General features: G+C 47.8%; 7 protein-coding genes across 8 annotated transcripts; 3 read left to right on the forward strand and 4 right to left on the reverse strand.

Moving 5' to 3' along the window:
* The first annotated feature begins 4,257 nt into the window (after positions 1-4,257).
* On the forward strand, positions 4,258-8,422 carry LOC120703737 (beta-galactosidase 9-like). The gene is made up of 9 exons (XM_039987897.1): positions 4,258-4,939; positions 5,042-5,345; positions 5,810-6,004; positions 6,193-6,280; positions 6,448-6,566; positions 6,648-6,985; positions 7,086-7,195; positions 7,306-7,415; positions 7,514-8,422. The coding sequence occupies exons 1-9, from the start codon at positions 4,554-4,556 to the stop codon at positions 8,042-8,044; spliced, it is 2,181 nt and encodes a 726-aa protein (XP_039843831.1). The 5' UTR covers positions 4,258-4,553; the 3' UTR covers positions 8,045-8,422.
* A 2,110-nt stretch (positions 8,423-10,532) lies between these two features.
* LOC120703738 lies at positions 10,533-15,042 on the forward strand. Of its 2 annotated transcripts, none has more exons than XM_039987898.1 (2): positions 10,533-12,065; positions 13,431-15,042. In XM_039987898.1, the coding sequence occupies exon 1, from the start codon at positions 10,571-10,573 to the stop codon at positions 12,044-12,046; it is 1,476 nt and encodes a 491-aa protein (XP_039843832.1). In that variant the 5' UTR covers positions 10,533-10,570; the 3' UTR covers positions 12,047-12,065; positions 13,431-15,042. The 2 variants fall into 2 exon arrangements, with proteins under 2 accessions (XP_039843832.1, XP_039843833.1); XM_039987899.1 differs by having other exon boundaries at positions 13,995-15,041.
* LOC120703739 (1-aminocyclopropane-1-carboxylate oxidase 1-like) lies at positions 12,526-13,605 on the reverse strand. The gene is made up of 3 exons (XM_039987900.1): positions 13,504-13,605; positions 13,205-13,419; positions 12,526-13,091 (listed from the first exon to the last, which is right to left on the reverse strand). The coding sequence occupies exons 1-3, from the start codon at positions 13,603-13,605 to the stop codon at positions 12,527-12,529; spliced, it is 882 nt and encodes a 293-aa protein (XP_039843834.1). The 3' UTR covers position 12,526.
* Positions 15,043-17,908: 2,866 nt separating the features above from the next.
* LOC120702175 (translation initiation factor IF-2-like) lies at positions 17,909-19,313 on the reverse strand. The gene has a single exon (XM_039985918.1). It carries the CDS (start codon positions 19,311-19,313, stop codon positions 18,147-18,149), a length of 1,167 nt encoding a protein of 388 aa, XP_039841852.1. The 3' UTR covers positions 17,909-18,146.
* Positions 19,314-21,826: 2,513 nt separating this feature from the next.
* Positions 21,827-23,531, reverse strand: LOC120702177 (xyloglucan galactosyltransferase KATAMARI1 homolog). The gene is made up of 2 exons (XM_039985919.1): positions 23,087-23,531; positions 21,827-22,985 (listed from the first exon to the last, which is right to left on the reverse strand). The coding sequence occupies exons 1-2, from the start codon at positions 23,497-23,499 to the stop codon at positions 21,827-21,829; spliced, it is 1,572 nt and encodes a 523-aa protein (XP_039841853.1). The 5' UTR covers positions 23,500-23,531.
* A 4,514-nt stretch (positions 23,532-28,045) lies between these two features.
* Positions 28,046-31,540, forward strand: LOC120703741 ((S)-coclaurine N-methyltransferase-like). Its single transcript, XM_039987902.1, has 8 exons — positions 28,046-28,414; positions 28,531-28,639; positions 28,785-29,009; positions 29,404-29,503; positions 29,593-29,703; positions 30,166-30,249; positions 30,416-30,474; positions 31,030-31,540. Exons 1-8 carry the CDS (start codon positions 28,222-28,224, stop codon positions 31,220-31,222), a joined length of 1,074 nt encoding a protein of 357 aa, XP_039843836.1. The 5' UTR covers positions 28,046-28,221; the 3' UTR covers positions 31,223-31,540.
* Positions 31,515-36,836, reverse strand: LOC120703740 (U-box domain-containing protein 34-like). Its single transcript, XM_039987901.1, has 9 exons — positions 36,515-36,836; positions 36,286-36,407; positions 36,004-36,119; positions 34,432-34,553; positions 34,013-34,338; positions 33,799-33,900; positions 33,138-33,566; positions 32,175-32,915; positions 31,515-32,092 (listed from the first exon to the last, which is right to left on the reverse strand). The coding sequence occupies exons 1-9, from the start codon at positions 36,711-36,713 to the stop codon at positions 31,907-31,909; spliced, it is 2,343 nt and encodes a 780-aa protein (XP_039843835.1). The 5' UTR covers positions 36,714-36,836; the 3' UTR covers positions 31,515-31,906.
* Between the last annotated feature and the right edge of the window lie 32,567 nt (positions 36,837-69,403).

A 69,403-nucleotide genomic window follows, 5' to 3' on the forward strand; every position in this document is an offset into this window, starting at 1 on the left:
GCCTCTAGTGAAGCTGCCCCAACAACTTCCTGAAATGTTTAGTTTTACTTATCTATGGCCTATCATTCCTTTGCTGTCACAACTGCATAATTTTTCTCATTATCTCTACTCCTGATATTAATTTTTCTCATTTCTGCCCAAAAAAAAGGTACGAAGACTCCCATTGTCACATGAGGACACTTTGGAAGCGATCATTGTTGCTTGCACGCAAACCTCTTGTTTTTTCCCCTTGAGACTACTCTACTGCAGAGTTTGCAACCAAGGATCTGACTATACCAGTGCCACTTTGTATTGTTGTAGATGCTGATACACTTTTTTATAAACTTAGTTAAAGTAAAAAAAAAAGAAATCTGGCTTATGGCAAAACTAAAACGACTTCCATGTTCCGAACGGATGAAGAAGTAGCTGCCCATAAAGCAAAACAATTACTTGATTCCGTTTTGTTAGATACCAGCCCAGTTTGTTGGAGTTGCACGCTGATGATGTTGCTAATGATGCAACCCTGGTGAGCAGGCCAGGTCCGTCGGTGTGTGTCGTCGATTGTACGGCACGTCCTGCGATGAGGGTTCATGGCGTCTACTAATTGCGCCTCCTCCTCGCCCTAACCGCCGCGTATAAGCATCGTCGATGTGGGTGCAGTGTTGCTAGCTGCTGGCAGTGATGATCTCTATCGAAAGCTTTTGGTTGGTGAGAGATCTCGTTCAGGCGGCGGGGATCATAGAATCTGAACTTTTTGTGTGCGTCGTCACCGATGGAAAAAGCGAGATGGGTTTCAGGACAACGGAAAAGGCAGAAAGAACGTAACAGCCTTAACGACTGATCGGGTGGTGCCGGTTAATGCAGTTTAGTCACCAGAAACTTACAACCTTGGAATTAGTTAATTAGCACATCCTTTCTGAATTCTGATGGCTAGTATTGTTGTCGTCGCCTGTGTGAGCACCACGCATGGCCTCAGTGTGTCTGTATGTGTGCAGAAAACAATACTAGGTCTTTTCTTTTAATGAAAAACGTGCTCAGACATGGTCGCGAAAAAAAACAATACTAGGTCAAAACTAAACAGAGAATTCTCGACAGTTGAATAGGTCATGATTATAGATACCTTGATCGGGATTATTTTGCAACGACAGTCGATGTGAAACAACATTAGTTTGGCACATGCGTTTGTGTGCTTTCAGCAATGTGCATTAAAAAATACAGCTTTTGTTAGTGTCATTTTATATTTTTGAAGAGGCCATTCGCCTAGTTGCTTAAGCTGTACAGAGGATAGAGATCCAGCTAGTACATGCAAAAGGTTAAAAAGAAAAGTTGCATTCACACGGAAGATCAATCAATATTACTATAGCACTTTTGTTGCCTTCAGCATCTCTGCAGATTACTCATATTTCAAACTAAAAAAATTTCTGTCTCCATAACCAATAATTATTTTTCTGGCTCCGTACTCAGATCACACGGAAGATCTATCATCTAGGTGATTAGGGAAATGTAGTGTGTCATCAAATGGTGTAGTGAACTAGTGATGCCATGATTGGCCGGCCCAGAGAGGAATCACGTTGCGTGCAGCAGAGAGCTGCAAAGCATCTTATCAGACTCGTACGGTTTTTTTTTCACGCCGTACACATGTAACTTGTTCTTGAATCCATGCCAGTTGCCAGCACATATTCTTTAAACACGTCTGCACACAATTGGCCAGACACATCATGTTGGGCACACACACCTGCAGTTTTCAGAGCCCCAGACATAGCAAGGGCCGGCCGGGCTGCTGTCAACACTGACGGAGACTCGTTCGCGTGACGACCCTGATCGTTCGACGCGTTTCCGTCCGGCCGGGGAAGCTGAATTGGCAACGATTTTGTTTTGAATTTGCCTGAAATTCGTTGGTCGCACGGCTCACCCTTTCCTTCTTCGTGGAACGAAAGCTCGGTGTCACCACCTCAGCTCGCATTTGCAGGAAAAGTTCCTGGCGGTAGCTAAAGAGGGTTAGTTGCTGAAGCTTTAAGAGGCGCAGCTTTTGTTGCTACCGATCAGTGTGGGCTGCTGGTGCTTCAGCTTCAGTGGTGAGCAGCAACTGCAGCCTCCAGAAACTAATTGCATCAGGACGCGGACAATGTTTCGAATTAGACGTCTCAGATTCAGCCAAATGGATGGCTGCGTGACCTATCCGTCCATATTTTTTAAAGATTTTTTCGTGCACTTTTAGAGATAAATTATTATGTGATCATTTAACTTTTGTAGCATTGTGATCTTTTTTTTATCGAATACATTTGTAGTATGTGATGACACCTCGTATTATAAATAAACGGTAATACACAGAGAATCTGGTTCTGGTCTGCAGGTGGGACATCGCGGCCAATCAAGAAGAGTATGGACGCCGGCCTATTCGATGGGAACCGACGCCAGGATGCGATCTTGCACAGCTGTAATAAACAACTAGATGTGTCATTAACAATAAGCACGCAGGTGTCGGCGTGTCGCTAATTATGTAGCCCTCCGGTCCCATGAAAAGTTCTTTTCTAGTGCAATTCTAATTTTTTCAGTCAGATTAATGGTGGCGTGAAAATACTCTCGTGCTCTCCTTCATTTGCTACATGTGGTTATTAGTCTTTGCATGAAAATTAAATTTGATTACTTAATTAGACAGGTAGTAAGACCCAACATCTAGAATTGCACATTTTGTGTTCAAACGCAGGATTGCAAAAAAAAAATTATAGGATGGAGGGAGTACTAGTATGTTCAAGAATTCTTGCTTATAGTAGAAGAAAACGAAGCTAATTACTGTGTGCATGCTTCTGTCAGTGTCAGATGATCTTCTGTCTTTCCGATCTGATTCCAGCGTGCCAGTTCGACGGCAGGAAACAGGGTAACGTGAAAAGACGCTGAGTTTTAGCAAACACTTACCTGAGCAGCACAATTTGTATATCCGATTAAGCTGGAGGTAGGCATGACAATTTAATTTCTTCAACAATCACAGGACTATACTGGGCATGCACCTTGCTAACATGCACACGCAAACCTGCATAAAGCATGATCAGTGATCACTGTGAAGAAAGGAAAGGACAGATTAATGTTGACACCATCCCCTTCTGCTTAAATTTTCTTCAAATCTTTGAAATCAATTTAAAAATTTTGAGCTGCAAAAAATGCACGCGGACCAAACTCCAACAGATACGCACTCCGGCAAAGCACAAACACCAACCCCGCTCGTGCATTTCGGGGTTAATTTGGTCGCCGATGCTGTGTTCGCGTGCCGGATTAATCTGGTCGCCGTTTCCAACGACTTGCCAGGACGAGTACCAACGGAGTCAGCGCAAGGACAGGGCTGTACACACGCCACCAATGCCAGGGCTGCCCTTGCCCTCCCTCAAACAAGCGCCCTACCTTATTTGGTTCCCGAGACTTTTGTATAAATTCCTAGGACTCGTGGGGTTAAAGAACCGATGAGGAGGTTTTTTTTTAGCTAAAAGTAGGTTAGAAACTAAAGAATAAGAAATCTCTTTTAAAGAGTTTTTTGGAACTTTTAGCATACAATTCCATCCTACCCCGTGGTCCCCCCTCCTCTATCTCCACCATGGCTAGCTGCATGCATGTAGAATAAAGGTAGTATAGTACTTTGTTCACTTTATTTAATGTCATTTAGTCCCTCTAGTTCATGAAACCAAACAGGCAAGGACTAAAAGTAGCTTCGAGATTTTTTTAACCAAACAGGACCTAAGTATAGCCTTAAGTGCAGGATTTGTCATCCCTAATAATCTTCCAATTGATGCCTTGCTTCCAAGCTCTCTTCACTCCCGTTTCAAAAAGAAAAAGAAAAAAAAAGCTCACTTCACTCCAGCTGGATGAAACTACTCACCAAACGCTCATGAAGTTGGAATGAACATCTCATGGCGGGGCAACCGAACTCTGGAAGCGCCAGAGTTTTCTAATTTTTTTCTATTAAAAAATAAGAAACTTGTAAAAAATAATTCTACCTCTACGAATTTTATTTTTACCAGACAAATCAGTGTGCTCATTCATATGTTCATATGTTTACAAAACCAAGCGCACAAATTTGTAGGAAATTCTGTGCAAAATACCTAAACCACACTAACGATCATCACCCCCGGAAAAGGGAAAAAGAGTCAATGGAAATGGGAGTGGGGCCCACCTCCCCCCTTCAGTTCGGCCCCACCGCCCGGGCCCACCAGCAGAGCCTCCTCCCCTGTTTCGGCGCCAACTAATTAGCCGCCGCCCCCTCCCCTGTTTCCTTCTTCTACCTGCTCTGCTTCGGCTTTCCGCTTGTGGCTTCACCTCCCCACCACTCCTCTCCTTCCTCCCTCTGGCTCTCGCCTGCAGGTGAAAGAATAATCGGAAACCCACGGACGCATTCCCACTCGTCGCCATCCACCACAGCTCGGATATAAGCTTAGCAGCTCACCAGCACCAGCACCCACCCCTTTTCGTCCTCCTCCCATCCACTGCCATTGCCCCTCCAAGAACCGAGACAACGGAGGAGACCGACCGACCCGGGCCGTCGTCCTAGGCCGGCCCGGCGCCCACCCCCACACCCCACCCCCGCCATGCCTGGCGGCGCCGCGCTCCTCCTCGCCCCGCTGCTGGCGGCGTTGGCGGCCGCCGCCGTCGGCCCGTCCCCGGCCAATGCCGCGGTGTCGTACGACCACCGTGCCGTGGTCATCAACGGCCAGCGCCGCGTCCTCATCTCGGGCTCCATCCACTACCCGCGCAGCGCGCCGGAGATGTGGCCGGACCTGCTGCAGAAGGCCAAGGACGGCGGCCTCGACGTGGTGCAGACGTACGTGTTCTGGAACGGGCACGAGCCCGTTCAGGGGCAGTTCTACTTCGGCGACCGCTACGACCTCGTCCGCTTCGTCAAGCTCGCCCACCAGGCCGGCCTCTACGTCCACCTCCGCATCGGCCCCTACGTCTGCGCGGAGTGGAACTTCGGGTAGGGCGCCGCCATGGATTCTTGCTTGCTAGCTCCTCGATCGATCGCACCTTGGTTGGTTGTCTGCTTCCGCCGCCATGGATGACATTGCTGCTGCTGCAGGGGGTTCCCGGTGTGGCTCAAGTACGTGCCGGGGATCAGCTTCCGGACGGACAACGGGCCGTTCAAGGCGGCGATGCAGGCGTTCGTGGAGAAGGTGGTGTCGATGATGAAGGCGGAGGGGCTGTTCGAGTGGCAGGGCGGGCCCGTCATCCTGGCGCAGGTGGAGAACGAGTACGGGCCCATGGAGCCCTCCATGGGCGCCGGCGCCAAGCCCTACGCCGCCTGGGCCGCCAGGATGGCCGTCGCCACCGGCGCCGGCGTGCCCTGGGTCATGTGCAAGCAGGACGACGCCCCCGACCCCGTCGTGAGTGCCAGCAACCACCATGCTTTCGCCTCTGCTTTGCTTGCTCCTTCCGGTTTAAGTTTAACCACTCCGCTTTACCCTCCTCCCTCGCCGTGGTTGGGTCGGCGACGGATTAATTATCGGCGGATTAACCCGTCGCCGTCGTGGTTATGGCGGCACACGCTAGCTAACGGCTAATCGGCGGCCATCAACCACCTCCATCGCTTTCTCGCGGCGTCCAATGCTGCGGCGCCGTTACCACATCGCTGCCGCGGCGGTCCCTCCTTTCCACCTCGCCCAGCTCCCAACTTTGCTTGCTGCCAAACAAAATCATGATACTTATTCAGATTATATATATATATTATATGTATATATATAATATATATATATCTTAAATTTTATCTGATACTAGTAGATTCTTTGATCTCGTTAATTGCGTTCCTGCATACGTTGATCCTTGTTTGTGAAATGGCGATGGAGACCAGATCAACACCTGCAACGGGTTCTACTGCGACTACTTCAGCCCCAACTCCAACAGCAAGCCCACCATGTGGACGGAGGCCTGGAGCGGCTGGTTCACGGCGTTCGGCAAGCCGGTGCCGCACCGCCCCGTGGAGGACCTCGCCTTCGCCGTCGCCAGGTTCATCCAGAAGGGCGGATCCTTCGTCAACTACTACATGGTGAGTTCAGTAGAGTCCGCTGCCTGCTTACCGCTGGCAGGCTGGCTCGATCCAGCTGAGATGCCACATGGGTCACTCATGTCATCACATGAGCTGCCGCGTAGGATCGTCTTCTTCTTCTATTTTTTTTTTGTCAATGGATTAATGATGCTTATTAGCATGTGCTTTGTTTGGTCGTTCTTCTTCAGTACCATGGCGGCACCAACTTCGACCGGACCTCTGGCGGGCCGTTCATCGCCACCAGCTACGACTACGATGCGCCCATCGATGAATACGGTATATTCAGTGCAGCCATGGAGATTTCAGTTTCAGAAGTGTAGCAATTAAATTAAAAGAGCGGGATGAAAGACTGTAGAAATGGTTGCAGTCGGATGTTCATGTTCTGAATGTGGTTCTCTGACTTTACTGAATAAACTGAAAGGTTGGCGAATGCCATTCTGCAGGTTTGCTGAGGCAGCCGAAATGGGGACACCTGAAGGACCTGCACGCGGCCATCAAGCAGGCCGAGCCGGCGCTCGTCGCCGGCGACCCGACGGTCCAGTCCCTCGGCAACTACGAGAAGGTCGATACCAACTAGTCTGTCAGCAGATTGTCACTGTGCAGACAGAGTTGCTCAACGAATTCTCTGTACTGTGTCCACCAGGCGTACGTGTTCAAGTCGAGCGGCGGCGCGTGCGCGGCGTTCCTGTCCAACTACAAGACCGACGCGGCGGCGACGGTGGCGTTCAACGGGCGGCGCTACGAGCTGCCGGCGTGGTCCATCAGCGTGCTGCCGGACTGCAAGACCGCCGTGTTCAACACCGCGACGGTGCGGGCGCCGTCGGCGCCGGCGCGGATGAGCCCCGCCGCCGCCGGCCTCGCGTGGCGGTCCTACGGCGAGGCCACCAACGCGCTGGACAGCCGCGCCTTCACCAAGGACGGCCTCGTCGAGCAGCTCGGCATGACGTGGGACAAGTCCGACTACCTGTGGTACACCACCTAGTGAGTCGCCGCTCCCGCCGCCGCCTGCTCATCTCTGAAACGAACATCAGCTTCGTCTCCTGATCTCTGAATGTTCTGAATGTCTGAATGTTTCCTGCAGCGTCAACATCGACTCGAACGAGCAGTTCTTGAAGTCGGGGAAGTGGCCGCAGCTGACCATCTACTCCGCTGGCCACGCTCTGCAGGTGTTCGTCAACGGGCAGTCATACGGTACAGAGTCTATCCGCACTCGTTGTACTCTATTTTCATTCTCTAAACTGTCGGAGCTAAAGGTTGCAGATTGAAGTGATCAATCTTTCCAAATATTTTTTCCATCGCAGGCGCAGCGTATGGCGGCTACGACAGCCCGAAGCTGACGTACAGCGGGTACGTGAAGATGTGGCAGGGCAGCAACAAGATCTCTATCCTCAGCGCCGCCGTCGGCCTCCCGGTGAGCTCAGCTCACCGCCACCATTGCCACTCGATCTCTTCTCCCAGTTCAGAGCTCAGACAACCGTGATCCTAATCTCTTCTTCCTCCTCCTTGCAGAACCAGGGCACCCACTACGAGACCTGGAACGTCGGCGTGCTCGGGCCGGTGACGCTCTCCGGCCTGAACGAGGGCAAGCGGGACCTCAGCGGCCAGAAATGGACGTACCAGATCGGCCTCCACGGCGAGTCGCTGGGCATCTACTCCGCGGCCGGGAGCTCCTCCGTCGCGTGGGGCGGCGCCGCCGGGAGCCAGCCCCTGACATGGCACAAGGCCTACTTCGACGCGCCGGCGGGCGGCGCGCCGGTGGCGCTGGACCTGGGCAGCATGGGCAAGGGCCAGGCGTGGGTGAACGGCCGGCACGTCGGCCGGTACTGGTCGTACAGGGCGACCGGCGGCGGGTGCGGCGGCTGCGGCTACGCCGGCACGTACAGCGAGACCAAGTGCCAGAGCGGCTGCGGCGAGGTCTCCCAGCGGTACTACCACGTCCCGCGGGCGTGGCTCAGCCCCGGCGGCGGCAACCTGCTCGTGCTGCTCGAGGAGTTCGGCGGCGACCTCGCCGGCGTCACGGTGGTGACGAGGACGACGTGAAGGTTGAAGAGGAGGAAGGTGAAGGTGGAGCTGTGAATAATCTGGTGGGAAGATGCAAACGGAGGAAGGGCGCAAATGAATACGTGATACGGATTAATTCTTTCTTGCTCATATCTATATTGATACGGCGTACATACGTACTGTACGTACACCAAAAAAAAAGTGGTAGTATTTATTGGATTGGAGTTGGCCGGCGGCACGGCTGGCCGGTATATATACATCCGCTGCTGAATACTAGTATTATTTTGCTCTGCAGTCTAGCACGAATCTCAAGGTTCACGCTGGCATTCATTCTTCTTTGACAAAAATTGCAGCATCAAGTTGTAAATGGGCTATTTATGAATTTATCCCTGCCGTTCTCTGTGATAAACTTTTTTCGCGACTGCGTCTGAGCACGTTTTTTTATTAAGTGAGAATTCTCTGTGATAAACTTATTGGGCGAATGGAACAAGAGGGGGAAATGATTATCCTTTTCGCACTTCTTTGCCAGTTTCTTTTTCTTTGTCCCCTTTTCCGCAAAGAGTTTGAATCTGCGAAAATGCAGATAGGGAGTAACTTGATCTGCGCAGCTGAGGAGAAGATGATAGCGCTAAAGACTCCGAAACATGCGTTACCAAACAAAAATTTTGCAGGTTTTGCAACCTCTATGTGCTAGTAGAATCCTGCGTGGTCCTCGCGGCGAAGGAGAACTCTGCAATTAGCACACGGACAAGCTGCTCATCTGGCTGCTGGCCACCAGTCAGGCCAGGTTGGGAGGTTGTGACTGGTTCCCAACCCCGCCCAACCACCGTGCACGTACGGCATGGATCACACACACATGTCGGCGCGCAGCTCGCATCCACGCCCTTGCATCTGCGCAACGGCGGCCGGCCGGCCTTGCGATTAGGAGGATCCATGGGCATCCGTGGTCGCCGGAGCATCCCATCACCGCGCGCCCCGGCCGGCCGCCGGCCGGTCTTGCACGCGGCGGCGCGTCCGCGTCAACGATTTTTTTTTTCCCGGCGGTCGGTGCAGCACGATTGGTGGGTGTAGATCCTGCTGTTTGCTATCCGTGCGCCTTTGCGTTGCTTTTTGGTCGAGTAACGGTGTGGTACCTAGCACGGCAGCCGATGGTGATGAATCAAATCAGGGCCGGACACGGGATTATTAATTTTCAAAGTGATGGAACTGATAAACCAGGGATAGTTAGATATACTGAGGTCCGCGAGTCATATGAAACCGAAGGACACCGGGAAAACAGTGGAAATGCCCATGTGTTTGGAGCATAGGAGGAAAAAAGTTTTACCGTAAGTGTCTGTTTTGAATAACATTTACTCTGCATGGGATGAACTTAGTTGACAAATCAAGACAGACATTACAAATGTTTTCAAAACAACATATATGTAGTGAGTTTGCCCATCACAAATGTTCTTGAGAATTATGTTTTATTTTTCTTTGTTTCTGGTATAAACCGAAAGACATTTCAAAGTTCTATCTGTGCACGCATGAATTGTTTCATACGGATTCTCCTGTCATTTTAGCCTCTTATAGAGGTGACCGTGGAGATAGAATTACATGTATTCATCAAGTATGAGTGTACGTGAGCGTCTTCGTAGAAAAAAATCTTCTTGAAGGAAAATAAAAACCGCATGAAGGACGACGGCATTGCAGCCCACATCATGACAAAACACATGTGATAGCCAGCCCACTCTACACGAGCATGGTGTATATACCCCAGATGTTCCGCTTGTAAAAAAGAAGGGAGAAGTCCACATTATACAATCCAACTATCGCAGAAATTCGATTTTCAATCTTTAACTACAAAATCGGATAACATAGACCATCAAACTGTCGAAATCGAGCAAATTTGTCCCTTAGGGTAGTTTCCAAGGTGGCTTTGTGTTTTTTTTTTAAAAAAATAAAAAATTCTAATTAAATCTAAAATTCAAAGACTAATTCATTTTAAATCAGAAAAATATGAAACTACTAACAAAATTTTTCTAAAACGTAACCTATCTATTATTGTTCTATTTTAATATTAATTATTCAAAAATAATAGATATAACTAAAAGCAATCAAATATTATGAAAATAATAAATATCTAAATAATTGAAAAGAATCGTGTCAATAGATTGGTTACATTTTTAGAAATCTTTTAATACCCATTTTGTATTTTTTAATTTAAAATGAATTACTTAGGATTTTTTATATAAATTTGAATATTTTAATTTCCACTAAATGGAAAACTACCTTTGAAACCATCAAATTTGTCTGATTTTATCTGTTGGATGATCTTTGTTATCTGGTTTTGTATTTAAAAATTAAATATCGAACCTTAGTAACTACCGGCCCACATAAACTTAGCGCCACAAGGAAATAAAAGCTAGCCCGTTATGAGAGCTAGTTTTAATGGGCTAGAGCCCAGAAATGGACGGAGCTCGAATTTACACTTGAGAGAAAAAAAAAACAATTTTCTTAGTCTCAAATAAAACGCGGGAACCGCCTCTTTCCCGCGCGGTTCCCCCGCCAGAAACCATCCCCACAACAATGGAGCAGTGGCTGCCGCTGTTCCGCCACCTCCTCTCCTGCCCCGTCGCCAACGCCGACGCCTTCTCCTCCCTCCCCGCCTCCGGCGACTGCCCCAGCTCGCCTCCCCCGGCGGCCGCGCTCCTCCGCCTCCTCCTCTCCCCGGCGCCCCCGCTCCCCGCTTCCCCCTCCGACCCCACGGCGTCCATCCTCTTCCAGACCCTCCCGCCCTTCCTCCAGTCCCAGGCGCTCTCCTTCCTCGCCTCCTCCTCCTCCTCCTCCTCCTCCGGCCTCCTCGACCCGCACCTCCTCCGCGCCCTCGCCGCCCGCGTCCTGTCCGCTCCGCCTGACCTGTACGGGTTCTGGGCCCGCCGCGGCGCCCGTCACCTGCTCGACGGATTGCCCGAGGGGGAAGGCGTCCCGGGTGTCGCCGCTGAGGAGTTCGTTGATGGGTTCCACGAGCTGCCTCCGTGGCTTAAAGAAGCAGCGACGCGGTCGCGTCCTGTCCTGCCGTGGCTCCCTTTTGAATGCCGGAGCGTGTTGGGGAGCGGGACCTGTGGTGGCGGCGGCGGCGGGGGTGGTCTGGACGGGATTGGGTTGGAGACGTTGGTGCTGGAGCAAGACGAGGATGTGGAGATGCAGGAGGCTGGGTGCGTCCTGCTGCCTCAGGCTCCTCCGCTCGCAGATTCGACTGTGCAGAGAGCCCTGGCTGTGCAGAAGGAGATAGTGACTCTGGAATCTGTCTTGGTGGCGCAGCGTGTGGTGAAGGATTTGCAGGAACTTTGTGTTGAGTCCAGGAATGCTGCAGCAGTGCTTAGCTTAGTACAGCCGTGGGAAGCTGATGATGACACTCTAAGGGTCCTCCTTACCAATTTAGTGCTTCCGGAGGATGGGGTGCAAGGAGGAGGGCCAGCACTTGTTCTGTGTTCTGTTTTCCTACCACAGTTACTCGAGCTTCAAAGACCACCTTCATCAGTCCTTTCCGCTGCGTTGGATCTCTGCAAGCGCCACCCAGCCGCAGCACTGGAAGCTGTACTCTTTCCACTGGTTCTTAGGAAGGGTGGGCTAAATGTTCCACAGTGTGATGTGCTAACACGTATTGTCAAGGAATGCATGCATCCACTGCATGTTGCTGCTTTCTGCCATAGGCTGCTTTCAGGGGAGGAGCAAGAGCGGAAGCCAGTCTGTATGTCTCAGCATTACGAGAATGTAGGTACTCATTTGGTCTGGACAGAATCTCTGTTCGCACTATTTTACAGCATCCTCAGTCAAGATATTTGCTTGACACCAAGCACCGTTGGCGAGCTAATTTCTGTCATTGATGAGCGGGCATCAGAGTTCTCAAGGTCATTGAAATTTGGCAACTTTATGCTGTGCTTAGTGTCGAAGTGTTGGCATCAATGTAAGAATCAGAGGGTTTTGCTCGAGAGAGCTGCTGAGAGAACTAATACTTTCCTGACCAAAGCTATATTGGCAAAACTGCGCCCTGCAAGCTGAAGTTAAATGTTAATAACTTGTGAGTCTACATTTCTTCTTCGATGAGCTGATGTTTTAATTCCCTTGAACGGTCTGTTTAATTTGATAGAATTATAGCTATGCATGCACAATGCTTTAACATCTACTACCAACTTTACCATGCAAACCTGAAGACTGGTTCATATACAGAGCGAGTAATTTATTATTTTCTATATGTTAAATCGTAGCATTTAAGATTCATAATTAAATAATAGCATTGGCATCTTCATAATGAACATGACATTTCAGTGTCTGAAGAAATTCACATGTAATAGTATATTACATTAATTACAGGACTACAGGTAGTGCAAGCTGTTTATTCTTCAAACAGATAAACACTGAAAGTAAAATGCATATCTCAGCACTTCACTGTTCCTTAGAAGCACTACATACAAACACATCTACACAGTGATGCTGTGTTGGTGAACAAGATACTTCTTTGATCTGGGTTTCTGAGATGACTCACTTCAGTATTTCCTTGGTTGTCTGGAACCTTGATACCTTATCACTGAATTTGGTAGTAGAATAGAAATTAAGATAGTCTTCGAAACGATATTGGCTAGGATATGTAAGCTTTGGAGCTGGACAGATAATGGCATCAGCACCAGGGTTATAGAATGTTGCAATAGATAGGCGGCTCCCATTCTTGTTGGGAAGAACCCGATGGCATATGCTCTTGTAGATTCCATTGGTTATCACTTCAATCTGATCCCCAAGGTTTACAAAAATTCTATTGCCTTCTGTTGGAGGTACTGGGATCCACTTACCATCTTTCAGAAACTCCAAACCTGGGACTAACTCATCTTGCAATAGAAGTATGATCCCTCCAGCGTCTGTGTGTTCCCTTAGGCCCATCACAAGCTCTGGATGACTGCACTTGGGATACTTTGCCACCTTGATGCCTACAGAAGGTTTTGAAAATGCCTTCTCGATGTAATCCTTGTCCAACCCAAGATTTTCGCTCATAGCTGCCGCGAGCTGTTCAGCCAATTTGATTACTTCAGCAGCATATTCAACTACTGTTGTTCTGCACATTTCATTGCATCATGTTAGTTTCCTTACAAATTTGTTATATAGTTTACAGCAGATGATTACCGGACTTGGTAAAATGTTTGACTTCTATTTAAATTTCAAACTTACCTAAGCAGCTTAGGAATATTATGACTGTTTGATTTTGGCTGATGGTGATACATGAAACTGCACTCCCAGTCAACATTTGATGAACCTTTCTCATAACCTCGGATTTTTGCCATCTCCGAACTGAAGAAGTTCTTCTCCATGTCTTGCTCATAGTGTTTGTTCACCAGTCCCTTCATTTTATTCATAAGGTCCTCATTGACCCCATAATTCTCAAGCTGCCATACAGTTTTTCATGCAGATGTTAGAAAAGAAACTGAAATTGTTCTCATCAAGACAATGATGCATATTTTGCCACTTACCCAAAAGAAACCCCATTGCGCACAGGCATTATGGAGGAGTGAAAGTGTCTCTGACCTCTTCTCACCGTACAGCTGATCCATCGTTATCACTGGAATCTCCATTTCCCAAGAAACTGGTGTGTAGCAGTGTAAACAGATGTGTTGTTTGCTCTTCTAGAGTTGGCACGCTACATCTACAGCCGGCCAGGTATTTATAGTGGCCCAGGAGGCCAGGAATGTTGGGAATATCCTTCTCGAGATTGCTAACATGGTTTTGATTGAGAATGAAGGGAACCTTGCTTTCTCATGAGGTTTATGTAGAATCATGTCCAGATGCATGCCACTATTCCCGTGTGATTTAGCTAAGATAGCTATGTGGCATCCTTCGAGGCTCACCAACATGGTTGACCTATGAGCAAAACATGCTCTCTATTTGTTTATTCTGTTTTACTTCCATATACTAATGAATGTTAATGCCAGTCATCTCACTGATATAACTACTTCCCTGCAAGGTTCACTCTCTCTGGATCGGTTCACCGCCCTGAATCGTGGTAACGATCGCAGATGCTGGGAGGAGTAAAATCTCAACTTTGAGATCTCTTTCAGGTCAGACTAATCATGGCAGTTAGCTTGACTTTGTGATTCAGTGCATGCAGACCTGCGCGCAGGGTCAATCGCGAGGTAGTTAAATTGAATCTGAAACCATTCGCTGCCTTTCATTTTCGTTTGTCGACGCAAGCCTAGATTCTCTCAGAGATTTGCTGGATCATGTTTGCGAATTCTTTAAACGGCGTTACGCTAGTTCTCTGCATGTCAAAATTAGTGCAGGTCCGCTCATCTTTACGCGAACATTGTTAATCTGACAGTTGGTTCCTGATTAACTTATCCACTGTCTTGTTTGTGGGCGTGGCTGAGGGGTTTGGAAGCCGGGCCCGGTTTGATAAATTGCCTGTACAGTTTGCCAGTTTGGTGAAGTGTTTGTCGTTCATGCTCTGTCCAACACTTACTCATGTTGAGAACTTGACAAACGGTTGATGAATCAGGAACTTTTTTTTACTGGATTCCTAAACATCTCCCGAGTAAAATCTATTTCTTCTTATTATCACTCGATTTCTATCTGTTGAATGTATTTTTCAACTCGGCCCATGAGACTACCATAGAGATCGTGATCGTTGCAGCCCACTGCGTCGCTTGGCCGGGAAGCAAGAATGTGTGCATGCGGGCCGATAGCCATGACCACTACTAGCTCTTCGCCAGCAGCTGTCAACCTAGCCGAGCAGACATGCGGCAACTACATTTCCAAACCAACACATGCATGTTGGCCCACAACTACTGCTGGTGGATGTGGCGGTGCTTCTTTATTGTACCTGTTAAATTAGCTGGACACTTTTTGTGCAGATGAGATTTATTTTGTTCTTTTTATTTGGATTGGAAAAGTTAGAATGTTTTGTATTTTTTAGATCCGTGGGAGGTTATACAAATCAGTGTATATTTTTCTTTGTAGGATCCAAAAATTCAAATTGTTTTTTTTTGCGAAATTCATAATATTGTATTTGGAGTCTAAAGTAACCTTAAATTATTCAAATTGTTTTTTTAAATTCATAATATTTTATTTGGAGTCTAAAGTAACCTTAAATTTATTTTGGTTGTGTTTTTTTTTGTATTTTTCATGCAGGGTGTAATTTTTTTTAATCTGACGAAATTAGTGGACGAGTTTGTATTGTTTTGTAAGACAAAAGTATTTGTGAGGTGAAATGCAACAAGTTCAGTCTGTTCGGATGGCTGGCTTATTGCGCTGTAGCTACAGTACCTATACATATTGACGAATTGTAGGTACTTGAGTCCGTATAGCTACCTGCCGCTACATTAACCAGCCACTAACAACCGCTACAGTATCACATCCTCTCACAAAACACTATTGAATTAGCTGCTGCAGTAATAAGCCCCAGCCATCTGAACAGAGCCCTTTACTGTCCTTGTTATATTTGCATTGTCAATAATTTTTCTTAACTAAATTTTTTGTAGTAGCAAAATGGTTGTTTCTGTTTTGCTAGAGTTTTAGATGGACAGGCTTACTGTGGTAGCAGACAAACTAATTGGAAGGGCTCAGACAGCCTTCATAAAAGGGAGATATATCCTTGATGGGGCAATGCTACTCCAAAAAATCATGCATGAGCTCCGAGTGTCAAAAAAGCAAGGGGTGGTGTTTACGATAGTGTAAACTGGAACTTTGTCGAAGAAGTTCTAACTAAGAAAGGTCTTGGGGAGAAAAGCCGACACGGGATCATGAGTACAATTCGAGGAGGGAGAGTATGTGTTAATGTTAATGGGGAAAACGGAAATTACTTCAAGGCTCATAGGGGGCTAAGGCAAGGAGATCCGCTATCTCCCCTCTTGTTCAACTTAACCACAGATGCACTAGACCATATTCTTACGAAGGCCAAAACAAAAGGGCGAATAAAATGGGGTAGTACAAAATCTGGTAGAAGGGGGATTACACACCTACAGTACGCAGACGACACCGTAATCTTGATGGAGAATGATAGCCAGACCTTGATTAATATGAAATTCCTTCTATACTGCTTGCAATGGCTGACAGGGCTTAGAATAAACTACCACAAGTGTGAAGTTGTCATTTTTGGAATGAGTTCTGAACAACAACAAATTGCTAATTTCATGAACTGTAAAGTAGGAAAACTGCCAATGACCTACCTAGGCCTACCCATTAGTGACAAGCATTTAGGGGCTAAAACTTCTGCAGACGTGGAAAACAAAATGCGGAGAAAGCTTTCCAATTGGAAAAGGAAAATGCTTTCAGCTGGGGGTAAATTGATCTTAACTAATTCAACTCTGAGTAGCATTCCTACCTATACCATGGGGATGTATAAACTGGGGGAGGAGGTCTACCATAAAATGGAATCTATCATATCACAGTTCTTTTGGAAAGGGGAAGGAGACAGGTTCAAGTATCATATGGTTAAGTGGGAGCAAATGTGTCTACCAAAAGATTTTAGTGGCTTGGGGATAATCAATAGTAGGATCTTCAATGATGCACTCCTCTTGAAGTGGGTGCGGAGATTGTTAAGGGACAAAGAGGGGGACTTATGCTGTCAGCTTCTCAAAGCAAAGTATTTCAAACACAAGCTGTTTGTAAACAACAGGGTTGTAAACAGCAGGGGTGGGGTTGGATCGCAGTTGTGGAGAGGGATTCATAAAATTAGATACAAGATAAATTTTGGCCTCAAGAAAAAAGTGCTCAATGGGGAGTCCACCTTGTTCTGGGAAGATGTGTGGCTGGGAGAAATTCCCCTAAGATTGGAGTTCCCCAAGCTCTTCCAATATTGCACTAAACAAGGAGCGACAATCTCTGATTTTTGGGCTGAGGGAGAATGGAACATTCCTTTTCGTCGCTCTTTCGGGGCTGAAGAGATAGCTGACTGGGAGATGCTGATGGAGAAACTCCAAGGAGTTAATCTGCAAAGGGGTAAAGATATACCAATTTGGAGTTTTGAAAATTCCGGACAATACACATCGAAATCGATGTACTGTTTCCTTACCTACAGAGGAGTGGTGAATAGAAGGATGGAGAAACTTTGGCACACAAAACGAACTAACCCTAAAACTCAAAATCTTCATGTGGGTGGCGATACAAGGGAGGTTGCAGACTGGGGTTGCTCTAAAACAAAAAAAAGTGGAAGGGTGAGGTAAATTGCAGCCTGTGCAACTCCCCAGAATCCGTTGATCGCATTCTTTTCGTGCGTTATGGCCCATTTTGTTTGGGCAAGCTTCAAAGAAGCCTTGGGGTGGGATAGGGTACCACTAACCTCTTTGATCATTGGATTACTTTAGGGTGTCCGGACTACGACATGAAACTCTTTCACTTTGTGATCATTGCTTGGGCGATTTGGGTGACTAGGAACAAAATCAGAATGCAAAATTGGTCCCCCCCCCCCCCCCCCCCACCAATCACAATCCTATATAAAATAAAATTCTTTGTGCAGAAGTGGTCAGTGCTACTGCGGGGCGGGAGAAGCTGGCGTCGTCGTATTCAACCATGGAGCATTGGCTAAAAGATTTTGAAGAGTCAAGGACTCCTCACACTGAAGACTGGTGGTTTTAGCGCTTTTTCTCTCCTTTTGTGTCCGGTTGGGTCTGTGTATAAGGCCAGTTTGCTTCTGTCGCTCTTGTCGCTGTGTTTTTCATCTGAGGGAGCTACGTGCTCTAGGCAAGTTGTTTTGTTTCTTGAGCGTTCTTTATGTGTTGGTGTCCCCAACGAAGTCTGTATCCAAGTTTTATTCGCTTTCTATAAAAGCAGACTTTCAAAAGAAAAAACAAGAACAATAATACTATCAATGCAGTATGCAATCGGAAGACCGTATGTCTCTCTCTCTCTCTCTCTCTGAACAAAGACCGTATGTATCTCTGCGCTACAATAATATCAGCAGAGCATAGCATGGATTTTTCAGAACTAATAAACCTGGCCAGTATCGGAACCTTGCACGACCATTTGTTTCCCTCATAATGTGCTACTGCTGGACACATTTGAATCCCATACACAGGGGATGTCCTTGCGCTTGCGCTAAGAGAAACAAAATCGAAGAAGGTCGAGGCAGGGGAAACAAATGGCCATGCCATCCACCGAGACGAAACGCTCCGGCAGGCAGCTACGCGCTCTGCGCCTCCAGGAACGCGTTGAACTCCGCCCTGGCCCTCGCCAGGCGCGGCGTGATGCACGGCGACGTCGGGCACGACGCCGACGCCGCCGCCGCCGTCGAGAACCCCACGTGCCGCTGAGACGACGTCGAGGGCCTGGACGAGTCCAGCCGCGACGACGCCGAGTTCTTCAGTATCCCCCTCGTCGCCGCGGGAGGCTCGCCGCCGTCGAACACGAACGCCATCTTGACCGGCGCCTCCGCGTCGTCGTCCGCGTTGGCGCAGCTGGTCTTGGCCACCTCCGTCGCGAGGCAGTCGGCCGGCGGCGGCGGCGGCGGGCTCCACGACCCGCACTCGAACCGCTCCAGCGACGCCACCCTCGACGCGCTGCTGCGGCGAGGCCGCAATCCGGACGGCTGCCTCTGCACGCCCGACACGGCCCTGCCGGCGGCGAAGGCGGGCTTCTTCCTGGAGAAGCCCGGGATGAGCATGCACAGCGCGCCGCACGTGAAGCCGTCCTCGTCGACGGCGAGCAGCTTCTCCGGCTCTCCGGGCGGCTCCACGTCGTCGTGCTGCGCCATGGTCCTCCCCTCGGCGCGCGACGCGGACCTCGACAGCGTGGGCGGCGCGGCGCCGGCGACGAGCCTGGCGAGCGCGGCGGAGTGCTGCCGCGCGAGGGAGCGCAGCGCGGAGGTCGGGCTGTGGGCGGCGGCATCCCACTTGGCGCCGCCGCCGGCGCCGTGTACCGGCGAGGAGGCGGCGGAGCACGGCAGGCTGGCGCCGACGAACGTGGGCCGGCGGAGCGGCGGCAGGAGCGGGGACGAGCGCGCCACCACCTCCGTGAGCACGGACGGCGCCGAGAGCGGCGAGTCCTCTTCCGCCACCATGCCCAGGCGGCGCAGCGACGCCGGGTCCACGGGGATCTGCCGCTCCTTCAACGCGGACGGCGACACCGGGGCCGGGCTCGGGCTCCTACCGCCGGCGCCTCCATCCACCGGCGAGGAGGCCTCTGCTGCTTCCTGAACCTGTGGCGCCTCCCCCGCCGCAGCTTCGGCTGCCTCGTCGCCGACGCCGACAAGGGCAGTAGGCTCCGTCGCCACTAACACCGCCGGTGCTGCCGCTTCCCTCACGGCGGCGGGCTCGGGCTCGGGCGCCTGCTCGCCGGACCCGGACTGCATGGCCGGACGGCTACGGCCGGACCTGGGAGTATGATGGACGACCTCGCTTGGTACGGTGAGCTGGTGCTTCAAGTGAAGATTGCTGAGAGATCATCCTGGGCTTAAAAGAAATGGCGGGTTGGCCATTGGGGGCGGACGGTGGTGCGTAGTGGAGAGCATGACGAGGAGAGGGCGTCGGTCGGTGGGTCGGTCGGATCATGTTCGTGATCGGCATGTTGGCGCCTTAGTGCTTCACCACACACCATGATTCAAATTCAACCCTTAATTAAAACCGACCACGTTCCCAGTCATGAATATAATCTCATTCTTTTCGAAAATTGACAGGTTCATGGATTTGTGTTGACAATCATAGATAAAATTGTAAATGAAAGCCTTTAAAAAAAAGAATTGCAAATAAAAGCATTGAACGACTTTTCGAGTTCCATCACGTATACTGAACCTCGACAAGAACACTAGAGAAGGAAGTGGCAAGATCTAAGCCTGCATCTGGAGTAAGGGTATGATTGGCTGGGTGCCAAAATGTGCCCTACCAAAACATGGGCATGCCCACATTTTGGCAAATAGATTTGGCATGCCCATTTTTCTTAAATATGTCAAATCAATGGAGATCATATACATCTTTTGGGTGTTTTTTGTTTCATCAAACCCTCCGTTATTTCAACGGTGTGCAATGCCTATGAACGGACGAGATTAAAGCAGAGCGCTGGAGAGCTGATTCGCGTTGAGCTGGTTTGAGGGGAGGAGCCAGACACGTGTCGGTGCGTTGTTGGCCATAATGGACAACTAGTTGGATGGGTTATCTTTGGATTTGAATAATTAATTTTAATTTCATTTCAAATCTAGGATAACTAGTTGGATGGGTTATATTTGGATTCGAATATTCAATTTTATTTTATTTAAAATCTAAATGCATTATGGATTCCGTTTAAACCTTCATGCTACTTACAATTTAAGCGGCAAACTAAGATTCAATATGAATATATTTTAGTTTTCCCAATTTTGTTTTGAAAAATCAAGATTGGAAATACAAAGCTTCAACATCTTGAATATATATGTTCAGTTTCAAATTTTTTACATAAACGTTTATGTGCATCCCTTCTCTCCTTCATCATTGTTGAGCCCACCGCCAACACTTTATTTTCTCTAAAAACATGGTTTGCTCTCAAATTTACTCATATATTAGGCTGTGTGTAAGATGAGAGAGGACAAGGTGGATGGAGTCTGAGTTAACTTATGCAATAGATAGAGGGACATATATGACATATATATGGTAGTGACAACTCAGCGAAAAATATACCTAGGGTGACATGCATGGCATGCCAACATGGATGATCAACTAGGACGAGGGATGATGCTATAACCTTAAAGCAGAAATTGGAGGACTAAATTGGCTCAATTGAAAGTTGAGGAACCAATTTAACACTCGGATGTGCCTTTTGTTGTCGTTCCAAAGGAAGTTGAATATTCAATTATCAAACATGGACGTGTGCTCATATTTAGATTTATTTAAGAAAATAAACGATTCTGTTCTTTCATGGCATATGTGATGTTTCTGTCAACAATGTGACAGTCTTAATATTTGTCAGCTCTGTCTGAGATGCTCATAAGAGTACGGGTGCACAACGTTCATAAGCATACGTGAGACGATGAGAGTCGTGTACTGTGTTTTCAAAAATAATATTGCAGGTGGTGATGCCAATCATTTTATTTCAATCTGCCCTTTCTATGTGCGTTGGCAACCTGCGCGATTCGGGTCGCGCACGCCTGTACTAAGTGTACAAGACTGTCCTATTGCTGGTAGTAGAGCTGGGACTTAGGCCGGGCGGGCTACGGCACCGGCTTTTGGCATGACCCAAAGCACGGCACGACACGCAAAATATTGAGTCATGTCGTGCCTAGGATCTCAGCACAATAGGCGTGTTTGGGCTACCACAACATGAAAATAGCCCATTAGCTCGCTCATAGCCTGATATTCGACTTTGATAATTAATATTACTTCCTAATTAACAGCCACAATGAAAGGATTAGAAGTTACCTTTGTAACACTATAATGTAAATCTTACCTTTACTGTGGAGTCCTATTATAGGAGGTAAGATTTTTAACGAGGCAGTGTACTGCTGCAAAAAAAATAGTAAAGCATGCTTCCTCAATTTTGTCTCTTCTAATTTATCCTTATTAGTTTGAGTTTTTTTCTTCTTCTCGTCGTTGGTAGTATACCAACCCATAGTCATGGTGGTTAAATTTTGATCATCTCTTCTTGAAATGACGAGTACGTAAACCGAATCTAAGTATCTGGAGGTCAAGCTTGGATTAGCACGACACGAAGGTATGCCGGCGTGGGCCGTGCTTGAACTTACCGTGCCAACACGACATGGCACGAGGCACGAGAGAACCGGGCCTCCCACCTCTAGCTGGTTGGATAAATCCGTCGCGAAGTGAACCACACCACCTGAGAGTTAGCAGAAATCATTCCGCTGAGATTTTTATTAAAGTACTAAAATTTCATCGAATGTCATGAGCCATTGGCAACCGCAACTCCACCTCTGTAATCTTTCCCCTCCGAATCCTCTCCTTCCTTGATCTTCCTAATCCTCGCAATCACCTCATCAATGGTGATGTCGAAGGCGTCTCTCATGTCCCCCGCGAACCTCACCCGGGGGTCCTTGTACAGGAACCTCGGGATCATCTTGATCACCTCCTCTCTCATGGCGGCGACCTCGTCATCGGTGTACCTGCTCAGAGCCTCCTCGATGCCCACCTTCCCTTGGAGGACGTCGTCCTGGTCGATGAACACGAAGTACCGGCGGCCGTCGCCGCTCCGGCCGCCGCCGCCGTCTGGGTCCCTCTCGTGCCAGTAGTACTGCTTCTCGAAGGTGGAGGCCTCGTGGAAGAAGACCGGGATGCAGCCGGCCATGACGGCGTCCACGGAGGAGCGGCGCATGAAGGAGTCGCCCAGCGGCTGCAGGCAGAAGCGGGAGGAGGTGAAGAGGGCCATGAGCTTCCGCGGCGACCGGCAGGCGACGCCGCCGTCGGGCCCGCCGCAGTCGAGCTTCCCGCAGCGGTGGCGCGGGGTCGCGGCGGCGGCGGCGGCGTCGCACGCGTCGAAGATGCGGTCGCGGATGGCGAGCGTCCCGGGGCGGCGCGCGCCGGCGAAGGAGAAGAGCCACGGCCGCGGCGCGGTGCGCACGCGCGCCTGCCACTCGGCCACCTCGCCGGCCGACGAGGGGTGGAAGTAGCTCGGGTACGGCACGGCGAAGTCCCGCTGCGGCTGCTCCCAGATGACGGTCTCGTACGTGAGCACCGTCATGTTCCGGGACTCCGGCTTCTCCATGAAGCTGTTGCCGCAGCCCGTGCCGTCGTCGCCGCCGCCGCCGGCCGCCGGCGGCGCCCTCCTCCGGAACATCCACGAGGTCTTGGAGGCCACCATGAAGTGGTCGCGGCCGCCGTGCGCCGCCCACGCCGGCCGCGAGGACAGCCAGCGCAGCAGCCGCCCCGTCGCGCCGTCCCTCACCGTGGCGTTGAACAGCCCGCACGTGTGCGGCTGCAGCTCCATCGCCGCGTAGTACGGCACGTACACCGCCGCCGCCGCCGCCGGGTCGCCGGTGAGGCAGTCGTACAGCCGCATCCGGTGGTGGAAGATCACCTCCAGCGCGTACTGGTTCGTGTTGTACCTGCCGCGATCCAAAAACATTCAAATTTGCCGCGATCCAAAATCTGTGCGAGGCTAGATTAGAACGAGTTGAAAAGAGCACATGATGTTTGAGTTGCTCACCAGCCGGTGTTGGGGACGATGTCCGCGTCGTCGCCGTCGCTGCGGTTGCCGCCGGCGGGGAGGAGCACCGGGCCGAGCCCGGCATTGGACATGAACTGACAGATGCTGTGCTCGCTCTCGAACGCCGGAGAGCCCTCGGCGCAGACATCGAACTGCGGCGGCAGGTCCACCATGTGCACGTACCTCCCGTCGCACGACGCCGGCGGCGTCGAGCGCCGATCATCAGCAACGTCAACGGCCGCAGCAGGGGTAGAGAAGAAGCTCGCCTTGCGCGAGAATGGGAGGAAGACTGCAGTGCCGCCGCCGGAGAGGTGGAAGAAGAGCGGCTGGCGGAAGTGGAGGAGGCAGGTGAGGAGCCATGAGCCGAGCAAGAAGAGCACGTAGAAGAAGTACTTGGGGTAGTTACCTTCCATGGCTGGAAGGCCGCTGGCTTCCCAGGGTAGACCCTCGCTCTGGGGTTTAACTACTACCATAGCCTGGACGTTAATTAGTGGAGGGTTAGCACACCAGATTTGTGCTAGGGATTCGCGGGTGATCAGCCAATATTTTGTGTGGCCTTAATTTCCACATCGGACGGATCGACACGAACAGTGGCTCGGTCAACTTATCAAGTTAGAAGTAGTAGTTAATATATCTGGATTTGATTTTTGTACTTGATTGACTGCATGCTATTTTTGTGTAAAGTGCTCTTCATGTGTAAGCTTACCACTGTGTGACTGTCACTCCCTGGAGATGCCGCTACAAAACACACTCGGCTTCGATTTTGATAGCTGGCATTCTTTTTTCCTAGCATATGGTTTTGACTACACAGCAGCCTAGGGTACTTTTGCTTAGTTTTGCGACTTGAAACTCGCTCTATTGGGCTGTTAGCTGGTGGCTAGTGTTAATTAAGTGTGAGAGAAAAGTATTATTATTGGTTGCCAGCATCACCCAGTGCACACTGGCATATGATGGATATGGGTATGGCTGGCGTGCTTCTGTTTTCTGTGTGAAAACCGTTTGAGCATTTTTTTTTTTGCTTGCACCAGACCTTAAAATTCTAGCCGATGATGACATGCATGTCGCCGTAGCTCGCCCTTCAATCCCTACACTGCAATGAATAACTTAACGTTGCCAATTAAATTTGCTCAGTGGGATTCCAAAGTGTGGACTTCCAGAGGATTCGCGTCAGAGTTCCAATGGGCCGGGCATTAACAATAGTAACATTAAAAGCAGTGAGCTCTCCTGGCCAAGAGCTCTACATCGAGGCTGTGATTGTTTTTTTTTTATAATTTGAAAGGATTCCATGGGCGCAAGATTCGATAATGCGTCACGGTTGCAAGTCTTCAGGACACTCCTCCGACTAGCATACACGTCTGGGACAAGGTGTATACTCCCTCCGTATTCTAAATAGAAGTCGTTCTGGCCACATACATGGTTTTGGCAAAAGATGTCGTTCTACAGATGCGGATGAGATTTGGACGCCTTTGCCCTTGCTGCCGTTCAGTACTGGCCACCCATTGCACGCGTTGGTCATCAAAGAATTAATTACTGCAGCGCTTCGTTTCACTAGCCCATGCACATGCATGGTTTTGGCAAAAGATGTCGTTCTACAGATGCGGATGAGATTTGGACGCCTTTGCCCTTGCTGCCGTTCGGTGCTGGCCACCCATTGCACGCGTTGGTCATCAAAGAATTAATTACTGCAGCGCTTCGGTTCACTCGCCCATGCACATGCATGGTTTTGGCAAAAGATGTCGTTCTACAGATGCGGATGAGATTTGGACGCATTTGCCCTTGCTGCCGTTCGGTGCTGGCCACCCATTGCACGCGTTGGTCATCAAAGAATTAATTACTGCAGCGCTTCGTTTCACTCGCCCATGCAAAATCACGGTGACAAAAATAAATTGGGGCCACCAAGGACTCGAACCGGCATCCCCACACCTTGGGACCAGCTTCAGTAACCAATCCGTCTATATGTGTGTTTATGGCTAGGGTGCACCCACCACCGTATTTAATATGGGCAAACATGGAAAAATTACCCATAATTAATCACTCTTTGGTATGCTAACTCATATCCTAAACGTCTTCTATTTAAGATACGGAGGGAGTATGCATCAGATCTTCTTTCTCAAATAAACCAGACAAGGTGTATATGCATCAGAGCTTCTTTCTCAAAAAAATCAGCTATATCGATATTTAACGTCTGATAAAAAAAATCAAACAAGATGATATATATGAAAGTCCATGGTTTTGTAAGGTCTCATGGACTACCCATTGGGCTGCTAGCCGTGACTTGGAGAAATCTGCATTAATAATATTATTTGGTCCAAGTAATGTGCTAAAACATGTTTAATTATACCCATTGTAATTTATCTGGTAATAAATATAAATCCATCTAGGTTGGTCTTAATATTTAATTTTTTTTATAGCTAGCTATCAATGCCAAAATTTTATGTGAATTGATAACATAAAATGCTACTAGCTATTACTAGATTTATCATGAGAGATACTTCCATAATATCCAACTCTTTCCATTTGAGCTAATATTATAGTTATAGGTACTGCAAAGTGGCACAGTGGAGATGTGGTACTGCATTTCAAATGAGATGGGTTTTGAAAAAAATTAATATGGCCATCTAATTATAAAATTATAAATATAACAAATTAAACTCAATATCTAAGAAAAAATTCAAAAAGAAAACGAACCTACCAAGTGCAAACAGGCTCGGGGCTCAATGTGATCTCCTATTCGTCTTGGCCCGTTGTACTGTAGCTCTGCTTGCTGGCTTGGGCCTAATCGGGCTGTGCGATCAAATCAGCGGATGAAGTTGTGACCTTTTGTATTTTCAAGTTTGTTTATTTTTTCTATTTAATTATGTGTGTGATTTTTCTTTCTAATTAATTGTGTCTATGAAATGTAGTGGCAAGACAGTCAAAGCATTAGGGGTATTCATTTTTTGCCATGTTTGTTGCACTTTATTTTTCCATTGATATCATTGTAGTTTCCTTTTTTGTTTTAGAAAAAAACAAGGTGTGTGTGAGGTGCAATACAGCAGCAAAATTTTGTTGTCCTTGTTATGTTTGCATTATTTTTTTTCTTTCCTCAAGCCACTATTTTGTAGTAGCGAAATGTTGTTTGTTTTTTTGGCTAAAACTTTAGCAAGGTGCTACCGGTGGCAGTCCAACCCAAAAAATTAGATGCGGTGGATTTAAAGGACAAATCACATCAACCATGATGTAGGATCAATATGTGCACTTATTAGTAATAGGCTTAATAACCTAAACAATACTAATTCTAAACTATCTACAAATGACACGCGTAAACCATACATAGCAGTCAGTTTAAACTGGTGTGTTTGGCAAGAGAGAAAATTTTATGCCGATAGAGCTACGTTTATGAACATTTGAAACTTATTAAGTTTTCACGGTTAGCTCCTTGCTCTTTTTTTTCCAGGTAAGGTTAACATAGGAGCTAAGGATAGCAACGGGTCAGGTTTGGGTCGGGTGGAGTGTTTGGGTACCCAAAACTAAAACCCAAACTTAAAATCCAAACCCGACCCGAACACCGATTCGAGTGACAATCCATGCCCAAAACCGAAACCCGCGGATACCCAAAATCCGATTGGATACCCAAAACCCGCTTTTGTATGGCAGCATAATAAGTGCAATAAGTACTTCTTATAAACGCATACATGATATATAACATTTACATGTATAAACAAGATACAATAAATAGTAAATAGTTTTCTAAGTCAACTTAGAATAAATTTAATAGTCTAAGTAAACAAAATTATTACTAAGTATACTATAAATATGAGGTTTTACTCCAAACGGTTATCTATTGGGTATCCACGGGTGAAAAATCAAATCTGAAATCAAACCCGATAAGTTTCAGGGCCCTGAACCCGAAAACTGTGGATGAGAAATCATCTCCGAACCCGCAAAACCTGAAGAGAAACATAAATTCTTTGTTTGGCTACTTGTGCAATAAAAAATTCTTACAGCAGATAAGCTCATGGCCAGGAACTGGCCACTTGTGCGCTCTGTGATCAAGAACCTGAGGCAGCAACTCACCTAATTTTGCATTGTAATTTTGCAAGAGACTTCTGGCATCGAGTTAGCTTATGGTCTGGTGAACTTTTTGTGCAGCCTAGTGCAGATTTGAGCTTGGAGGATTGGTGGAACACTTCCCTTGCTGGACTATCCAAGGAAAACAGGAGATCCAAGGCGGCAACCCTCATTTATACTGCTTGGAACATCTGGAAAGCAAGAAATCGCCAAGTGTTTGATCATCTATTGATGACTCCGCCATAGGTGCTGCTGGAAATCAAGGAGATCGCTCTTCGGAAGAGAGCAAGAGGAGATGAGGAGCCTTTTTAGTTTCTATGTTAAGTCTAGCTTTTGTGTTGTTCGAGTTTGTTTGTCTCTTCATGTAATAAACCTGTACTAAACTCCGCTTGCTTCCTCTATTAAACGATATAGCAGTGCTCCTGTTATTTACTTCAAAAGAAAAGATAATTCACGCTTTTTCGGACGATTTCCCTAGCAAGTTTGATAGGAAAATCAATTAACTCTTTTTTTTTGGAAAAGAATCGGCAAGAGTTTTGCCGTTTTTGTATTAATATAGAAGAGTAAGAACAAAACAAAAACCTAAGCCGAAAATAGAGAAACAAGATTGAGCCCTAGCCTACTCTCCAGGCCATAAATCTCTCAAACATTTAGCTCCTGCCACGATGCGCGCCACGAAAAAAAATCACACTAGCAATTAACCCTTTTTTATTCTTGTAACTCAATTTTCTTAACCGTTGAACAAAAAAAATAAATGTACCGTGACGTGCGCCACGACAAATGTTGCCGTGAAGTCGCTGTCCTTCTACAATCTACACTAGCAAACTGTTTTCTGAAAAGGACAAGAAGTGCTGCCGTGCCGTGGGACTCCTTTTTTTTTTCGTTTTTTTCTCTCTTTGCGATCAACAGAGCAAACGTGGCCCATTTTACGTTCACAGGAACCGCGCCCATATTCGGTGGCGATATGGTACTATGGTAGTAGCCTGCCTGACCGACCCCCCCAGCCGGAGGCCGCCACGCGAAGCCTCTTCCTCCTTCGTCCTCCAGCACCGGCGGCGCGAGCACGACGACGGTCGTCGGCGACAATGGTGGCGGCGTCCGCGGCGGAGCGGACCTACGGGGTGGCGGCGCGGTCGGCGCTGGCGGCGCTGGAGCGCAACCTCATCCCGGACGCGGTCACCCGGCGCCTCACGCGGCTGCTGCTCGCGCGGCGCCTCCGCCAGGGCTACCTCCCCTCCGCGCCGCTGCAGCTGCAGCAGCTCCTCCACTTCGTCCACTGTGAGTCAGTGCATCGATCAGTTGCTAGCTCGGTTAATTTGGTGCCTCGCAAGCAACTTTTATTCCTTTGTATAGCTTTAAAAAAAAAGCTTTTATTCCTCTATGAAATAATGCAGCTCTCCAAGAGATGCCCATTGCGATTGAAACCGACAAAGCTAAAGCTCAGCACTACGAGCTGCCAACCACATTTTTCAAGCTCGTTCTCGGAAGGAATCTCAAATACAGGTTCGTACTGCACCCAATTCATGCTGCTCTGCTCATACGGCTTGCCAATTAGTCAATGACATTCATATATAGGTTAATGGCCATGAACCTTGTAATATAATTTAGTATTAATTAGTTCATACTGGTACCTTGATTTTTTTTTCAGTTCCTGCTACTTCCCTAACGAGTCCAGCACTCTGGAAGATGCTGAGGTTGCAATGTTGGAACTGTACTGCGAGAGGGCGAAAGTGCAGGATGGACAGAGCATCCTTGATGTCGGATGTGGATGGGGGTCCTTTTCACTTCACATTGCGAAGAAATATAAGAACTGCAGCGTGACTGGGATATGCAACTCTACCACACAAAAAGCTTTTATAGACGAGCAATGTAGGTAAGTGCATGCTAACGGTGGCAGTGCTCGGGTGGTTTATTTGCTGAGTCCATTAGCTCTATGTGTACTGCAAACTTAGTTATGCTCCACATAATAACCCTTCTAAATGGCCATTAGTCTTTTTTTTTTCTCGAACGCGCAGGAGAACTGCGCATCATTATATTAAGAAAAAAATCATTTGGTTAATTTGAAGTTATTTGAGCTAGTGAAGTTTCAGTAACATGAGCTGTTTAATTAGTGACATGTTTCACCATATTTTCTCTGATTAATTTTAACAGAATTTATGTTTGGCGTGCATCTTGGTTTCCTCAGTACGCCGACGACAGATCTTGCACCACCATTTGTCCAAATAATTTATGTTTCCCTGCCTCCAATACTTTGCAATTCTGTTCAGGGAAAATGAGCTGTCAAATGTTGAGATAATTGTAGCAGATATCAGCAAGTTTGAGATGGAGCGTTCTTTTGACAGGATCATATCCATAGAGATGTTTGAGGTATAATTCAATTTGTTCTATTGCTGTGTTTTTTTTAATATTCACGAAGCAAATGAATGTTTGACATGGTCTCATGTCCTGTTATGTAGCACATGAAAAACTACAAATCACTTCTTAAGAAGATATCCAAGTGGATGAAAGAGGACAGCTTATTATTTGTTCACCACTTCTGCCACAAGACATTTCCATATCATTTTGAGGTGCACTTATGATCCTGCATTTTTTTTGGTCATTTGGTATTGGCTTCATCTGAAACGGCTTGCCTTTTACATGGATCGTTCTGCCACTAATTATATGGCTTAATTACCTTTTATATGTATTTGTATTTGTCTGGTGCATGTAGGCATGTAATTTATGTCTGCTGATGCGCGTCACACTTCGAACATTAATAGCAAATACAGTCCAAGTGAACTCAAGTTTTTGGCGTCTTATCCTTACTGAAAGTAACATAATATAGGAATTTCCTAGTGTAAACTGTAAAATACTAAAATCTATAACTGCTAATCCTCACCAGTGTTGTGGGAGGTAGAGCGCGCAGAAATATCTAGTTACTCAAGAATGAAATAAGTTCACCTCTTTTTAAAGTTATTGGTGTTATTTGGGCATTTATACGTAGCTGTCATGCGAATCATCAATCATCATCACTTTCATAATTTCAACAGGATAAGAATGATGATGATTGGATCACAAGGTATTTCTTCACTGGAGGAACAATGCCATCGGCAAACCTTCTACTCTACTTTCAGGTGATTTCTAACCACTATCTATTTCCCTATTTACTGTACTTCTCATACCCAGTTCATCAAACATGAAGAATGATCGGCTACTGATCAAATTTTGCATGAATGACTATATTTACCGACTCTGATCAGCATATGAACATTGATATTTACTGACTATATATTGGTGCAGGAAGATGTATCTGTGGTCAATCATTGGCTTGTCAGTGGCACACATTATGCTAGAACTAGGTATATCCTTCCCAAAGTTGAAAGTATCTACCCACAATAAGCATGCATTCGATTTTGAATGTTCTAGTAGTAACTTCTGTGATGCAACTTACATTTCAATCTTGATCTTGTGAGTGGAGTTTCTTTTTTTTTTTGCACTTCACTACCAATGTAAACCAAAGTACTGTCTACTTTATACGGTTTGGAGCCTTTGGACTAAAAATTAGTTAGATATTTAGGAGCTAATTAGAAGCTTAAACATAGATTAATTGCACAAGACATAGCTAAATTGGTGAGTAGGAATCTATTGGTACCAATTACCCATGGTTAGCTTATATATACTGTAGCATCACATAGGCTAATTATGGACTAATTAGTGCCAACGAGTTCTACTCGTCAATTAGACATGACTTATACAATTAGTTCCATAATTAGCTCATATTTGACCCTCCTAATTAGTAGTAACTTCTAAATAGCGAACTAATTTAAGTCGAGAAGCTCCAAACGGGGCCTAAATTAGTGCTGAAAATAAATCCAGCATACTGTATGTATTAATTAACCTAAGAACTTCTGCAGCGAGGAGTGGCTGAAACGTATGGACCGGAGCATCACTTCCATTAGGCCCATCTTTGAGAAAACTTACGGGAAGGAATCAACTACCAAATGGATGGCATATTGGCGAACATTCTTCATCGCTGTCGCTGAACTTTTTGCATACAACAATGGTGATGAATGGATGGTTGCGCACTACCTGTTCCGAAAGAAGTAGGAGCTACTGCTCGCCTCTTCCTCATACAAAGTACAAGCCCTGAGAAGCAGCTCATTTTCATAGTGATTCAGTAATCTTGCCATTTGTCTCCAAGAGCAGCCCATTTTCATACATTCAATTGAATTTAATAAGGTGCTTCCACAGTGGTTTCACCAACATCGCGAACAATGGTGTTAGAAATTCATGTTGGACTTCATCAGTCCTTGTTCTACATATTATTCCTTCGATGTTCTGTACAAAGCATACATTTCTGTCTTCTGGATGGCACGTTCAGACATTGATGTGCAGTGAATACATTGCAGTACTGGCATTTCACCATGTTATTTGATCTCAAATAAATCACGCACAACATGGTAAATGGCCCTCCCAAGAGATAAGAAAGGGTACCTTCTGACAAATATTCTTCTGGCAAAAAAATCTTCCAGAAGATACCTACCAGACCATATAGCATCTAGCCAAAATTGAGTCTAATAATTTTTTTTAAAATCTTTCAGTAACAGGAAGCCAGTTTAGGCTATACCCACTCGCCAATCTCAAGCCAGAAAAACAACTTATTCCTACAACACTAACCTTTACCACTAGTACGTTATACATCTATCTGCTATTTATTTACAGCTGAACTCAAAAGGCATAATGATCAATCAAATTAAATATAGACACAAAAACACTAGTCATCTCATGACTTCAGAAAGATGTCCGCGATTTCCATTGCTGAATCGCCGCATGCAACGAATGGTTGGGAATTATGGATAGATGTGGAAGCCTCTGATTGGTGACCGGGGATACCTTGTGTTTCTTGAGCCAAGCTTCAATTGCCCTGTGCTCATAGGTGTGGCCATCAGCAGCAACGTAAGGATCTTCCATCACCTCCTGCACAAAAAGTTCAGAACTCCCCTGTTTATCTACAGCAAGAAATGCTACTGTGCAGTGAAGTATGGAACTATTTTTTTACCTGCAATATAGGGCAGATGAAGTGGCTTGGCGCGACAATGTTTTCAAGCTTCAGAGAAGCAGTTACCCTGCTTAGGATATTTTCCAGCTCTGGAAGCACCTCCGACTCAAGATTGGGTCTGTCCCTGCATTTTAAGGCTGTACACCGCAACCCAAGTTTTGCCAGCATCTCTGCCTCAGCAATTGGCCAATCAGTTTGAGACTTGTCAAGAACATCAGGCAAAGCCCCCTTTTCAATCGCCTCTTCTATGCTGCATACCAGCCCATGTGGACGTTTGCCGGTTAGTAGTTGAAGAATGATGATCCCCAATGCAAAAAGATCTGATTTTGGCCGCACTGTTCCTGTTAATTGGTACTCAGGGTCCATGTAAAACAATGTGCCGGCGATGACAGTGTCTCTGTACTCTGTAAGTCCTTCGGGAACGAGGTCTGATATAAGCTTAGCGAAACCAACGTCACCAATTTTGCTTACATAATTCTTGTCCAGCAAGATATTTCCAGGCTTTAGGTCACGATGGACGATAGGTTCTGGTTTTGTTCCATGCAAGAAAGCAAGCCCACAAGATACGTCAAAAATAATTTGGAATCGCAGAAACCAATGGAGTGGTTGCCCCTTATTGTTGATAAGTTGGTCTTCTAGACTCCCATTCTCCATATATTCATACACAAGGCATCCGATTTCAGGACAAAAACCAAGCAGTAAAACCAAGTTGGGATGGTGAAGTTTGCTAAGAATCTCCACCTGAATGATATCACACAAACGATCATTGTAATGAGCCCTTCATTCAAAATATATATTATGTAATTATTTTCCCTTTGTGATTATGGGGTGTGGACAATAGATTGAAATTGAAGAAATGTAAAATATAAGAAAAGGTGTGGAAAGATCACCACCTGAAGTTTCAATAACTGAAAAAGTAATTACTGTACTACGAGAAAATTACAAAAACATAGATAAATGTACCTCTCTTAAAAATTCATCGATCTTGTCACTAGAATCTTGTTGAATAACCTTGACAGCTACTTCAGTGTGATCAAGGGTACACCTGTATACATTCCCATAGCCTCCCTCACCAATCTTCTTTGCATCAGAAAAGTAATCTGTGGCAAGCTCTATTTCATGTCTTGAATACCGCCTGCAACTTTTGCCTGTTGACAAAAGAGCATCCACAACCTTAACCTTCTCAGTAGACACCATGTTAGCTACAAATTCAGCCTTGTGTTTGGAATAGGCCTCGTGAGCAAATGATTCTTTTGCCATCTCAATTGCTCCAATTGCTTGTAAATGTTTCGTTTTCTCATCTGCAACAGCCTGTTTCAACTCTTCCTCTCTTTGTAGTGCGTCTTGCACCTTATTCACATCTTCACGGCACTCACCAGAAAGTATCTGAATCTGAAACATCAGAGATCAAAAGAGACAAAATGTAAAAACCTTACACCAAAGGGGTGAAATTGTAAATGAAAGACCAATGTACAGATGATAGCAACCTATTCATGAGAATATTATCAACCTTTTAAAAAAGATGATATTTGAAATGTAAATAAGAATGTTTTCATGTGTTGTAGCGAATCGACAAACAGCTCATGTTTCCAAGCCAAATGGTGTTCTCTCTCAAATTGCTAACCTTTTCCTTAGCATGGACGAGATTCTCACAAGCTCTGTCGTACATCATCAAAGTATCTTTCAACTCCTTTCTCAGTGTTGCTACTTCGTCTACAGGTTGAGACTGCAAGTTAAGCCAGAAAACAACGTCAGCGTTGCAATATTGTAGACTTCGTATGGAAGCGAGCATTATTCAGAAATCAGAATATCATCAAGGCTGGAAAAACATCTCTGACCTCTTCGACTGAGCTTAAGGCAACATAACAAACTTCCTTCCATTGGCCTATAGCATCAATATCTTTGTTCCCTTCTCTTCTTGGTGTCTTTCGACCTAAGCTTCCTAAGAGACCTCTTCTTTGATTTTCTGAACTTTTAACAGCATTCGAAGAAGTGCTAAGAGAACTGCAGACTTGAGATTGCGAGTCTGATCTAGAATTTCCAGAATATTTCAGTATTCCATCATCAACCAGATTATTAAATGACTGTTTATCCTGCAACCAGTCCTTCTGTATTTGACTGAATCCTTTATGACTTATTGACTGAATCCTTACATTGTTTGACTCTGTAAAGAAATGTATGTTCAAGACAATAGGATATCAGTACAAAATGTAGCAAAGACAAAGTATTGAAAGAAAGCAAATTGGTCGACACATACTGCTCGTACGAGCCAGATTTGCAAATTTTATTGTTACTCTGCGCCGGGACACAACAAATACATTGCATGAACTTGGCACAGTTTTCAAAACCATAAAAGGCACATCTCGGAGCCGTAGCATCCTGAAAAAGGAATAGTAGCACCATTTATCAGCAATTGGCCAGATATCAATGTGGAAAAATTCAGAATATAAACAGACAAAGTATGATCCCCCCCCCTTCTTATTATGCATTTAGAGTTGATATCAGGTACAACCAACAAACATGGAAATGCTTCTCCTTTGTAGTAATATACGATATTAACATAGTTAGGGGTTTAAAGGGTTTAAACTGGAAACCGAGTAGATAGCTTCAAGCTTTTCAATTTGACAGCAGTTGGTACAACTTAATGAACAGCTAATGGACACAGTACTGAGAAAGAGTCTAGTAGGATACCACAAGCAACAAACTAGATCCACCAAACAGATTTGGCAGTTGAGACACATACTGATTGCACCAAAAAGTACAATAGAAAAAATAAACCAGCTGCTCATCATAGAACTTGTAAGATACATCCACTATTTTATCAGCGAGAATACTTTATGAGAACTGAGCAAGGTAGCCTTTGCAGGAATGAAAAATATACAACAGAGGTATGTTAATTATGATGCAAGGTGGCAAAATCATTTTTTGAGCTGATTCCAACCCTTGAACAAGAGCATAACTGAGCCTTTTGTGGTAAAATATGCCAAATGGACCCTTTGTCTATGTCATTCACAAAGGTAGTCAACTAGAAATTCTCCACCAACTGCTCAATTGGGATGAAAAGCACGGATCAGTTGTACTAGTACATTACGAGCACGCAGCATCAATGGGTACCATCCCTGCTGCTGTTACTCTTGCCAAGGCACAATAGGTTAGCTGTATCATATTATGTTAAAAAAACATAATAAACAAGCTTAAAAGAGGTTTGGTCTTAATAAAAGTTAGAAGACCAATCACAATGTACATGCATGCACCTATCATATTTTTACCAGGCAAATGCGTAGTCACATCTCGCTATCTCAAAAGGTATTCTCCTTTTTTTGCTCCCTAGCCAGTTTGCTTTCCTCTTTAAGTTCCAGCCAAAAGGCTACACTGGTGGCCTTTGTGTTCTCAAAAGGCTACACAGGTGACAATCTCCCTGATCCCTATCACATCGCTTTTGGCCTTTGTGTTCTCAAAAGCAAACTCGATCTAGTCTTTAGACTCCAGAAAAGAATTAACAAAGTTAGACCCTGATCTCTTGAATGAGATACACTTTCGGAGGTAAAGTTAATCGTATCCTATTCCGTGGAAAACATAAACAGAAACAGGTGAAATAGAGGTTCAGTTTGCACAAAAAAAAAATATGTTCATTCATCCACAACCCAAATTGGTTAGGGGGATAGAACGGGGCACATCTCAGGACTCATTTCCGGTCCCTGTCCTGTGTCCTCTATTTCTCATTTCCGCAAAAGGCCAATCGGGTACCAACAATCCTCAAAAGTGAAATCGTAGCCACGTTCTGTACGAGTGGGAAGCAAAAAGGTTCTCAGAATTTAAAAATCCTCACCTCCGGAGCCAGGTGAGGGAGGCGTTCCCGAGCACGAGGCTGCGGATGCCGGACTCCGCCGCGTAGCTTGCCAGCGCCTCCGCGACGCTGTCCCCTTCCAGAACCACCGTCTCCACCTGCGCGGTCCGCGATTCACAAGGCACGAACCCATGGATCGATCAGACGGAGTTCGTACAGCAGCGAGACCGCCGATCAATAGAAGCGGCGGCGGGGGGTTTGAAATTTAATGGCTGCGCGGGCGCGCCGCCGGCGAGGAGGAAGGGGAGCGCGAGGAGGACTAACGGCTCTGCGGGCGCAGAGGCGGCGGAAGGGGAGGAAGACCTCCTGCGCGCGCGCCCGGCGGTCCTGCGCGTACATCTCCACCACCTCCGGCTCCATCTTCTCCACGGGCACCCTCTCCCCCGCTTCGCCGCGCCGAGGGAAGGGGAGACGGACACATCGCCGTCAGCTCGCCGCCGATTCCAAAACCGAAATGGGAATAGAAGTGGCCCGGGGGGAGGGAGTTGCTTACATGGAGACGGGACGAAGGAGACGGGCGGGATGACGTGGACGAGCGCGAGGCGGCCGCCGGCGGGGACCATGGTGGCGGCCGCCCACCGCGCGGCTCGGCGGCTGCCGCGGCCGTCCCCTCGCACGGCCACCGCGACCTGGGGCCGGGGCCCCCCGCCCCCGCCGGCCACCGAGGCCGGCGAGGCTGAACCTTCATCCATCCGCGCGCGGCGGGTTGCAGGAACGGCGGCGCCGGAGGAGGAGGTGGTGGTGGTGGCTGGCGGGGTCAGGTCAACTGAGCTGCTGCTCCTGCGGCGGCGGCGGGAGCTGCGGGGAAGCAAGCGACGGCCGGGCCGGGCGGGTTCCTGCGAGAGCGGGTTTAATGATGGGGCTTCAGCTGCAGTTGCGGCGCCTGTGACGTTCCGGTGGTGCTGACGTGGACGCCGGGGGGCGGCTCTGGTGGGGCCCGCGGTGGGGCCACGGGAGTTTCTCAGGGGTGGATTGGAAATTTTGGAACGAAAGGTGGAGCTGCTCAAGCGGAGCGTCCGTTTTCGATCGGTCGCTGGTTTCGGGATGGACAGAGTTTATCAAGGGTCTAGCTTTGACCTCGTTGGACGGGGGGATTAGACCTGGGCATGGGTCACCCGACCCGAACAACCCGACCCAACCCGCCCGAAAAAAACCCGACCCGACCCGACCCGAGCTACGTGGCGGGTGGGCGCGGGCCGTATTTTTTGACCCGCAACAATCAACGGGCCGGGCACGGGCCGTGATTTTTGACTCAAAACCCGACCCAACCCGAAAAACCCGACCCAAAGGCCAAAAAACCCGACCCAACCCGAAAAAAACCCGACCCGACACGCTCGCGCAGGGTGCACGGGCCGACCCGACCCGACCCGGTGATAGGTACGGGTCGGGCGCGGGCCGTCCTATGCGACCCGTGACCCGGCCTTGACCCGACCCGAACCCGACCCGACCCGACGTTTGCCCAGGTCTAGGGGGGATTGCTCCGGGATGTTTGAGCATCTTGCACAGGTTTGAACTGAAGCAAAATTTTGAAGGTTTGGATCATGTTTCTTCCAAGTTCCAATCCAGGTGATCAAGAGGCCACCATTCTATGTCTCAATGGCTAGACCTTGTGTAATCTTTTTTATTTTCTTTGTTTTCTTGAACTGATGTACTGTACTGTCCCTTTTTTAATATATAATCAGTAGGGGAATTACCCCTCCTGTTTTATCAAAAAAAAATTCAAGAGGCCACCATTCATTTCAAATGCTCGAGATATCTTCATTTTGCAATTGCAGTAGAAACCTCACTAGAAAAAAGATAGTTTCTTCCTTGCACTTTGAAGCACGTTTAGAGATTTTAATTTAGAATGCCGGCGACAGAAAAGCAAAGCATTGGCGTAAAAGCAACTGTAAACAACATGGCGCACCGGCGTCTGTAAAAGCAACTGTAAACAACATGGCGCACCGGATACAGAAAAAATTCCCTGCAGCGGGGTACTGGAAAGCACGCGGTATCATCCAGATTCACTCCCGCATCGCCAAATCCAGCGCCCTCCCCGTTCACTCTTTACAAGACAGCGTGGCGCGGGGTCCACTGCAGCGCCACCGTCCGCGCCCGCTGACGTCCGCGCCTGCCGCCGTACATGACCGCCGACGTCCGCACCGGGGGTCCAGCTCCGCCACGTCCCCGCTGCGCGCTCCGCTGCCCAGCCCTGCTCGGCGTGACGCCGAGGTCCGCGACTACCGTCGCAAGTGGAGCTCCGCCGAGGCCGTCGAGGCCCGCCGAGCTTGCCGCCCGCCGAGGCCCCATGGGACCGCCGTGCGCCTCCTCGCCGTCCGCCGCGTGCTCGCCGCGGCTGCCGTCCCGTGCGCGTGCCGAGGCCGGGAACTCGAGCTCGAGCCACGGCAGCCATGGATGGAGATTGAAGAGAGAGGGAGAGGGGAAGGTGGAGCTGGGAGGCCGCGAGCTCCATGGCCGCGCCGCAGCCGTCGTCGTCGTGCCCGGCCGTCGGGCTTGGGACAGAGCAGAGAGCTAAGGGGAGCTCAAGGCCCGGCTGTCGCGCCTCCGCCTCGCCACGCCACACCGCAGCCACCTCGCCGGGCGGCACCTCCACCTCGGCGCCATGGCCGCGAGCTGCTCCTGCTGGGGTTGGAGATGGCCGCCGCCGGAGACCCGCTCGTGCCTAGGCCTCTGCCTCGCCGCACCTCCACCTCGCCTCGCGCGTCCGCACTGAGCCAAGCAGCCCCGCCTCGCCACGCAGGCCCGCCCCGGGCCGAGCAGCCCCGCCGCCGGGGGCAGGGGCAGGGACGGGCGTCCGCCCCCCGCGCGCCGAGCGCGGCCGAAGATGAGGAGGAGGCGGCCGCGAGGGGATGGGGATGGGGAGGCGCGAGCGGCCGCCGGCGCCGGCGAGCTCCGCCGACGGGAGAGGGAGAGGCGCGGCGGCCGGTGCTCGAGCGGGCGGAGCTCGGGCGAGGAGCGTCGCGGGCTCCTCCATGGCCGCCGGCCAGGGAGGGGAGGGAGAAGGGGGAGGACGACACGGGCTCCGCCATGGCCGCGCACGTTCGTCGCAGCCGCCGGAAGCTCCGCATCGAGGCGTGAGGGCTGCTCCTTCACCTCCGCAAGGCCCGCCGCCAGGGCCCCTGCTCCTCCGTGGCCGCCCATGCTCACTCGCCGGCCTCCGCGGCCCACCCTTTTCCTCTCTCCTCAGACGGCGTGCAGGGACGACGACACAGGGACCCGTCGGACTGGCTGCGGGCGACGCTAGCGTGCGGAGGTCGTGGCACAGGGAGGAGGCGGCGGCGTGACGGGAGAGGGGCGGTCGGCCGGTCGGGCAGGCGCGGGGGGGGGGGGGGGGGGTGAGAGGGGAGGTGGGGAGGATGGTAGGAGGAGATAGGGGTTGGAAGGTGGTCCCACCCGTCAGCCCCTATAGAAGAGATGGGTAAAGTAGATTTGAGTAAAAAATATTGATGACTAGAATATAGAGTATGAGATATAAAGTATAACGAGTGCGGGAGAAACGAGGATAGAGAAGAGAATTTCGATGACCATGATAGAATATTCTCTTTAGAGAGTGAATTTAGAGAACGACGAGTGCGGATAGCCTTATATGAGGGAACAGGGAAGCTGCCACGGTGCAGTGAGGGGGACGCCTTCAAGACGCAGACGTCAGCATTTGGTGACATCACGGGAATGGGATAGTTATCTCTTGTACATATGGCCACATGGATAGATATGTAGGCAGTCAATTAGATAAACGACGATCATCCATGAGCTAACAAGAAATAGGAAACATACTTAGAATTCAAGAAAAAAATACTTAGAATTTAAGAAAAAAGATGCACTGGATCGGAATCTTCCGGATCGCTCAAGGGTTGACCTTGACGTACAAGAGGTCGAGGACGCCGTCTCTAGTCTCTGCACTTTTACTCAGCATTAGAATGATACAATTTCTTTAGAATAGTACAATTTCTAATCTCAACGGCGGAATTCTTTTTTTTCCCTCAAATACGCAGCACATCGCATTAGAATAATGCAATTTCTTTAGAAGAGCTAACTAAAACTCAACGGCACCGAGGGAGGTCCTCGAAACAACCGTAGCAAAGCAATCAAGGCCCAATCTTTACCCGTAAACTGGTAAACACAAAAAAAACATCACATCGAATATTGGGACACATGCATGGAGTACTAGATAAAGTATATTTACAAATTTTTTTGTATGTATGGGCTGTAAATCTAATGAGCCTACTTAATCTATGATTTGCAACAGTGATGCTACAGTAACAATCCGCTAATTATAGATTAATTATAGATTAATTAGTATCATTAGATTCGTCTCGCGATTTACAACCCATCTATGCAAAAAAATTTATAAATAGATTTTATTTAGTACTTCAAATTAGTAAGATTTCAATGCAAAATTTTTACATGTAAATAATTAAACACGCGGCCCAATAGGCGAAGAAGCGATGGGCACATCAGTATTACAGAGGCCCGAAGGGTATCACGTGCATCCGCCCTCTTTTTCTAACATATTTCATCTTTCAAGTAGCGGTAGATCGGCACCTGCTGATTGATAGCAGTCGCAATCGGAAAGTCGTGCTGCCAAAGCTCTGCATTGATGAAAGAGAAGAAAATGTATGAGAGGTATGATGGGAGTTGAGAGAGAGAATTTATGTGGGAGTTGGACTCTCAGTCCCAACCTCTTTGTTTGGCCGGCGATGAGAGACGAGATGAGAGGTTCAAGACAAAAAAAATTTAGCTTTTGTGTTGGTTCATGGAATTGGGATAGGGAAGTTGTATCATAAGTCAAGATGAACGGTTGTGATGAGTCGATCTTGCACAAAAACACAATTACCATCCAATTATACCATTCCTCCACTGGAAAATCCTTGGTGGGAGTTGACCCTCTATACAAGCGTGTGTGCGTGCGTGCGTGTATGTGTGTACTGACTGACTTTCTCTATTCCACTGAAATTCTCACTCGCAGCAAACAAATAGGAGAATTTTAAGCTCTCATCTCTAAGCTCTCATTCCCTCCAACCAATTACCCCCGACAAAAACCGGTAGTTCGTGGTTGGACCCTTTTTTCTAGCTAGAGTTGTCTCTTACCGATCAGATCGGAGAGCGATAGATTATTTCTGTGGAAAAAGAAAGAAAAACACAAGACCAAGAAGCCGCCGTACATGACATTAGGGTAACGCCCATTCGTCATCAGCAGTCTCCCTCGAGGATCACGACGCCGTCAGTTTCCTTGCATCTTCGTCTCGTCCGGCCGACCTGACCTCGCAAAATGCCAGGGAGTTCTACCGCTGCTGCGCGTGACCAACCGCATGGCGTGACTGGACTAGACGACGACGGCGCGCTGGCGAGGGAGTGAGACAACGACGGCAATCTATCAAGGAAGAGAATCGTACGATGCGCACATGGACGACCAAGCGCCGGTAGTGACCCCATTCTGTTTCAGTCAAAGAACAAGTGTTGAACGGACGCTTGAAATCCAGAGGCCCGGCACCTGGCAGCCAACTATAAGGCATTGCTTGGTTCCAAATTTTTTTCATAAGTCCCTATCACATCAAAAAGAATCTTAATATTTTATAGTATTAAATAAAATCTATTTATAAATGTTTTTTGACAGCTGAGTGTTTTTTCGCGAGACAAATCTAATGAGCCTAATTAATTCATAATTTGCTATAATGATGCTACAGTAAACATTCGCTAATCATAGATTAAGATACTTCATTAGATTCGTATCGCAGTTTAGCCCCAAGGTTCTACAGGTAGTTTTATAATTAATATTTATTTAATACTTCTAAATACTAAATTGTCTGGTACTTTTTTTTAAATCCCTATTCGAAAACACCCCTAACGCCACTCGTCTGAGTAGCTCAGGTCAACGCCTCGTCAACTGGCTTCAGGACACGGGCGGCAGAGGGCCCACACGGTTACCCGGAGCCGAGAGAATTATTAATTGGGTCAACAGAGATGCATCATCGGCCGGCTGAACCTGCCTCGGTTCAGACTTTGGAGGGGCCGAGCCGCCGAGGCTTTCCTGCCTCGCTCCTCAGGCGTCAGGACAGGCCAACGTGCCAAACTTTGGCAACCACACAATGGAATGTACGAGACGAGCGTGACAGGATGGAAATGGAATGACTCCGGAGAGGACCAACCGTGACGCAAGCAAGGTTTTTTTAACCGGTCCGCGGTTGCCGGTGTAACATGTCCAGACCAGTTCCGGTACCAGCCGGTTTCAAACCGGTCCAAATTCAAAATTCAAATTTAAATTCAAAAAAAATGAAAAATTTCCAAAAAAAATCTAAAAATACTTCAAGTTGCGACGAATCTAATGGTGTTAAATTTTTTAAAATATTCGTTTATTTAGTATACTTTGCGGACATTTGAAGTTAAACAAAAAAGCGTGCATACAAAAGTATACAAATACAATGTAAAACATGCTATACATTGTATTAATATAAAAGTAGTACAAAAGAGGATTGAAGGATTCATTTAAGCTAAAACATATTATACAAACATTCAAATTTTGAACTAAAGTGGGTTTTTTGTCGGTTTTTTGTTCAACTCCCTAGTTTCTACTCAAACCGGACCGGTTTACCGACCTAACCAGTCGGCTAACCGGTGGAAACCGGTTGAACTGTGGTTTTTTATTTGAAATTTGAATTTAGCCGGTTTTTACTGGTAACCGGTCAAATCGGACCGGTTTACCAGAACCGGAGGGCGGCGGTTTAATCTCACCTGTCGGGAAAAAAAACCCTGAAACGCAAGTAGTTCAATTGGTCCCTCGCACGACACGATCACCATGAGTGATGTCCGTTTCGACGAATGATCATCAGCAGACTGCAGTACCGCACCCAGAGTCCACATGAAAGAGGTGACCTCTGCTGTTCTCATTCTACAGGTGAGATGATGTTCTGCAAAAGTAGTCTACAGCTTCTGCCAAGTCTACTCCTCAGAAGAAAAAAAACCAATGTATCTAACGTTTTTGGCTCAATATTTCCTGCAGACCTCCTCCAAATAAGGTGAGTCAGCTAGTTCTTAGCCACACGGGTTTTTCTATCCATGTGGAAGAGAGAAAGAAGAGTTCTCTTGTTCAAAAGATAATCTCATGCACACAACCCTGAATTAGTAGATTGATATGTGGACCTATCTAGATGTACTATGAGCTATGTTTGACTCTGAGTATAGATGTATGATGTGAGAACCGTCCAATTTGCACTCAGTTTAGGTAAAAATTATTGATTAATCCATTAAGATGAGAGTTAACACGTGCCCGTCTCTCGATACGCCACGTCTTAATCCACATCTTAGAGGCACTTCATCAACACAATTCACCTAAAACGATCGCAAATCCGGTAGTCCCGGTACGTGTTTGCCACATGCCCAGAATTAAGCTCACGTACCGTTATACAATCGCATACACAGTGCCGATGAACCACAAGAGCAATTTTACATTACCAAAGTTCAATACAGGTTCGATATAGGAGGGTTCAAACTAACTTTCATTATAAGCCTTGGGCTCATGAAAGTCATATTAAATAGAAACTTAAAGTTTATTACATTTATATGCTCTCACGGAGCTCGATTACGGAAAAGACATACTAAGATAATGATGCCTTACTCAAGGACATCATTATAGCCACAACGACCTACTCCTCCCCCGCACTTGGATCAGCGGGGTAGAAGTGGACGAACACCACTTCCGGTTCACCTACAACTAGGTTTAGAAAGCAATCTGAGTACAAAGGTACTCGCAAGTCTTACACGAATAAATAAGCAAGGATTATGCAAAGACTCAAATGAAAGCTTTAGTGTTAAGTAATTATTGCATTGCAAGAGCTCTCTAAACTATCACCTAGCAAGATTAATTATTTTTGCCCAAACCCCAAAAGTTTTAGTTGATTAAGAGCATAATATATGAATGATCATAAAGGTGACAAGAACCACTCCAACATAACCGAAACTCTCTATGAGGAATTCGACGGACCAAGAGCTTGCTCATATCCGAGAGCGCGGCAATTTAAATTGATTAAAACTTTGTAAGGGTGTACTACTTTACCCACACGACACAAGGACCATGCAGCTCACCCAACCGCCCAAGTTGGATAAGGGGGTACTCGTGTCAACCGTTCTCAACGAGGCTCAACCGTTGAGGGTATGCCCAGCTTGCGCGGAGAGTAACCTAGGTCCACCGGGGACAACCCTAAGACTCTCTACATAGCCCCTTGGCCACGCATCTGGGACCGGGCCTCAACGATCAAGTCAAAGAAGGCAATTGGCTCATCAGTACCATTATTTGGATATGTGGTAGCACGAAAAGATGCTCAAAGTCGATGGCATCCACGGACGGTCTTTAAACGATCCAAGCGGACTATGCCCACGTGACAACATTCTCTAGGCCCTACCATTCCACTCGAATCTCGGTACTACTACTCCAACAGAACCCCAACTACTCAAGTGCGATAAAGGATAACCAGCAGGTATGATGTTCCAACTAACCCTTTTTGCGAGCAAAAGGAGTACTCTAAGCAGAGCTAAGCATCTAGTCAGGTTAAGTAATTAAATGACTAACAAGTGACAAGGACATGAGTAACAAATCAAAGAAGCACAATGCATGAAATTGGGTACAAAAATGCAATACATACATACTATATAACCCAATATTACCCGGTGATATAACTAGCTAACTCAGATTAAATAGGAGCAAGGAATCATGCTTAGCTGCTTGCCTTGATTAGCTTCGTGCTCAACCACGAACTGGATTCCAGGTTCAGGCTCAACGGACTTGGTGGGCTCCACGGGTTCGACCTCCGATGGTTCGGTCACTAAAATGCATGAAGTGATGCGTATACATTAGGGTGATGCTATAGACTATGCAAGAGTAATATGACATGAATAAAGAATGGCACAAAATGTGATGATACACAACGTAAACACATGCGACGACAGACGATCACTAATGTAACAACGAACGATGAAGCTAGAGCACGAATCAAGAAATGAACTTACACAATAAGCATAAATCGCAAATTAAATTGAGCATGTAGAGGACATTACAAGGAACTCATGAAAATTAGTTTTGCAACAAAAGCATTTTTCTGAAATTAATCGTAATTATATTAAGTTTCAGCTATTCGAAAAAAGATAAATCAGAAAAGGCATGCAAACTTAACTAAACAAATCCACAAAAATTATCATAGATACTAGGCATGAATAAAAAGCTAACAAAACCGGTTTTACTATTTTATCACTTTCCAGCAAAAAGTTCTACATTAAACCATTTTTGGACAAAGCATACGAAAACACACTAAAATCTTAACAAACAACAAGGAAACATATGAGCAAGTTGGACCACTGGAAATTACACTTCACAAGGAGTCTAGCAAAATTTGGTTGGATGTTTTTAGAGTAGTAAACAAATAACTAAGCATTAAACTCACTTTTGAAAGATAAAACTATAGATAAATCTACAGCAAGATAACATGCAAAACAACATTTTTCCAAAGTAGATCTGAGTGATACGAACCCAACAAAATAAGTTTTGTATTTTTTCAAGGTCTATACGATTTTCTACGCAAAAAACAATATTGCACAAAGAAAATTCATCGAAATTGCTAGATCCACCCCGCAGAGCCGGCCCAGAGGCCGACAGGCGGGGCCCATGGGCCAGCGACCCACTGTAGGATCAAGAACACTGACTAGAGGGGGGGTGAATAGGCGGTTTAAAATCTAAAGCCAACAACACTAGAGAAATTTAATTATTAACAAAGGAAAGCCCTATGTCAAGCTATTACTATCTCTAGATGTGTTTGCAACCTAGGGTGACAAGAGACAAAACAAGCTCTAGTAAAGTAAATTGCTCAAAGTAAAAACAAGAATTAAAGTGAGCAAGAGAAGTAACCAAGCTTGACACAAGAATTTATCCCGTGGTGTCGATGACTTGCCGGTCACCCCTAATCCACGTTGAGGTGGATTCCAAGAATCAACCGCTCCTCTATCAAGAACCTCTTGATCTTGAGCCGGCTTGAATCAAGAAACAGCTCCACACCTCGATTCCACTAGAGTTGCTCTTCATCACTCCGGTGAGGTGAGCACAAGACCTCTCACAACCGAAATCGGTGCTCCTCAACAATCTCCTTGGAGGAGCTCCACGAAATCCTCTTCTCCAAGCCGTCTAGGGAGTGGCAACTCCCAAGAGTAACAAGTCGATGATGCTTGCTTGAAGTTTCCCTAGTGCCACAAAGCTCAAACTCTTGATGCAATGCACTAGGAAGCTCTCACACCGTCAAGAATGCAATCTCTAAGCAAGTGTGTGTGAGACAGGGATGCCTTAGCTGTATGATGTCAAGTATGCAGTCCAAATGAACAAGAGAGACCCCCAAAGGCCGGGCAATGGGTATATATAGACATCCCTCCAAAAACTAGCCATTATACTCTTTTCTGCGAAGTCGCGGACCGTCCGCCTTTCAAAAACCGGACCGTCCGCCGTTATAAACCAGTGAGTCAGAGTGCATTTAATGCGTGTCAGAACTAGCCGTTAAGCCCTGGCGGACCGTCCACGACCCAGGTGCGGACCGTCCGCAGTGAGTGTTCCACACCACCAGAGACGAAACATCGTCTCTGGTACAACTTTGAAATTAGCTTGCGGACCGTCCGCGCCTCAGGAGCGGACCGTCCGCAGTTCAACCTTGAAAACCCACCAGAGACAAAAATGTCTCTGGTACAAATTGTCAAATAGCCGGCGGACCGTCCGCGCCCCAGGGGTGGACCGTCCGCCGCACGGATCATAAGCCCAACCAGAGAAAACACCCTCTCTGGTACAATTTGAGTTAGAGCTGCGGACCGTCCGCCCACCTGGGCCGGACTGTCCGCCAGACACCTCTAAAAACCACCAGAGCCAAACATGCTCTCTGGAACGATTGCGGACCGTCCGCGCCCCAGGGGGCGGACTGTCCGCGCTTATGCAGTCAGCTCTCAAACTTGTTCTTTTTCAAATCTTTTCAAAATGTTGTTAGCCCTCATGCATGCAACTAGATATTTTGAGCAAAATGGCACTAAAGACACGTCAAGCATGAGTACACAACCCCTCTTGATAGTACGGCTATCTATCCAACAAATCCGGTCACTTTTCATCCACTAAACGCCTTGTGACCGGTAAAATACAAAAGCCCTATTTTATACCTTTGCCTTGAGCCCGAGCTTTGCTCATCATCTCCAAAACTCCATACGTTCACAACTAAATCTCTTTCATCCGTGGATCAACCTATACTCATTATCTCAAACGAAATCATTAATCCACAAACCATTGTCATTAATTACCAAAACTCGAATTAGGGGCCTAGATGCTTTCAATCTCCCCCTTTTTGGTAATTGATGACAACACTAAATTTTGGAGTGATAAAAGTGTTCAAGTCAACTTTATACGCTAGGCATAAGGTGGACTTGGAATTGAACTTTGGAAGAACTTACTCATTTTCTTGAAAATTTCAGAATATGGTATGAATAAATTCACCAAGTTCGATGAATAGAGAGAACTCCCCTTTGATATGTGCATATAAATTTGCATGAATACCAAGTACACACATATATATATATTTGAAACTTTTGACGGAGTTTTCCCTACAAGTGGAAATCGAGGCATACAAGATACAAGATATATATGATATGAATTTTAGCTAGGTTAGCACAACCTCACAACCACAAGATGAACATAAATAGATAAGAGTAACACAAACCAACATAGTTCATCACACATTACAAACCAAATGTTCAAATCCAAACACAAGTCTCAAATCGAGTTCATGCAAGACACAAATCATGAACAAGTAATGCAATAGTTCAACACAAATAATCATGAGTGGCAAGCGGAAGCCGAAAACGAATGATCTCCATGAGAAGTCCATGAGCTCCCCGTAGATCCAAGCACGAAAACGAATGATCTCCATGAGAAGTCCATGAGCTCCCCCTAGATCCAAGCACTCCAAAGCTCCTTCTCCCCCTTTGGCATCAATTGCCAAGAAAGTCAATCCATCGGCGGTGGAGGAGGTGGTGGTGGGTAGAACGGCTGGTGCGGGTAGAACTCTGGAGGTGGCACTGGAGCCGGAAATACTGAGTAGAAGTGGTCAGAAAACCCGGTGAAAGCTGTGCTGAACGTATCAAAGCGCTGCTCTAGCTGCTCCTGCCTCTGCTCAAGCTGCTCAAACTGCTCAGAAGAGGGCAAATCCTCAAAGCGTGAGTCAAGAGCTGCTATGTCTGAGTGTAAGCTCTCCTGAACCCCCTGCATCCGAGCCATCATGGGCTGGAACATCTGCTGCTGCATGTTCTGGAAGTTGAGGTTCATCTGATTTTGCATCTGACTAGCCAACCCCGCAATCTGAGAGGACATGCTCTCCTGCATGGATGTAAAATAAGGGTCAAAGTAGCCAGCTGGAGGAGCCCACTGCTGTTGAGCTGGAGGATGCGGTGGTGGCATGGCATGCTGAGCTGCAGCAGCTCCCATGTGAGCATCATCATCACTATCATCAGCAGTTCAGCACCATCTTGCCCCTGTGCTTCAACATCCATATCATCTCCAGGGAAAGGAGTCAGAGGCCTCAAAAGAAAAGCATTGTCATTCTTGAATGGCCTGAAAGGTGTGTGCTTGCTTTCACATAACCCTCTGAAGCTAGACTTAACCTTGATGATGGACATAATGTATGGAGCAAAATATAAGTTCATCTCCATGTTATGCCTCAAATCTGCAAGCTGATCCATGATAAGAGCAATGAAATTTATTCTATTTCTGTTCATGACATGAGATATCACATTCCAATAGTGCCCTCTAATCTTGTCCTTGTTGCCACTCTTAGGCATGAATGTGACTCTAACAATCTTATTGATCACTGCAGGATGATGCCTCAGACCCTGAGTGCCCCCAAAGCTTCTAGCAATTCCAAGATGTGCAGGCTCATAGAACATGGGGTAGTCATTCTCATCTAGAGGGTTTTCTAACACAACATTCATACTTTGCTCACTAGTGATGAAATTATAATCCAATTGATTTGCCTCAGCAAACTGTGCAAATGTAGCATAATAGGTTCTTTTGCCAGTTGTCCACCTAAATGTTTCCTCAACCATGTTGATCTCTAGAGTGGCATAGAACTGACGTATCACAGTTTCATTCCAATCACACCTATGCTGCAGAAAATTTGCTAACCCCATTTGCTAAAATATATCTACTAGATCAGACATGACTTGTTGTTGTCTCATATAGCCTAGGTCAATGGTCTGATGTTTGAATACATTTTTCTTGACTAGATGACCAAAGTAAGCATCTTTTTGTACCTCAGTTTTGAAGAAGAGGATGTTGGTGTCACGAGGCAAACTGAACTGATCCACTGCTCTTGCATTGGCATAGCTCTCTGCAGTCCACTGTCGGCTAGGTAGATCTATCCCCATCAAATCTGTAACATCATCTTCAACCCCCTCAGTCTCTTCCTCTGAAGATTCATCACCTGCATCTCCTACTGAAGATGCTGCAGCCATCTCACTGATATTTGGAGCATAGTCCACATCATCGGAATCATCACTGTCTCTTTGTCTTTTGGAAGACATAGCCTTCTTGATTTTAGAAGCAGTGACCTTGATGATCTTCCGGGGTGGCCTAAGATCAAGATTTAACCATAAGAACAATTACTAAAGCAATAGGATCAATCCATAATGATATAAGTCAATTCAGCATTTATCTGAAAAATCTGATACTGGCGGACCGTCCGCACTTCTGAACGCGGAACGTCCGCGGTTCATGAATACCACGGCGGACCGTCCGCGACCCATATGTTCTACGCAGGAACACAAAATCGCCCTTAACTTTGATTCATCCATATTGTGAGTTTCGATTCAAATCCACCAACCAAATTTTAACTATAGCATCTCCTCATCACTAGGAATAAGATCCCCAAAATATTTTCAAGAATCCATGGTCCAAAAACAGATCGGAGCATATAACCCTAACTCTTTCCAATAAAGAAATCCAAGAACAAGAGTTAGGGATTCGTCGAAATACCGAGAGGACATGATGCACAATCTTGAGAAGAGTCCGGGGATGTTCTTGGACCGTCCGGGAACCACGCCAAAAAGCCTTGACCTTGTCGTCTCCCCACGTTCTTGAGAGAGAAAGAGAGAGAGCCTTTTGGATGTAGTGTTCGGTTTGGTGGGGAGGGGTGAGGGTGACATCCATTATAAAGCAAGTCTGGCCGACCCCACCATTTTGTCCAGTCGCGGACTGTCCGCGGAACCCTGGCGGACCGTCCGCCTATGAATTTTAACACTGACACCCGACTGAAACTGCCACTGGTCAAATATTGCCCAACACAGGCGGACTGTCCGCGGTCCTTCGGCGGACCGTCCGCAGTATATATTTTTTATTGAAAACTTCTCTGTAGAGCCTCTGGTGGACGAGTCTCATGAACGGCGGACCGTCCGTGTAACATCCCAAAAATCCGCTAAATTAAAACGAGCGATAATTATTTTCAAAACCAAGTATTCCATCGTTGAGCTCAAAGTCCGCTCTAATTCCCGGAACTTTTCCCTGTTCCAATTGTCCGATCTCCAGCATCTCGACCCCTTTTCCCTGTGGCCTCGTCAGCGCACGCGGGCGACCGCGGAACGCGACCGACCGGCTCCGCGATCAACGCCGTGATCTCGGCGCGGATCTCTCTCCCTCTCTTTCTCTCTCTCCATTTCTTTTTCCTTTTTCTTTTTCCTTTTTCTTTTCTTCCTTCCTTCCTCTCTCCTTTCTCTCCTCTCTCCCTACCCACGCGCTTGGCCGGCCCCGTCGCCTCCTGCTCCGCCCGGCCACGCCCTCCACCCGAGCACGCCTCCCCTTGGAGCCCGCTCCTGCGCGCGCGCCGCTCCGGCCATGCATGCACCAGCTCGCCTGCCCCGCCGCGCGAACGCCGCTGTGCGCGCACGCAGCACGCCCGGCCCGGCCTCCCTCCTCCTCTGCCGCGCGGCCCGACCGCGCCACACCTCCCCCGCTGTGCTCCGCTCCCGAGCGCCGGCCGACGCGGCGTCCCCCTCGCCCCTGCTCCGCAGCCGCTCGGCCGGCCACACTCCCCACCCTGGCCTGCAGCACAGCTCGGCCGCATGCATGCACGCCGCCCCGGACTGGCCGTGCGCCCGCACACACGGCGGCTCGGCGCGCCGAGCTGCGATGGCCACGCCGCACCACAGCCGCAGGCCCGCGCGCCAGCGCGTGTGAGCACGCCCGCACCAGACCGCCTCCGCGCGCGCACGCACGGCACGCCGCTGTAGCGAAAATGGCCTCTCATGCCATATTTCAATATAATGTTTTGGCGATTGATGACACACGCAACACTTGAACTAATGTGTTTGCTTAGATGATATACTCAGGCTTTTAGGTTCAAGTGATGACAAAGAGAAGAGAGGCGAAGCTAGGCCCGAAGGGCCGCCCCTACGGGGGTTCCGCTACCCGGTTAGCGGACGGGGGTCGAGGGGGAACCGACGCCAAGCAAATTACACACGTCGGTGCATTGACTTGAGCACGTCTGGGAGTTTTAGTATCACCGGTTAAACCGACGTAAGGCAAAATGTACTCATCGGTGCAATGACAGAGATGGCCTGCGGGCTAGGGTTTGGCACCGGATGAACCGACGATAGGAAGTTTGAATACGTCGGTGCAATGGCAGAAGCAGACCAAGAAAAATGCATACATCGGATGAACCGATGATGCACCGGTTAATGGCGTCGGTGCAGTTGTCCAGAGAGTTTGTTTTTCAAGGATCAGAGGACAGTTGCACTCACCGGTTAAACCGACGCTAATATTACGTACACCGGTCGATTGCGTCGGTTGATTGCCCGTACACGTAACGGCTAGTTTTCAGTGGGCAGTTTAGTATCACCGGTTAAACCGACGATGGAAATTTGGGGAGCATCGGATTAACCGGTGTTAAGCACATTTCTGGCAGCTTTTCTCCAACGGCTATATTTGCTTGTGCTGCCTATATATACCCCCAAGGCCGCACCATTTGAGAGTGCTGGAGTTCAAGGAAGTATACAAGAGCTAAAGATCATCTCCAACCACCATAGAGCTTCATTGTACATCATATAGGCTTAAGCACACTTGTGAGAGTGCTTAGTGCTTGTTATAGGGATTAGTTCTTGCGAGAGCTCCCTTGAGAGAAGTCTTGCTGCGGCAAGCAACTTGTGATCCGTCGTGTGACCCTCCGTCTTGGTGTGGAGTGGCAACGACACTTTGTGCGGGGGAAGAGGAGGCCCCCTCCTTGGTGGAGAAGCTCCGTAGTGGATTTCGGCCGGGTGACCGAGAGAGACGGTGGCGGTGCACGAGACTCGGTGTCTTGTGGGCACTTGCCTTTGCTTGCCGGCATCGCCATTGGTGGCGTAGTGCAAGACGGTGATCGGAAGAGCCTCGGTGTCCCGTGGACGTAGGCATTTATGCCGAACCACGTTACATGACCGTGTCTACTCGGGAGTTTGCATCCCTCTTGCACTTACCTCTTTACTTACCGCATTACGTTTCCGCACTTACTCTACCTTGCATACCTTTACTTTCCTAGTTAGTTTGATTAGGACTAGCTAGGTTGCAAGTCTTTTTAGGGGTAAGTAGAGAGTAGCATAGATAAACCTTAGTCATAACTAGCATGCGTAGGACGTGTTAGGTTTATCTTATGCAAGCAGTTTGAGCCCTAGGTTAAAAAGCGATTAGCGACCCTATTCACCCCCTCCCCCTCTAGGGTCGGACACCCCGGTGATCCTTACAGCCGCGATGCGACATCGCTCGACCGCACATGCCACGCCACCGGCCGACCGCCGTTGACGCCGTACAGCGCCGGCGACCTCGGAACAGCGCCGCCTGCGCACGGTCGCCGCCTGCCCGAGGCGTCACATCGCCTCGCCACCGCCTAGCTGCCGCCGCCCCCGCTACTCGCCGAGACGGCCCCCACCGCCATTAAGGCCGGTCGCGGAGTCCGCCGGCGCGCCACCGCCGCACCCTCGCCTCCACCGCCTTAGCCGCCTATAAAAAGGGCCAAGGGGCGCCTCCGAGCTCCGCACCCACCACCCCGACCTCACTGACCCCCACGGCCCTCCTCTCCTCAGTTACAGCGTCGCCCCGCCGGACTCCGGTGGCCGCCGCCGCCCGCTCTCGAAGACCCGCCGCCTCGCTCCACCTCAAGTCAAGCCAGGTGGGGAATCAAGCCGTCGTGCCCCCCTGCTCCTTTTCCCCCTCACCCCGACTGCCGCCGTGGCCCAGAGCGGCCGAATCAGCCGCCGCCGACTAGCGCCTCCCCCCTCCCCTGTTTCCCAGTGCGGGGGAAGGAAGAGGACAGGGCAATATGCCCAAAACCCCCTAGCTTTTCCCCTAATTAGTAAAGAAACCTCCCACCTTTTTACCTTTTTGCAAAAATAACCCCTTCTCTTATTATAATTCAAAACAGATCCTCCCACCTTATGAAAACATTTACAACTAAGCCCCTGACCCTTTTTAGAATAACCCAAATAATTTCTAAATTATCAACCAAGCCCCTGCATTCTCAGTTATATTTACAAATAGGCCCCTGAACCCCTGTTTAACCCCTAACCCTTTATGTAACCCATCATTTCATGCGCCAAACGATCTCGGATCAACCTAAAACTTTACCACGCCTCTCATGACATAGTTTTGACCATGCCATTAGGAATCCACACAAAAATATTACTCCGAACCCTACATCTTATGTGTTCCCGATTTGAGCTCAACGATAGATCTTTATTTTCCGTGTTTTGATTGTGTGCTTGTTGGTGTGCACTGTAGACCACGGAGTGAACGAAGGAGAGCCCGTCAACGAGCAGTACTGTGAGCAGGTGAACGAGGACCCGTTCTGTGACCCCGAGCCCGAAGGACAGGACCTCCCCGAAGGCTACGAAGACGGCAAGTTCAATCCCATCATTTGATGCATGTTTCTGTCCTAGTTTTTATAAACACAACCCAATGGCCTGTTTTATAAAATTGCATAAGTTTTGCTTGCATGAAAACATGGTTGGATAGCCACCCCTTGATTTGTGACGACCATTCCATGACCACCTAGATTAATGTCTGATTTTTCTTGGACGTTAATCGATATTAGAACGCTTAGGACTTTACTCATAATACGATTTATTTTTTTTATAAAGAAAATGTGTGCGTATGTGGGATGGGATAAATGTGGTGCTTTTGTAAAGAAAGTTTGGACGGGATGGATGGCATTTCTATGGATTTGCCATTTGGTGTGCTCATGTCAATGTGGCAGAGCACAGAAGGGAGATATCCATCTTGTCGTGTCTAAGGACCGAGTTGGTGTGTCATCTCACCTAACTCCACTATCGTGCAAACCACTCGACCGTTGAATGGGCAACGACTTAGCATAAATCCCACTAGTTAATTTGATAGCCATCAGGAGAGCTGAGAGCAACGGGTGACTAAGGAAAAGGGATAAGCCCGAGTGACTTATGCCCGGTTATACCTAAGTGAATGGTCGATGACCCCTTGGTGCATCCCGTGATGGCTAGTTAGGTCTAGCTAAGGTGGGTAATGGCTATGTCGGGATCTACACCGACACTTCGGTGCTCGTGTTGTGGTACCGCTTGTGGGTAAAGTTGCATACCTCTGCAGAGTTAAGAATCTATTCGAATAGTCCGGGCCCACGGTATTGGGCGAGTTACGGTGTGGTCACATAACTAGTGTTTCTTTGGGGATGGGTTAGCGTGAGTTGTTTTGGAATTATGTCCGGCAGTTGTGCCGTGTGCTACGACGGACGGGGAGTCCGGTAGCAGTTAAAACTTGAACTCCGTGTTACTCATTACAAAAACTGGTGTCTGAAATGTTTTCAGCTAAATAAACCCCTGCATAAAATTTAGCTTTCGGCAAATTAAACCGTAACCTCACCCTTGATTTACCTGTGCATATTTTTCTGATGTAACCCCCCTCCATGGGTGTGGTTGGACTTGCTGAGCACGTTTGTACTCACCCCATTCTTACTTTTTACAGAAGAAGACCCAGACTTCGTACCAGACGACGCCGAGTAGGGTTATCGTTCTACACCCAACCTTGCCTGTGGAACCGGCCCTGTTCGAGATGCTTTCGCTGACGCAGTACTCTAAGCCCGAGCTAGACCCCATGTGGGTTGCGGTCTGGTGTTATGTTGTAGCTTGGTTACTAGTTATTATTATCTATATCGAGTGTCCTCCTCGGAGGTTTGTACGGTAATGAACCATCTGATGTAATAAATGTGGCATCAGCCTCCTGGGACTGATGTTTGTATCACATTTAAGTCTTCTCTTATGAGGGGACGCTTCAGGTGGTATCAGAGCCGTAGGTTGGCCGTAGGACATGACCCTAGGAGCGAAACCCTGTTTTAGGCCTTTCCACACTAGGTTTATTCTTTCCTTAATCCTTTCTTCACACAAACACTCACCACTGGTTCTTGCCCTATTCCAGATGGCTGACAATGGATGGATCGGCTGAATCTGTTACGCAGAGCCCGGCCTTCCTAAGTTGTTGATACTCAGCCTGGAACGCATCGGAGTTATGGACCCACCAGAGTTTCTCTACCGGGAGTACGACTCCAAGGGCACTCTTCGGTGCGACCTGATGATCTTCGTGGCAAGGAGCACCCGCTACCCAAATGTGGATCCCTGGTTTATCTCCACCACTGGTTTTCGCTTCCCGGACACCTATCGAAAAGCCGCCCGTAAAGCCCTGCAACGTCTACGCATGATCTACAGGCACCACCTTCAGCGGACTCCTATGGGATTTTTCCCGCCGACTGAAGGAAGAGGACGCACATGGATTGCCCGGATGAGAGGACTTGGGAGAGAAGAAGAAGACCTGGAAGATACAGTCTCTCACCTATCTATCTATCTCACTGGCATGGATGAACTCTACCGCGAACAAGTGGCGCAACTGAAGCAACAAGTCCACAGAGCAGAAAAGGCAACCCAAGAGCTGGACGAACAACGGACCAGAACCGTACACGCCGAGTATTCCCTAGCCGCTCTCCAAGTCCAAATGAAAGAAAAAGAGGCGGAACTGCAAGAACAGCAGGCAAGAGTCACACGCGCCGAGAATTCAATAGCCGCCCTCCAAGCCCGTATGCGAGAGTACGAGGCCCGCAGAGGAATAGGCAGATGGATAGAGGAAGAAGAAGAAGAAGAACCCATGGAAACCCATTGGGATGTAGGTACTCAGACAGAAGAAGAAGAACCCGAAGAAACCCACTGGGATAAAGGTACTCAGACCGAAGATGATGCGACGGATCGGTATCTTCCACTGAAGAAGCGCCCTCTTAGGATCGAGGAAGAGTCCCTATGATAAAAGTAGCCCCTAAGCTAGAACCTCTGCTCTAATAATTGTGTACCCATAAAGACTGCATCCCGCCATGTTACCATAATAAATATCATCTACCCCCTTTGTGTACCTCAAATATTTGTGCAAGTTTTTCACCCTATCTTTGTTTTCAGATGGCTAAGGAAGGATGGACCCAGGGCGACTGCCAAGCTGCACCTGGCTTCCCCAGCCTCTTGATCTACGCCCTGGAAAGCCTTGGCATCACGGAACGTCCAAGGTACTACAGCAGAGAGTACGAGCATCATGGCACTCTCCGCTGCAGGGTGATCCTAGTCATCGCCAGAAGTGACCGTTACCCCTACATCCAGTCATGGCGAGTGACCGCTACAGGGTTTAGGCACCAGGACACCTATCCCTTAGCCGTCAGGAAAGCACTCCGTTACCTGTGCTGGATTTTCGAAAGACACCTCGCCCCCACACCAATGAGGTTCTTTCCGCCGGCCATCAAAACCCCAGTTTGTGAAGCTCGAATGAGGAGCCTGGAACGGCGCCGCCATGAAGAAGGCCCCCTGTACCAAGTGACCACCTACCTAGCCTCCTTGGATCAACTCTTTGACGAGCAAGCCAACTTGCTGAGGGAACAGACCCATCGAGCCGAGCAAGCAGAACTCGCGGTAAGACTGCAACAAATCCGAGCAGTCCAAGCCGAGACAAGAGCCGCAGCCGCGGTCAGCAGTGAAGCAGTTGCTTAGGAGAGCCTCAGGCAAGCCCGGGACCAGCGCATGCAGGAATGGACTAGAAGTGGAACCCCAGTCCCAGCAATTGGAGAAGACCATGTTCTGCTCGGAACGCCCATCATAAGATGGGGACCACTCTTTGGAAACCCACAAGCCCCACCCTAGAACCCTGGAAGGTCTACGGCCGCTGCCGCAAGAGAAGCCACTACGCAACCCCAGGAAAACAGAGATCTAGAGGACGGCGGGCAAGGACCGCTCTATCCCTGAGAAGACGTGAGTTCTCTTCCGAGGGAGGAACCCACTCAAGCCGATGAGTTTGCCTAAAGTACTAGCGACCGTCAAGGGATGAAGCCGTGTGGTCCGAAGAGGATCTGTGCCCCCTTTTCTTTTGTAGTTGTGTACCCGGACGTGTAGTACGCATTTGGCCTTGCCCCGTGTTGTACCACCCTTACTGTAATAAAGTTGTTTGTGCTTGTTGTTTGTGATGTTGCGTGCTTGTTGATTGTGTGCCTACCGGCAGTAAATAGATACTGCCTTTTCAAAAATATGAATTAAACAACTTAAACATCACCTAATCTTAGTCTCAATCCACTCGTCCTGCAGATGGTTTCCCGGAACGTCACGAGGGCCTCCCGCATGGGAGTGCAGCCGGATGGGCAGAACCCTCCGCCTGTAGAGCAAGAAGTGAGCCAGGGCAGAGGGGAGAATAATGAAGTGCCACTGCCACCCCCTCCACCCCTTGGAGACCTGGCACAAATAATCCACAGTCAGACCCTCATCCTAGAAACACTGGCCAATGCCCTTGTCAACAGGCAGCCACGAGGACAAACCATGAATGACAAGCTGACAGCTTTTTTGAGGACCAAGCCACCCACCTATGCTGGATCCAGTAACCCTTTAGATGCAGATGACTGGCTACGTGTGATCCAGAGGAAGCTTGAGCCGTTCGAGTGCCAGGATCGTGATAAAGTTCTGCTGGCAGCACATCAACTCACCGGGTCTGCCTTGGCCTGGTGGGAGAATTACTGCGCTGCTGCCAGAGATGCCTCCACCATCACTTGGAATGAATTCGTGAGGGAGTTCCGCCGCTATCACATCCCCTCGGCCACCATGAAGTGCAAGGCGGATGAATTTCGCGCACTTCAGCAAGGTAGTATGTCGGTGGAAGAGTATACTCACCAGTTTATGGAGCTGTCTCGCTATGCACCAGAAGAAGTGAACGACGACGAGAAGAAGCAGGATATGTTCAAGAAGGGACTAAACCCAGAACTCAGGACCCTGCTCACCCCTCAGATCTATCCTGATTTCAACACCTTGATGAACAAGGCAATCCTCACAGAGAAGGCCAAGATCGATGAAAGAAAGGATAACAAGCGCAAGTTTCTGGAGAGTAAGTCACGCCAGCAGGATCATTTCCAAAAGCCCAGAAGCTTCAGCTACAACGCACCAAGGTCCCAAGCCCCAATGCAGTACAAAACTCAGTCTCAAGTGACAGGACCCCGGGCCCCTAACACCCAGCTCAGGAGCCAGAACACCATGAGGGCCCCGCAGAGCAATGCGAGCCAGGTCACCACCAACAACAGCAATGTGAGGGCCTGCTTCAACTGCCGAGAGACGTGACATTTCATCGCCGACTGTCCCTATGCCAAGAACAAGCCCGCTACTTCAGCTTTCTCCAACACAATGAATGGACCCAAGCCAGTTCTGACCGGTGCCAACCGAGTGCCCCTCCGTGGCAACAGCAACAACAACAACAACCAGCAGAGGCAATCCCAGCAGTCTTTCGGACGAGCCCGCGTCAACCACATCGACGCGCAGGAAGCTCAAGGAGCTCAGGGTGTAGTACTCGGTGAGTACCTAGTCAGCTCAACTCTTGCAACAGTACTGTTTGATTCTGGAGCATCACACTCATTCATATCATCAAGTTTTGTGGAGAAACATAAAATACCTACAGTACTACTAAAAACACCCCTATTAACCTGGACGCCCGGAGGAGACATCAGGTGTCAACTGGGTTGTCTACGGGTAAGGATCAATTTAAGTGGGGTAGAGTTTCTAGCAGACCTAGTAGTACTTAAGTCAGAAGGGATAGATGTGATCCTCGGAATGGACTGGCTAAGCAAACACAATGGCCTCATAGGATGTACTGACAAGGTGGTACACCTCACGAACCCGGAAGGAGTCCGAGTGACCTGTCATACCCGAGAGAGTGGAGCAAACCCGATGGTGTTTAGCATGGAAGCCAAGCCCTTGGAAGAGGTTTCAGTAGTGAATGAATACCCAGATGTCTTTCCCGAAGAACTCCCCGGTATGCCACCAGATAGGGATGTGGAGTTTGTTATTGACCTTGTCCCTGGAACCGCCCCTATAGCCAAAAGACCCTATAGGATGGCAGCCTCTGAGTTAGCAGAATTAAAGAAACAGCTGGAAGAACTACAATGAATTGGCTTCATCAGGCCAAGTTCGTCTCCTTGGGGAGCCCCGGTTTTATTTGTCAAGAAGAAGGACGGAAGTATGAGGTTGTGTGTAGATTACCGGGCACTAAACGAAGTCACTATCAAGAACAAGTACCCCCTTCCCAGGATCGATGACCTTTTTGATCAGTTAAAAGGGGCCAAGTACTTCTCCAAAATCGACCTGAGGTCCGGATATTTTCAGCTCAAGATTAGGGAGAACGATATCTCGAAGACAGCCTTTGTCACCCGATACAGGCAGTTTGAGTTCACTGTAATGTCTTTCGGTCTGACAAATGCACCTGCTTATTTCATGAACCTCATGAACAAGGTGTTCATGGACGAGTTAGATAAGTTTGTCGTAGTCTTCATCGACGACATACTTATATACTCGAAGAGCATTCAGGAGCACGAGCAGCACCTGAGGGTAGTTTTGGAAAAACTGAGATTGCATAGGCTATACGCCAAATTCAGCAAGTGTGAGTTCTGGCTGGAGAAAGTAGCCTTCCTTGGTCATATTCTGACCGCGGAAGGAGTAGCAGTGGATCCCGAGAAGGTCGAAGCAGTCTCCAATTGGCAACGACCGACCAACGTCAGTGAGATCAGAAGTTTCCTTGGATTAGCTGGATATTATCAGAGATTCATTGAAGGATTTTCTAAGATAGCCCAACCCATGACAGAACTGCTCAAGAAGGAGAAGAAATTCACCTGGACAGAGTCATGTGAAAGGAGTTTCCAGGAACTGAAGCGAAGATTGACTACCACTCCAGTACTGACCCTACTAGATATTCATCGGGATTTTGTCATCTATTGCGATGCGTCCCGACAGGGATTGGGTTGTGTACTGATGCAAGACGGGAAAGTCGTTGCATATGCTTCCCGCCAGCTCAGGTCCCATGAGCAGAACTATCCGACCCATGATTTGGAACTTGCAGCCGTAGTGCACGCCCTTAAATTTGGAGGCATTATTTGATTGGAAATAAATGCGAAATCTATACCGACCATAAAAGCCTGAAGTATATCTTCACTCAGCCAGACTTGAACTTGAGACAGAGAAGATGGCTGGAATTAGTCAAAGACTATAATTTGGAAATCCATTACCACCCGGGAAAAGCAAACGTAGTAGCCGATGCCCTAAGCCGGAAATCCTATGGACCCAAGGATGACCATTTGTGCGAGGAGATGGCACGATTAAATGTGCACATTGTCCCTCGAGGCTCCAGCCAAGTACTGAACGTTCAATCCACCCTAGAAGAAAGAATCAGGAAAGCCCAAAGATCGGACAAGGGACTGATGGAAATCCGGAGGCAGACCGAAGAAAATAAGGCCCCAGACTTTAGAGTGGATAATAGGGGAACGTTATGGTATAAAGATAGAATTTGTGTGCCCCAGAAAGGAGATTTCAGGCAAATAATTATAGATGAAGCCCACAACTCAGCCTACTCCATTCACCCAGGATCCACCAAAATGTATATGGACTTAAGACAGAAATATTGGTGGAATGGGATGAAGGCAGATATTGCACAATTTGTCGCCCGTTGTGATACTTGCCAGAGAATCAAAGCTGAACACCAGAAGCCGGCAGGATTGTTGCAACCCTTACCCATTCCGGTTTGGAAATGGGATGAAATAGGGTTGGATTTTGTGGTAGGATTGCCCAGAACCCAGAAAGGACATGATTCCATATGGGTAATAGTGGACCGACTCACTAAAGCGGCTCACTTCATACCCGTACGAACCAACTACGGCGGAGAGAAGCTAGCCAAGCTCTATGTGGAAAATATAGTGAAGTTGCATGGTGTGCCCAGTCTTATTGTTTCAGACAGAGGGACCCAGTTCACCTCTAGATTTTGGAAGAGTTTGCATAAAGCCATGGGCACCAAGCTAGACTTTAGCTCCGCTTATCACCCACAGACAGATGGTCAGACAGAAAGGGTGAATCAGATTATGGAAGATATGTTGAGAGCATGTGTTCTCACTTACGGCAAAGATTGGGAACAGAGTTTACCCTATGCCGAGTTCTCATACAACAACGGGTACCAAGCGAGCTTGGGCATGTCACCGTTTGAAGCTCTCTACGGAAGGAAGTGCAGAACACCACTGATGTGGTCAGAAGTTGGAGAATGTGCCCTAGTCGGCCCCGCACTCATAAAGGAAGCAGAAGAAAGAGTCGCCGAGATTAGAGAAAAGCTAAAAGCGGCCCAGTCCCGACAGAAGAGCTACGCCGACAAGAAAAGACGGGAAATAAATTTCAACCCAGGAGATTTCGTGTATCTCAAGGTGTCACCCATTCGAGGAACCCGAAGATTTCAGGTACAAGGAAAGTTGGCTCCCCGATACATTGGACCATACTGATAGAGCCAAAGTGCCCGATCTTTCGGTGAGTGGGGATAAATTCGACTTGGCGGAAGATGACCCTCACGATCCGACTACGACGAGCGAACCCGAAGCGCCAATGCAATCGCTGAACCAACTCCCTGTGGTTACCGACCTTGTTGATGCAAGATCAGCCTGATCACGAAGATCGTTTCCTGTCCGCAATCGAAGAACGAACAAGAAAAGGATGCGAGCAATCTGATTATCTCTCGAAGGTGGAGTTCTGAATACACGAGGACAGCGCTGATTTGCGCGTGTTCCAGAGTAGCTAAAGCTAGATGTAAAACAAAACTCAAGTCTGAATTGAAAAGAAACTTCTCTATAAATAGAGGGAGAGGGGGCGCAGCCCCTAGGGAAGGGCGGCCAGGAGATGGGGCGCCGCCCCTGGTGTCCAGGGCAAAGGGGGAGGGCGCAGCCCTAGGCGCCCACACAAGGGCCTCTGTTGGGCCAGCTTCTATTCTTCTGGGCCTTCATTCTTCAGTAGCATGACGAAGTTCAATTCTCTTGCACGAGCCCGAGTGATTGGCCCAAAAGGTGGCGCCTGGGGTGGAGGTGCATCTGGAGACGCTAGAGAAGGTGTTGCTGGTGTAGACGTACTCGTGGTGTCCTCATCACATACCAAGTTCTAAAGAAAGTTGGAACAGTAGCATATCGCCTAGAGCTACCGGAGGAAATGTCGGATATCCATCTAGTCTTTCATGTCTCGCAATTAAGAAGGTGTTTGAGGGTACCCGAGGCAGAACACGTGCCAGTAGAAACAATAGATTTACAGCCAGACCTGCGGTACCAGGAAATACCGATCAAGATTCTAGATACTATCACCAGGAGGACTAGAAACTCCGAAGTGCGAATCTGTAGAGTCCAATGGAGCAGACACGGTGTAGAAGAAGCGACATGGGAACGCGAAGACGCTCTAAAGAAGGAATTTCCCCACCTGTTTAGGAGCCAATCGAATCTCGAGGACGAGATTCATTTTAAGTGGGGTAGGTTTGTAACATCCCAAAAATCCGCTAAATTAAAACGAGCGATAATTATTTTCAAAACCAAGTATTCCATCGTTGAGCTCAAAGTCCGCCCTAATTCCTGGAACTTTTCCCTGTTCCAATCGTCCGATCTCCAGCATCTCGACCCCTTTTCCCTGTGGCCTCGTCAGCGCACGCGGGCGACCGCGGAACGCAACCGACCGGCTCCGCGATCAACGCCGCGATCTCGGCGTGGATCTCTCTCTCCCTCTCTTTCTCTCTCTCCATTTCTTTTTCCTTTTTCTTTTTCCTTTTTCTTTTCTTCCTTTTTTCCTCTCTCCTTTCTCTCCTCTCTCCCTCCCCACGCGCTTGGCCGGGCCCGTCGCCACCTGCTCCGCCCGGCCATGCCCTCCACCCGAGCATGCCTGCCCTTGGACCCCGCTCCTGCACGTGCGCCGCTCCGGCCGTGCACGCACCAGCTCGCCTGCCCCGCAGCACGAATGCCGCTGCGCGCGCACGCAGCACGCCCGGCCCGGCCTTCCTCCTCCTCTGCCGCGCGGCCCGACCGCGCCACACCCCCCCGCTGTGCTCCGCTCCCGAGCGCCGGCCGACCCGGCGTCCCCCCTCGCCCCTGCTCCGCAGCCGCTCGGCCGGCCACGCTCCCCACCCTGGCCCGCCGCACAGCTCGGCCGCGTGCTCGTCGCGCCGAGCTGCGACAGCCACGCCGCACCACGGCCGCAGGCCCGCGCGCCAGCGCGTGTGAGCATGCCCGCACCAGACTGCCTACGCGCGCGCACGCACGGCACGCCGCGACGCGACGTCGCTCGACCGCACACGCCACGCCACCGGCCGACTGCCGTTGACGCCGCATAGCGCCGGCGACCTCGGAACAGCGCCGCCTGCGCACGGTCGCCGCCTGCCCGAGGCGTCACGTCGCCTCGCCACCGCCCAGCTGCCGCCGCCCCCACTACGCGCCGAGACGGCCCCCACCGCCATTAAGGCCGGTCGCGGAGTCCGCCGGCCCGCCACCGCCGTACCCTCGCCTCCACCGCCTTAGCCGCCTATAAAAAGGGCCAAGGGGCGCCTCCGAGCTCCGCACCCACCACCCCGACCTCACTGACCCCCACGGCCCTTCTCTCCTCAGCTGCAGCGTCGCCCTGCCGGACTCCGGTGGCCGCCGCCGCCCGCTCTCGAAGACCCGCCGCCTCGCTCCACCTCAAGTCAAGCCAAGTGGGGAATCAAGCCGCCGTGCCCCCCTGCTCCTTTTCCCCCTCACCCCGGCTGCCGCCGTGGCCCAGAGCGGCCGAATCGGTCGCCGCCGACGAGCGCCTCCCCCCTCCCCTGTTTCCCAGTGCGGGGGAAGGAAGAGGACAGGGCAATATGCCCAAAACCCCCTAGCTTTTCCCCTAATTAGTAAAGAAACCTCCCACCTTTTTACCTTTTTGCAAAAATAACCCCTTCTCTTATTATAATTCAAGACAAATCCTCCCACCTTATGAAAACATTTACAACTAAGCCCCTGACCCTTTTTAGAATAACCCAAATAATTTCTAAATTATCAACCAAGCCCCTGCATTCTCAGTTATATTTACAAATAGGCCCCTGGACCCCTGTTTAACCCCTAACCCTTTATGTAACCCATCATTTCATGCGCCAAACGATCTCGGATCAACCTAAAACTTTACCACGCCTCTCATGACATAGTTTTGACCATGCCATTAGGAATCCACCCAAAAATATTACTCCGAACCCTACATCTTATGTGTTTCCGATTTGAGCTCAACGATAGATCTTTATTTTCCGTGTTTTGATTGTGTGCTTGTTGGTGTGCGCTGTAGACCACGGAGTGAACGAAGGAGAGCCCGTCAACGAGCAGTACTGTGAGCAGGTGAACGAGGACCTGTTCTGCGACCCCGAGCCCGAAGGACAGGACCTCCCCGAAGGCTATGAAGACGGCAAATTCAATCCCATCCTTTGATGCATGTTTCTGTCCTAGTTTTTATAAACACAACCCAATGACCTGTTTTATAAAATTGCATAAGTTTTGCTTGCATGAAAACACGGTTGGATAGCCACCCCTTGATTTGTGACGACCATTCCTTGACCACCTAGATTAATGTCTGATTTTGCTTGGACGTTAATCGATATTAGAACGCTTAGGACTTTACTCATAATACGATTTATTTTTTTTATAAAGAAAATGTGTGCGTATTTGGGATGGGATAAATGTGGTGCTTTTGTAAAGAAAGTTTGGACGGGATGGATGGCATTTCTACGGATTTGCCATTTGGTGTGCTCGTGCCAATGTGGCAGAGCAAAGAAGGGAGATATCCATCTTGTCGTGTCTAAGGACCGAGTTGGTGTGTCATCTCACCTAACTCCACTATCGTGCAAACCACTCGACTGTTGAATGGGTAACGGCTTAGCATAAATCCCACTAGTTAATTTGATAGCCATCAGGAGAGCTGAGAGCAACGGGTGACTAAGGAAAAGGGATAAGCCCGAGTGACTTATGCCCGGTTATACCTAAGTGAACGGTCGATGACCCCTTGGTGCATCCCGTGATGGCTAGTCAGGTCTAGCTAAGGTGGGTAATGGCTATGTCGGGATCTACATCGACACTTCGGTGCTCGTGTTGTGGTACCCGCTTGTGGGTAAAGTTGCACACCTCTGCAGAGTTAAGAATCTATTCGAATAGTCCGGGCCCACGGTATTGGGCGAGTTACGGTGTGGTCACATAACTAGTGTTTCTTTGGGGATGGGTTAGCGTGAGTTGTTTTGGAATTGTGTCCGGCAGTTGTGCCGTGTGCTACGACGGACAGGGAGTCCGGTAGCAGTTAAAACTTGAACTCCGTGTTACTCATTACAAAAACTGGTGTCTGAAATGTTTTCTGCTAAATAAACCCCTGCATAAAATTTAGCTTTCGGCAAATTAAACCGTAACCTCACCCTTGATTTACCTGTGCATATTTTTCTGATGTAACCCCCCTCCGTGGGTGTGGTTGGACTTGCTGAGTACGTTTGTACTCACCCCATTCTTACTTTTTACAGAAGAAGACCCAGACTTCATACCAGACGACGCCGAGTAGGGTTATCGTTCTACACCCAACCTTGCCTGTGGAACCGGCCCTGTTCGAGATGCTTTCGCTGACGCAGTACTCTGAGCCCGAGCTAGACCCCATGTGGGTTGCGGTCTGGTGTTATGTTGTAGCTTGGTTACTAGTTATTATTATCTGTATCGAGTGTCCTCCTCGGAGGTTTGTACGGTAATGAACCATCTGATGTAATAAATGTGGCATCAGCCTCCTGGGACTGATGTTTGTATCACATTTAAGTCTTCTCTTATGAGGGGACGCTTCAGTCCGCCTCTTACCCGCGGACCGTCCGCGCTACCAAAAATCTGACAAGTCTGAATTCTGCCAACTTTCTCAATTCCAACTTCAATTTGGGATCATTGCTCATATAAAAATCCAAAAATCTCAAATTTTACATGAAAACGTTCAAAAGATTCATATGAGCAAGTTACAACAAGAATTCAAAAATAAATCGAGTAAAATCTTGAAAACTCATAAATGGCTCAAAAATACCTCAAAAATTCAGAAAAATGAAACAAAGAGTGCATGAAAGAACCATATACCACATGTGCTAGTTTTCAAGCCACATTTGAGAAGTCAATGATATTTAACTCATTTCTTAACTTGCAAAACCGAGATTCATCCAAAGGCTTGGTAAATATATCGGCTAATTGATCATCCGTGCTAATACCATCAATCTTGATATCACCCTTGTTCACATGATCTCTAAGAAAATGATGGCGGATATCAATATGCTTGGTTCTTGAATGTTGAACCGGATTAGAAGCAATCTTCACGGCACTTTCATTATCACTCAACAAGAGAATTTCATCAAATTTCACACCATAGTCAAGAAGAGTTTGCTTCATCCATAACAATTGTGCACAACAACTTCCGGCCGAAATATATTCCGCTTCGGCGGTTGAAAGAGTCGCGGAATTTTGCTTCTTTGATGACCAAGTTACAAGAGATCTTCCAAGAAATTGACAACCACCGGAAGTGCTCTTCCTTTCAACCTTGCACCCCGCATAATCCGAATCTGAGAATCCAACCAAATCAAAATGAGCACCCTTGGGATACCATAAACCAATATTAGGAGAATATTTCAAGTATCTCAAGATCCTTTTGACGGCGGTTAAATGACATTCTCTAGGTGCGGCTTGAAATCGTGCACACATGCAAACACTAAACATGATGTCGGACCTAGATGCGGTCAAATAAAGCAAACTACCAATCATAGAACGATAAAGCTTTTGGTCAACCGGGTTACCTCCCTCATCTAGGTCGAGATGCCCATTGGTGGCCATAGGAGTCTTGATTGGTTTTGCATCTTCCATACCAAATTTCTTCAAGATATTCTTCACATATTTTGATTGACACACAAAGGTGCCTTCCTTGAGTTGCTTGATTTGAAGTCCAAGAAAGAAACTCAATTCACCAATCATGGACATCTCAAATTCCCTAGACTGATCTTTCACCAAATTCCTCACAAAAAATTGGATTAGTTGAACCAAAGATAATATCATCAACTTAAATTTGACAAACAAACAAATCTTTACCAATATCTTTAGTGAACAAAGTAGTGTCAACCTTACCAATTTTGAAGCTCTTAGAGATTAGAAAGTCCCTCAATCTTTCATACCAAGCTCGTGGAGCTTGCTTAAGACCATAAAGAGCTTTAGAGAGCTTGTATACATGATTTGGCTTCTTGGGATCTTCAAAACCGGGAGGTTGCTCAACAAAAACAAGTTCACTAATCTTGCCATTCAAGAAAGCACTTTTCACATCCATTTGAAAAAATTTTATGTGGTGAGAGCAAGCATAAGCTAATAAAATTCTAATAGCTTCTAATCTAACAACGGGAGCGAAAGTTTCACCGAAATCCAAACCTTCGACTTGAGTGAAGCCTTGAGCTACCAATCTTGCCTTGTTTCTCACAACCATTCCATCTTCATTTTGCTTGTTTCTAAAGACCCATTTAGTGCCTATAACATTATAATTCTTGGGCCTCTCAACTAGATCTAAAACTTGATTCCGGGCAAAATTATTTAATTCTTCATGCATAGCATTCACCCAATCCGGATCTCTCAATGCTTCATCTACACGGTAAGTTTGGACACCCTTACTAATATCACCCATGATTTAATCCACCGGATGATCCTTTGCAAGAACATGATGAATTCTTTGAGGAACAATGGGTTCTTGAGTTGATGAAGATGGTGCACTAGATGAACCAACTTGATCTTGTACTTGAGAATCATCATTACTTGAGTCTTGTACAATTTGTTGTGCTTGATCATTTGAGATAGAAGTTGAAGGATTAACTCTAATAGAGATAGAATGACCATCTTCATCTTCATCTTCTTCTCTTGGTCTAACATCACCAATTGACATATTTTTCATTGCATTTCTCAAACCATTACTTCTCACATCATCAAGATTTTCTTGTTCATTATGAGACCCATTGGATTCATCAAACTCAACATCATATGCTTCTTCAACAATGCCATGTGTTTTGTTGTAGACCCGATAAGCCTTGCTACAAGATGAATATCCAAGAAGAAAACCCTCATCACATTTGCTTTGAAACTTTGATAACCGAGTTCCCTTCTTGAGAATGTAGCATTTGCAACCAAACACTCTAAAATATGAGATATTTGGCTTCCTTCCAATGAGCAACTCATATGGAGTCTTGTTATGAAATCTATGGCAATACAATCTATTAGAGGCATGACAAGCCGTGTTGATTGCTTCGGCCCAAAAGCTATCCGAAACATTGTATTCGGAGAGCATTGATCTTGCCATATCAATTAAGGTTCTATTTTTCCTCTCAACAAGACCATTTTGTTCCGGAGTGTACTTGGTTGAGAATTCATGCTTGATTCCTTTCTCATCACACCATTCCTCAACTCTTGTGTTCCTAAACTCACTTCCATTGTCACTCCTCACTTTCTTCACCTTGAGCTCAAATTCATTTTTGGCCCTTGTAAAGAATTTCTTGAATGTGTCATATGTATCGGCCTTGTCATGAAGAAAGAAAACTCATGTATATCTTGAGTAATCATCCACTACCACAAGACAATAGCAATTTCCACCAATACTTCTATATGTTGTAGGACCAAATAAATCCATATGCAATAATTTCAATGGTCTCTCGATTGACATAACACTCTTAGTGGGATGAGTATTTGCAACTTGCTTTCCGGCTTGACATGCACTACATATCTTTTTCAAACTTCACATTCTTCAACCCAACTACTAAGTCATGCTTCAAAAGTCGGTTGAGTTGCTTCATTCCAACATGACCAAGCCTTCTATGCCATAACAAACCCAAGGATGATTGAGTGAATAAGCAAGTGGACAAGTTTGCCTCTTTAGTAGCAAAATCCACAAGATATACATCCTCATGTCTAAATCCCGTAAAGATATGATCTTTTCCATCCAAGCTAGTCACTACAACATCATC

Source organism: Panicum virgatum, chromosome 4K (assembly GCF_016808335.1).
Source record: "Panicum virgatum strain AP13 chromosome 4K, P.virgatum_v5, whole genome shotgun sequence".
Classification (NCBI taxonomy): Eukaryota; Viridiplantae; Streptophyta; class Magnoliopsida; order Poales; family Poaceae; genus Panicum; species Panicum virgatum.

Bases quoted from the DNA above. Each gene is read 5' to 3' on its own strand.
- LOC120703737 (XM_039987897.1), top strand. From the start codon at position 4,554: ATGCCTGGCGGCGCCGCGCTCCTCCTCGCCCCGCTGCTGGCGGCGTTG. The intron at 6,005-6,192 runs GTGAGTTCAGTA...GTTCTTCTTCAG, and splicing joins CCTTCGTCAACTACTACATG to TACCATGGCGGCACCAACTT. The intron at 7,196-7,305 runs GTACAGAGTCTA...TTTCCATCGCAG, and splicing joins CGTCAACGGGCAGTCATACG to GCGCAGCGTATGGCGGCTAC.
- LOC120703738 (XM_039987898.1), top strand. From the start codon at position 10,571: ATGGAGCAGTGGCTGCCGCTGTTCCGCCACCTCCTCTCCTGCCCCGTC.
- LOC120703739 (XM_039987900.1), bottom strand. From the start codon at position 13,605: ATGGAGATTCCAGTGATAACGATGGATCAGCTGTACGGTGAGAAGAGG. The intron at 13,420-13,503 runs GTAAGTGGCAAA...ACTGTATGGCAG, and splicing joins CGCAATGGGGTTTCTTTTGG to CTTGAGAATTATGGGGTCAA. The intron at 13,092-13,204 runs GTAAGTTTGAAA...TGAAATGTGCAG, and splicing joins AATATTCCTAAGCTGCTTAG to AACAACAGTAGTTGAATATG.
- LOC120702175 (XM_039985918.1), bottom strand. From the start codon at position 19,313: ATGCAGTCCGGGTCCGGCGAGCAGGCGCCCGAGCCCGAGCCCGCCGCC.
- LOC120702177 (XM_039985919.1), bottom strand. From the start codon at position 23,499: ATGGAAGGTAACTACCCCAAGTACTTCTTCTACGTGCTCTTCTTGCTC. The intron at 22,986-23,086 runs GTGAGCAACTCA...GGATCGCGGCAG, and splicing joins ATCGTCCCCAACACCGGCTG to GTACAACACGAACCAGTACG.
- LOC120703741 (XM_039987902.1), top strand. From the start codon at position 28,222: ATGGTGGCGGCGTCCGCGGCGGAGCGGACCTACGGGGTGGCGGCGCGG. The intron at 28,415-28,530 runs GTGAGTCAGTGC...GAAATAATGCAG, and splicing joins GCTCCTCCACTTCGTCCACT to CTCTCCAAGAGATGCCCATT. The intron at 29,504-29,592 runs GTATAATTCAAT...CCTGTTATGTAG, and splicing joins TATCCATAGAGATGTTTGAG to CACATGAAAAACTACAAATC.
- LOC120703740 (XM_039987901.1), bottom strand. From the start codon at position 36,713: ATGGATGAAGGTTCAGCCTCGCCGGCCTCGGTGGCCGGCGGGGGCGGG. The intron at 36,120-36,285 runs GTTAGTCCTCCT...CGGACCGCGCAG, and splicing joins GCCTCTGCGCCCGCAGAGCC to GTGGAGACGGTGGTTCTGGA. The intron at 33,901-34,012 runs GTCAGAGATGTT...CTTAACTTGCAG, and splicing joins CCTTAAGCTCAGTCGAAGAG to TCTCAACCTGTAGACGAAGT.